At 48.4% G+C, this 72,089-nt stretch overlaps 1 protein-coding gene across 1 annotated transcript; it reads left to right on the plus strand.

The window, feature by feature from the left end:
* The first annotated feature begins 18,845 nt into the window (after positions 1–18,845).
* LOC147985458 (uncharacterized) lies at positions 18,846–49,164 on the plus strand. Its single transcript, XM_087541585.1, has 3 exons — positions 18,846–19,138; positions 19,245–19,317; positions 48,844–49,164. The coding sequence occupies exons 1-3, from the start codon at positions 18,846–18,848 to the stop codon at positions 49,162–49,164; spliced, it is 687 nt and encodes a 228-aa protein (XP_087397711.1).
* Positions 49,165–72,089: the final 22,925 nt, after the last annotated feature.

A 72,089-nucleotide genomic window follows, 5' to 3' on the forward strand; every position in this document is an offset into this window, starting at 1 on the left:
GAAAGGCGAGTGCTAAAAGACGTCCGCGGCCGTGAACTCCATGATCGGCGCCCAATCAGATTCGCTCGGCAGGGGCGCGGAGAGTTCGGAGTCCGGCGAAGAATCCGGCTCCATGGAGTCACAAGTCTTGCAGAGTACGGGGCTGGTGTTCGGCTCAACCGCCGTTGGGATCACAGCCCCCGAGGCGGCGTCCAACCGCCCATCCTCGATCGGCGCGGTCGGAGCCGATGCGGGTGCGGCCTCCAGGGCACTGTTCAGCGGCAGAGCTAGATCATGCTCGTCGTGACAGTGTGGCGCGCTCGGCAGTGGTTCGAATCCGTCGAAGATCAAGTCCCCGCGGATGTCGGCCATATAGTTTAAACTTCCGAATCTGACCTGACGGCCAGGGGCGTAGCTTTCGATCTGCTCTAGATGGCCAAGTGAATCGGCCCGTAGTGCAAAGCCGCCAAAGACGAAGATCTGTCCGGGGAGGAAGGTCTCACCCTGGACTGCATCGCCATTGAAGATCGTAGGAGCCATCGGGCCTGACGGCGACGGCACAGAGGAACTCTCAATGAAAGCACCGATGTCAGTGTCAAAACCGGCGGATCTCGGGTAGGGGGTCCCGTACTGTGCGTCTAGGCCGGAAGGTAACAGGAGGCAGGGGACACGAAGTTTTACCCAGGTTCAGGCCCTCTCGATGGAGGTAAAACCCTACGTCCTGCTTGATTAATATTGATGATATGGGTAGTACAAGAGTGATCTACCACGAGATCAGAGAGGCTGAACCCTAGAAGCTAGCCTATGGTATGATTGTTGATGTGTATGTTGTCCTACGGACTAAAACCCTCCGGTTTATATAGACACCGGATAGGGTTAGGGTTACATAGAGTCGGTTACAATGGTAGGAGATCTGAACATCCGTATCGCCAAGCTTGCCTTCCACGCCAAGGAAAATCCCTTCCGGACACAGGACGGAGTCTTCAATCTTGTATCTTCATAGTCCAGGAGTCCGGCTTGAAGGTATAGTTCGGCTATCCGAACACCCCCTAATCCAGGACTCTCTCAGTGCTCTCGATGCCTGCATGCGCGTTCCGGCCAGAAGCTATGAGCTCTACCGGGTCCGTGGATGCTATGACCCAATAGAGGCCAGACCCGGTCCTGGTGTTGTAGAAGGCCTCGCGCTCCCGCCGCTGGCACAAGTGCAAACATTGCATCTTTTCCGGGCAGCCACCTCCTTCTTGGTGGTCATCTTCATCCGTCACGGGCATGGTGAGGATCGTGAGATTGTCTTCACCGAGGGCGTCGACAGTGTCTTCGGTGTTGGAGTTGTCCTTGTTTTTGTCAGCCATATAACAAGATATTGCATGCCAACGTCAGGGAAGAACCGTGTTCGCCTTCGGGCAGCTACCATCACTCTCCTCCACCCCATGCTCCTTGGGGACGTCATGGAGTGACTCCGCGTTGGCAGAAAAGTGGGAGGTGGTTGGGTTGATAAAATATTGTCTACAGCTCCTATGCCCGACAAGATGTCGAGCTACAGAGGCATAGCTTGCCGTGCGAATCGGCGATGAATTACAATTTTTCGAAGAAAAGAACATGGCTTGGCTATAGGTGTTGATGGGCTCAATTGGCTCGGCAAGTTGGTGATGAAGTTTATCACACCAAAAGCAAACATATGCCCGGGAGCGAAGGTGACACGACCGATGATACATCCCACCTAGATCTTGGTTTTGGCAAGCATGACTCATGCCTGGCATAACATTGTCGGCGTGAATTATGGCAGACCCCTCAGTAGGGTTTTACACCTCCAGAGCGAGGGCCTAAATCTGGCTAAACCTGTCTCTTGTTTCTCCTCTAGGCTTATTGGATAGTTGTGGCACCCTGCCGAGGGGTCTGTCGGAATTCACATCGCCAGCCATGGGCGCAACGGGTCATCTACTTAACGCAACATATAAAGAGAATCATGTATATTGTTGGCATAAAATAAACCAAATATATACTTGAATTCATCCATATATCCTCGAGAACTAATGCAATTACTGAAACATAAATTTCTTGGACATAGATATTGGAGACAAGTTACAAGCCAACATCATGTTGGGGAAGCAGAGAGGCATGGCTGCACCGATGGAGGTGGTACTAGCCCTCCGTCCGGTGAGGGCGTTGGTGGTGACTCCTGAAGGAAATATGCCCTAGAGGCAATAATAAAGTTATTATTTATTTCCTTATATCATGATAAATGTTTATTATTCATGCTAGAATTGTATTAACCGGAAACTTAGTACATGTGTGAATAAATAGACAAACTAAGTGTCACTAGTATGCCTCTACTTGACTAGCTCGTTGAATCAAAGATGGTTAAGTTTCCTAGCCATAGACATGAGTTGTCATTTAATTAACGGGATCACATCATTAGAGAATGATGTGATTGACTTGACCCATTCCGTTAGCTTAGCATGATGATCGTTTAGTTTGTTGCTATTGCTTTCGTCATGACTTATACATGTTCCTATGACTATGAGATTATGCAACTCCCGATTACCAGTGGAACACTTTGTGTGCTACCAAATGTCACAACGTAACTGGGTGATTATAAAGGTGCTCTACAGGTGTCTCCGATGGTACTTGTTGAGTTGGCATAGATCGAGATTAGGATTCGCCACTCCGATTGTCGGAGAGGTATCTCTTGGCCCTCTCGGTAATGCACATCACTATAAGCCTTGCAAGGAATGCAACTAATGAGTTAGTTGCGGGATGATGTATTATGGAAACGAGTAAAGAGACTTGCCGGTAACGAGATTGAACTAGGTATTGAGATACCGACGATCGAATCTCGGGCAAGTAACATACCGATGACAAAGGGAACAATATATGTTGTTATGCGGTTTGACTGATAAAGATCTTCGTGGAATATGTAGGAGCCAATATGAACATCTAGGTTCCGCTATTAGTTATTGACCAGAGACGTGTCTCGGTCATGTCTACATAGTTCTCGAACCCGTAGGGTCCGCACGCTTAACGTTTGGTGACGATCGGTATTATGAGTTTATGTGATTTGATGTACCGAAGGTAGTTTGGAGTCCCGGATGAGATCAGGGACTTGACTAGGAGTCTTGAAATGGCCGAGACGTAAAGATCGATATATTGGACGACTATATTCGGACATCGGAAAGGTTCCGAGTGATTCGGGTACTTTTCGGAGTACCGGAGAGTTACGGGAATTCGCCGGGGAGTATATGGGCCTTATTGGGCTTTAGGGCTGTCGGTGTCAAAACCGGCGGATCTCGGGTAGGGGGTCCCGAACTGTGCGTCTAGGCCGGATGGTAACAGGAGGCAGGGGACACGAAGTTTTACCCAGGTTCGGGCCCTCTTGATGGAGGTAAAACCCTACGTCCTGCTTGATTGATATTGATGATATGAGTATTACAAGAGTTGATCTACCACGAGATCGTAGAGGCTAAACCCTAGAAGCTAGCCTATGGTATGATTGTTGTTGTTTATGTTGTCCTACGGACTAAAACCCTCCGGTTTATATAGACATCGGATAGGGTTAGGGTTACATAGAGTCGGTTACAATGGTAGGAGATCTGAACATCCGTATCGCCAAGCTTGCCTTCCACGCCAAGGAAAGTCCCTTTCGGACACGGGACGGAGTCTTCAATCTTGTATCTTCATAGTCCAGGAGTCCGGCTTGAAGGTATAGTTCGGCTATCCGAACACCCCCTAATCCAGGACTCCCTCAAGGGGAAAGAGAGAGAGGAGGCTGTGCGCCCCCTCAAGGCCTAGTCCGAATTTGACTAAAGGGAGGGGCGGCGACCCCTCCGTCCTTCTCTTCTCTTTTCCCTTTCCTTCTCTCTGGTGGGAGTAGGACTCCCCAGGGCGCGCCATAGGAGGGCCGGCCCTTCCCCCTCCTACGCTCCTTTATATACGTGGCCAGGGGCACCCCATAGACACACAAGTTGATCATTGATCTTTTAGCCATGTGTGGTGCCCCCCTCTACCATAATCCACCTCGGTCATATTGTAGCGGTGCTTAGGCGAAGCCCTGCGTCGGTAGCTTCATCAACACCATCATCACGCTGTCGTGCTGACAGAACTCTCCCTTGAAGCTCTACTGGATCGTGCGTTCGTGGGACGTCACCGAGCTGAACGCGTGCAGATCACGGAGGTGTCGTACGTTCGGTACTAGGATCGGTCGATCGTGAAGACCTACGACTACATCAATCGCGTTGTCATAACGCTTCCACTTACGATCTACGAGGGTACGTGGAAAACACTCTCCCCTCTCGTTGCTATGCATCACCATGATCTTGCGTGTGCGTAGGAATTTTTTTGAAATTACTGCGTTCCCCAACAACTCCTTCCTTCTTCATTGTCTTGGACCTTCCTCTATGGTAGACATGGTCTTGCCGCAACAATGGAGGTGTGATGGTGGATATGGATGTGTGGCAGCAACCGGGACATTATGGCTAAGGGTTGGAGGTACATATATAGCCAGCTTCCATAGGTCTCCTACATGAATGTGTATTCTCCCTTTGATACAAGGGCTCTAGAGGAGTCAAAGCTTCCCCCAATACCTTCCTTTGATGGCCAAGGATATCATAGGAACAAACAGGGATGAAATCGGTGAAGAGCCACGAAAGTTATGCCCAATCCTGCAGCTAGGATCGGGTAGTAAGACCATCGGTATGACCGTCCATGGTCGTACCGCACACCGCCTACTCTTTTGGAGTCTGCACAAGGTGTTTAATAATTTGGTAACCATTTCCTCATACTAACTATGATTTTTGTGTTATTGGGCTTATTGGAATTGTATGAATGAACCCAATAAATTCTAGGTATTGGATATTCAATTTCGGATCTTTGTAAAAAGGGCTTTTTATCAAACTTTCCAAATGACTTGAATCTGGTGCATGCAACTTCTCCAGTTTGGCCCCAACTTTGTCATTTACAATGTGTTAAGTACATGGGAGCACCAATACACCCACAAAAACATCAAAACCAAGAAAAGCTAATAAAACTAAAGGCAATAATTTTTCTTAAATAAATGCATGGAAAATATAAACTATGCAAAACAGGCATCAAAATGAATAGGTGGATATGCTATGAGGGATTTTGACAAGAAAATATGCAATAAATAGGCCATAAAAGTGACACGAGATCCACTCATCAGCAACACGCGTCGCCTCTATCGCTGGTCATGGCACCCGTTGATGATCTTGTAGGACACGTTGCCACAATTGCCAATCGTAGCACCATGATTCACATGTCGCAACTTCAATTAGTAGTGATCACTTACAGAAATATGTCTCGTTGGTCCCAACTAAAATGCTCACTCGTCCCAAAATTGGCTCGCCATTGCAACTCCAGAAGTGGCTGGTCCAAGCCAAAAAGATCATCGGTCCTAGCGAAATTGCTCACACGGTTGTTGCACACTGCTCACCGGTCCTAGCAAAAAATGGCACGTTGGTCCCCAAAAAATAACTCGCCGGTTGCAACATCCTTGAAGTGTCCTCGCACACCCGTCGTAGCTCCCTCGTTGCCGGTTGCAGCATGTTGCATCAATGGTCCTAGATTCTCCGTGGACAGTTGCAGCACACCCTCTCCAACGGGAACAACTCCGCCTAACGGCTTGTGGCACGACAAGTCACCTTTTCTTGCAACCCATGGCTTGTAGTCTACCAATCAATGGTTGTAACGCGGTCAATTTCCGGTTGCAACATGACCCATGACTTTGCAATCGGCCAGTCACCGGTTGTAGCACGCCCCCCCCGGTCAGCTGAGGAGCAAGGGGTGCGCCATGATGATGATGGAGGAGGACGGGGGAGTAGGTGGCACACGACCACGACATCCACGTGACGAGTCAGCACTTTGCTTGCCAGTCGATTCACGACATCCTATCTCCTATCCCTTGATTCATGGTCCCTTCTCTTCCCAACCCGACTCCGTGACCTCGCCCGTGCATCAAGCAGGGGCGCGTGCCCCGTCCGAGCAGCGGCGACGACGCTCATGGTGAGGAGGAGTGGTGTGGGGGATAAGAAGGGAAGGGCCCCAGTAGGAGGTGGGGCGGGTGGGTGGATCTCATCGGCATCATGTGGTACGACGGATATGCGATGGGATGCGAGAGAGTGCGGGTGAATTAAGTGAGGAAAGCTATAAGGCATTCGCACCACTCCCTCTGTAGCATGACCAATCTCACGCTCGGCTAGTCAGCCGATTCTAATTAGTTTCCTACATATTATTGACATTTTATTGACAAGAGGAGTTTGCTTTCAGCCTTGGAGCGATGAGTGAAAAGCCTTATGCATCATCAGAGCTTTATATCAAGGAAAACCTAACTTCCGTGCGCGCGCACTACCGGTCAATGGGTTGGTCCCCTTGCGCCTTGCTTTGGGTGTTGCCCTTGCTTGCGTTGCTCAAGACGGTGGGCTATGGCCTTCCCATACTAGCCCGGGAGGGGTTGGCCGGGACTTCCAAGATCTGGCATCTAGCCCTGTGGTGGCGCTGATATGAGGTCCAAGAGCCATGACTATGAGTCGTGGTCGATAGGAGTGGTGCAGAGTGCATGCCACCGGTCGGGAGGCTCGGTGCCGATCAAGCGGTTGTGCGCTCCTGACCTAGGAGTGGCTGCGCTCCGCATGGGCGCCTGTTGGTGATGCTGATCTGTCTCTCGTGCTCCAGTTCAGTCCATGTTAGCCCCTGGGCTCACGGTCCTGGGCAAGGCTCTCTCCGACGAGGTGGTGTGATCCGCCGTCAATGTTGGTCTTTGGTGAACACTCCGGTCTGCGATGCGGCCTCGATGTGGGTTGTTGTGGCCATCGAAAGGTCTTCCTGCGGATTTCTCTCTCCAGATCTGTTAGTTTACGTGAGATGCAAACTATGAATGGCGTGCAGAGGGATAGTTGTGCAACACCGACGGCCGAACATCACATGTAGTTGTTGGATCGGGGGAAAGTGGTGTCGCATAAGTGACTTCGGTGGCGGTACTACTCGAGAACCTAGTCTCGAGCTCTAAGGTGAAAAGCCTAGATATGACTCGAGTTGGTTATACCTAGCAAAAAATGGCATGTTGGTCCCCAAAAAATAACTCGCCGGTTGCAACATCCTTGAAGTGTCCTTGTCGGTGTCAAAACCGGCGGATCTCGGGTAGGGGGTCCCGAACTATGCGTCTAGGTCGGATGGTAATAGGAGGCAAGGGACACAAAGTTTTACCCAGGTTCGGGCCCTCTCGATGGAGGTAAAACCCTACGTCCTGCTTGATTAATATTGATGATATGGGTAGTACAAGAGTAGATCTACCATGAGATCAGAGATGCTAAACCCTAGAAGCTAGCCTATGGTATGATTTTTGATGTGTATGTTGTCCTACGGACTAAAACCCCCCGGTTTATATAGACACCGGATAGGGTTAGGGTTACATAGAGTCGGTTACAATGGTAGGAGATCTGAACATCCGTATCGCTAAGCTTGCCTTCCACGCCAAGGAAAGTCCCTTCCGGACACGGGATGGAGTCTTCAATCTTGTATCTTCATAGTCCAGGAGTCAGGCTGAAGGTATAGTTCGGCTATCCGAACACCCCCTAATCCAGGACTCCCTCAGTAGCCCCTGAACCAGGCTTCAATGACGACGAGCCCGACGCGTAGATTGTCTTCGGCATTGCAAGGCGGGTTCCTCCTCCAAGTACTTCATAGAAGATTTTGAACACAAAGATAGTGTCCGGCTCTATAAAATAAGTTTCGACATTTTGCCATAGAGAGAATAATATTTACATAAATCTAATCTGCTGACGTATTCTGTAGTGCGACATCACACCACGACCAAGCTTTTATTCGAACCGTTTTACTATCCCATCTTAGCGCGTTATGCGAGGCGGTTTCCTTGGCACGTCTTGTTAAAGCAGAGATCGTGTCCCCTTATTCCGGGATTCTCATCAATACGGGCGTGGGTAACCCAACCGCTTCTAGGACTCCTAGATCATAGGCAAGTCCAAACGGACACGGGGAGGACGCTCTATATCCACCCTCTTTATAAAGGGACGAGGTCTTTTATTTTTCCCTCCCGTGCTCAATCGAATCCTTCCCCCACCGCAAGCTCAAACGCCCAAAGTTCAGGTTAGGTGCTCCTAACCTTCAGTCATGTCCGAATCTAGCCTTCAAGGCCGATGGGTGCCTTCTTCCGTCATGGAAGAAGACGTCAAAAAGTTAAGAGAGGCCAGATATCTGACCGCCGAGATTTTGCATCGGCTGCCTCCCCGGGGGCAGGCCGTCCCTTCCCCCGAACCCAACGAGAGCGTCGTGTTCGTCTCCCACTTCCTCCGAGGTCTAGGCCTTGCATTGGATCCTTTTGTCAGGGGCTTGATGTTTTACTACGGGCTAGATTTCCATGATCTAGCTCCGGACTCCTTCCTTCATATCACGACATTTATTGTTGTGTGCGAGGCCTTCCTCCGGGTTACCCCTCACTTTGGCCTATGGCTCAAGACTTTTGAAGTAAAACCGAAGATGATCGAGGGGCAACATGCGGAGTGTGGAGGTGCCTTAATACGCAAGATAACGGGAGCTACATGGCCCAAAGGTTCCATTCCAGAGGTGTCTGAATTGTGGCAACATGAGTGGTTCTACATCACGGCTCCTAAAAGTGCCAAGTGGGCGGCCACCCCTGTCTTCCGCTCGGGCCCTCCACCACAACTGATGTCATGGATTAGCAGAGGATTGAGCTGGGGTCCGGCCAAGGACGTGCCTATACTGCAGAGCCGCATTCAAGATCTCTTTAATGGAGATTTCAGTTTGGTTGCGGTAGCACAAGTTATGCTGGTTCGCCAAGTCCAGCCTTGCAAATGCCGGCCTCTTCGCTTGTGGGAGTTTAATCCCGAGGACCGCGCACCATTCAAAATTTCCTTGGCCGGACGCTCGAGGAGATGTACAAGTCGTTCTTCGGACCTCAAGTGGAGTGTCCGGAAATCACCGAGGACGCGGGCCTGAGTAGCAACCGCGCCGCCGAACAGGTAAGTCATCTTCCGGCCGAACGTACTACCTCTCCTTTGTTACGAAGCTATTTCTGAGAGTTCGCTTGTTTGACCAGGACTGGCTAACAAAGGCGAAGTTGATTCGGTGTTCGGCCACACTCCCTGAGGATTTGCAAAATCCGGTATTGGAGAAGATGCTCCAGACCGCACCCTGCCCGGAGCCTTTAAAGGAAAATACTATGGATGGTAATGCGGGCTGTAAGTGCATCTAGTGCCACCCCTAGTTGGTTTTGGAGTATTGACAACAAACCTAGTTGAGGGACTAATGTGTTTGTGAGAATTGCAGGATAACACAGGTAGAAGTCCCTCATCGATTCGGTTTTCCTACCAGAGATGACCCCTAGAAATGTATGAAGACATTGATGTCAAAGGTGGTATATGAAGATATTCACATTGAAGACTATGACAAGAGAAGACATCGCATGAAGCCTATGGAGCTCGAAGACTTAGATCTTTCGTAGTTCTTTTTCTTCTTTGTTGAGTCATAGGAACCACCATACTGTTAAGTGGGGTCCAAGAGAACCAGTCAGAATGACTGAAGTGATGCTTAACCAAAACCTATGTCTTCGAGTGAAGACTATGAGAGCGAATCTTGTCCAGAGTCGGACAAGTCAGCTTTGCTTGTAGCCCAAGTAAAGTTGCCGTGTGAGTTTGAAATCTGACCGTTGGAACATGTGTCAGTTCCTTAGTGACCCAGGGTCATTTCGGACAAATCAGGTCGGGTTGCCTAGTGGCTATAAATAGCCCACCCCCTACAACCATAAACGGTTGGCTGCTCAGAATTAGAGTACGGCTTTTGTCATTTGAGAGCAATCCACCTCGAAGCCTTTGAGAGAGAATTCCTTGCGAGGATAAAGCCCTAACCACCCAGAGCCAAAGAGAATTAGGCATCACTTAAGTCTTCTTGTCTGTGTGATCTAAAGACTTATTACACTTGAGGACTGTGAATCCTCCAGCCGGTTAGGCGTCGCGTTCTGAGCATCCAAGAGACATTGTGGATCGCCGGTGAACGAAGTCTGTGAAGGTTTGGGAGTCTACCTTGAAGACTTACCAGAGTGATTGAGCGAGGTCTGTGTGACCTTAGCTCAAGGGGAACACGGTGAGGACTGGGTGTCCTGAGCTGCGTGTTCAGGACTGGGTGTCCGGGACTGTGTGTCCTCATGTTTAAATACCTAGCCGCCCTAACCAGACGTACAGTTGTCACAGCAACTGGAACTGGTCCAACAAATCATTGTCTTCAACGAGTCACTGGTTTCATCCTTCCCTTCCCTTTACTTACTGTTACTCCTTATGAAGTCATTGTATGTTTGCACTATCTTTTGTCTTCACTGAGTGACTGCGTGTTCTGTTTGGCTTCATAACATCTTCCTACCTGATCCTTACTACATTGCTGCTATTAGTCATTGTGCTCTCACTCCATTAAATACTTGACTATGGTTTGCCTAGTGTAGTCTACCTTCCGCTGCATGGTAATAGGTTTATTTCTATCGTTTGTCTTCGAAACTTCCACGTTTTGAAGACTTTCATAAAAATCGCCTATTCACCCCCCCTCTAGTCGATATAACGCACTTTCATGGGCGGATGCGGGCCCTCAACGCTGCCCATTCTAGCCGAGGGAGCGAGCATCTCCATGAAGGAAGACGACCAGAAGAGGAAAAGAACTACGCCCGGGGATTCGGAAGCCGAAACTTCCAAACGAGGGAAGAAGTCTCCCACAGAGGGTCCTACCTTGGGGGGCGCTGTTGCCGCACAAAGTCCGCGAGGTGATCAATTCTCCCACAAGTCGTAAGTGACCCAAAATACCTTAATAGTACAGATATGTCGTCTTTTCTTCTGAGAAGATAACCACTGCATGTATCTTTGCAGTTCGGGCCTTAGCCCCTCTCAAATGAGCTCGTCTTCGGGGGATCTTCTTACATAGATGATGGAGAGCGAAACGCCCCCTCCGGACTCCTCCGCTCCGGAAGCGGGCGACCCTGAAGTGTCGTCGCGGAGGGCCTCTCCGAGTCCGGCGAGGCCAGAAGATAATCCTGTCGACCCCCGAAGTTCCCAGTGTCCGGCTCCCGAAGAGAGCAGACAAACGAGTCCGGCACCGTCTAGTGTGCGGTCGGATGTTCTGAGGGAGTTGGTGGGGCGAGCGGCCATCTCAGATGAACACTGTGTGCTGATGAATACGGTGATGGAGAGAATCTCGTCCGCCGAAAGCAGATTGCATAAAGCTTTTATGAGTCTACTGACAGGGTTTGAGGTACATAAAATAATGTATGATAGTCCTGCACATACTAGGTGTGCCCTGTGTAGATAGTAGCCCCTGAGACTCTGGTTGTCGTCGGAAAGAACGACAAACAGAGGATCATATTCCCAGGTAATAACCATACTGCCTCGATGTGCAGGTGATGGAAGCTCCGGTGGCTAGCCGGACTAGCGACTTTGCCCATTTAGAACGGCAGTTGGATGCGGCAGACGCCGACATCGAGCTTGTTAACAAAAGGCTTGACGAGGCACAGGGTAAGTGTCATTATCTGGTGAACGTCACATAGGAAGAGTAGCATGATGCCAGTATCTTTAATATGTTGTGACTGCAGATGGGGCTGCCAATGTTGAAGCCTTGCGGGCAGAACTTGCCCGAGCCAAGGAACAACCGAGGTTGGGTAATGCGGCTGCTTTAAAGGCGGCCGAAGAGTTGCAAGTCGAGAAGGCCGCACATGGCGAGAGCCGAGACAAGATGTCCAAGATGGCCATAGAATTAAAAGCCGCCGCCGACCGTTGCCGGGTTCTTGAAAAGGAAAACCAGGCGAAGGCATCGGACCTTGAAAAGGCTGCTGCGACAAGAAAGGACCTCCGCTCTGCTATGAGGGCCAAGAAGGAGGAGCTGCGGGAAGCCGAGGATATTGTAGCTAGGAAATCCTTTATGTTACGAAGGAAGTTCGGAGATCCATGGTATGCCCCCCTGGATTGGCTGTGGAGCTCGGAGGATGTGTATATGGATTTGGCGGCGAGCGCTGCCGATGCGGCCAAGTACTTCCAGGTCAGACGGACCGTGGAGTGGACCAGCTATATTGGAGACAATTCCATACTCCCGAGCGTCCACTTTCATTGACTGACCAATTAGCCGAATGGGCCGAACTAAATAGGTTGTCCGGACTCTCCATGAGGTCTGTTGTGGATCTGTTATGGCCGGAAGGGTCAAAACCGAACAACTATTTCAGCTTGGTGCAGCAGTTACTCAATGTGATGCCGTGCATTGATGCGATGAAGAGGTCGGCGTGCATAGAGGGCGCACGGATGGCCTTTGCCCGTGTCAAGGCATACTGGGCGGAGATGGATGCTACCAATGTTGCAGCGCGGGATTCGGCCATAGGTCGAAAGGCTGCTGAGCACTACTTTGAAGAAGTTCTTGAGGGTGCCCGTTTGGTAGAGACCCAGTGCTCAAAAAATATTATGTTTGAGTGATATGTAATCTCATTGTAAGCGAAATGCTTTTATAGAGTTTTATAAGGCTATTTTTATACTTTTGCCTGAAAGTAATATCATGCCTCCTGGGCGGCCGTTTTTGTATATGTGTGTATAACCTGAAAGATTGCAGTCGTCGCCTTCAACCCCCACGCATATAATGCGGAGGTGCTAGCAAAAACACGCGTTCACACTTAACCCAACGTCTTGGTCCTATTAAGGAGGTGATAGCGGAGCGAGCGAGGCAACCGGACTATAATGCTTTAACACTTTCACTTAGCCATAGGAGTTTGATAGTGGGGCTACTAGATAGCCCCTTGGTGGCTCCGCACTCTCCCGATCTCGGGGTGCGTATATGCCTGGCCGAAAACGGCCCTTCGTTAAGGCGGAGGAATTCTAACATTCCCACAGGTCATCGAGTGGTTGACCAGTCTCACGCTATATCATGACAGTCAGTTTTCGGCTTTCTCTACCGAGGTGCTCGTCCGGATGAACCAGGGCACAATCGCAGTAGTTCTCCTGGTGCTACCTTAGCCGGTAAAGCGGAACGTAAGGCACCAAAATACAGGAGCCGGGCAAACCCAACATTTGACCAAAGACAATGATTCGGAGCTGATGCATATAGGGCCAAACTCGCGACGCCGAACACTCCCTAAGGTATTCAGTCTTTGTGGTATAAACCGGGCCTGAATAATGGCCTTTGTAAGAAGCCCCTTGTGTCCAGGTACGTGCATTGTTCTGGCGTGGCCACATGCCAAGACGTCAGCATCCTTCACAACGATGGATATGTATCAACAAGAGTAAGTAAAAAAAGGTTTACGCAGGGTCTTAATCTAAAAAGAATCCTTTGAGCGGGTCCCTGCTGCACGTCTGCGCCTGTGTCTCCGTTGTGTCGTATCCTGGACGGGTGTAGCACGATGATCGTCTGTAAAAGAGAGGAAGTTAAGTGAAAGAGTTGTCGTGCAAAAAGATAGTTTTTAAAGAAACCATGTATAATTGAAGATGATAAGAAATTGCCACTTGTCTGCGCGCGTTGAGCCCCTTGTATTGACGAATAGGGGTGTGATCACTTATTCGGTGTAAAAAGCGGTGCCGGACTCGATCGCTGGTCCGGACGTCTTTAATGTTCGGCTGCCAAGGCAGCCTCACTCTCTTCGGCGCGCAGAGAGCGCTTGACGTCTCCGTGCACTGTAATGATGCCACGTGTACCGGGCATCTTGAGTGTGAGGGAGGCGTAGTGTGGTATTGCATTAAAGCGAGCGAAAGCTTCGCGTCCTAGCAGTGCTTGATAGCCACTTTGAAACGGAGCGATGTGGAAAGTTAAATGCTCGCGACGGAAGTTATCGGGGGAGCCGAATATAAGTTGTAGTAGGAGGGAGCCCGTACAACGAGCCCCTAGGCCTGGCGTTACTCCTTTAAAGGTAGTATTGCTATGGCGAATTTGTGTTGGGTCTAACCCCATCCCGCGGATTGTATCCTGGTATATTAGGTTTAGGCTGCTGCCGCCATCCATCAAGACTCGTGTGAAGTGATATCCGCCGATTACTGGGTCTAATACCAAGGCAGCCCATCCTGCGTGTCGGATACTTGCTGAGTAATCACGATGGTCGAAAGTGATCGGTTGAGATGACCATTGGCAGGACTTCGAGGTGACAGGCACTTGGGTATATTTTCCTGGGGGTGCCGTATTGTTTTTTCCCCTGATCATGTGTAGTATGTTTACTTTTTTGACTTATGGTGGGAATTTCTTTTGTTCCCCCGTGTCTTGCTTGGGGGGCTCATCCTCGTCTTCACTTGGTGTGTCTTCCCTCTTGTGTACGGCGTTGAGCTTGCCGGACTGCTTGAAGACCCAACATTCTCCGTGGGTATGATTAGCAGGTTTACCCGGGGTACTGTGGATCTGACATACTTGGTCCAGAATTTTGTTGAGGCTGGACAGTTCATCCCTGGTGCCTTTAGTGGGCGGCTTTTGACCTGGCCGAGAGCTTTTGAATCCGGCATTTACTGCCGTGCCCTTCGTGCTGTCTTCTTTATTCCGGCATTTGTTATTGCTATTGCGCCGTGATTTCTTGTTTCCATCTCTAACTTCCGATGTACTGGGGTCGCTGGTGCTGCATCTGGCTAGCCAGCTGTCCTCACCCGCGCAAAAGCGGGTCATGAGGTTTGTTAATGCGGCCATCGTTCTCGGCTTATTTTGACCGAGGTGTCTGGCGAGCCATTCGTCACGGACGCTATGCTTGAAAGCCGCTAAGGCTTCGGCGTCCGGACAGTCGACAATCTGGTTCTTTTTAGTAAGAAACCTATTCCAAAGCTTTCGGGCTGACTCTCCGAGCTGCTGAGTTATGTGACTTAGATCATCCGCATCCGAAGGTCGGACATAAGTCCCTTGAAAATTTGCCCGAAAGGTGTCTTCGAGCTCTTCCCAACTTCCAATGGAGCTTTCGGGGAGGCCTTTGAGCCAGTGACAAGCTGGCCCTTTGAGCTTGAGGGGTAAATATTTGATGGCGTGGAGATCATCTCCTCGAGCCATATGGATATGAAGGATATAGTCCTCAATCCAAACCCCGGGGTCTGTTGTTCCGTCGTATGCCTCTATGTTTACGGGTTTGAATCCCTCTGGAAATTCATGGTTCAGCACCTCGTCGGTGAAACATAGAGGGTGTGCGGCACCCCTGTAGCTGGGTGTACCGCGTTGTTCGGATATTTGTTGTGTTGCATTGTATGCTGGGGGGCGCTTGCGTGGTCCATAGATGGATTTTGTTGCACCGTCCTTTGGGTGCGAACCTTTGCCTGGGTCGCGTGTTGTATTGTGAGCGGCATTGTATGCCGCTCTGTGTTGCTAGAGGGGTCATCTATCCGACCAGGTGGCTGCTTTCATATTTGGTTGTGGGAGGTCTGCGACCTCCTCATCGAATTCGGGTAGCAGCTTCCGCTTTGGGTAGCTCTTGGAGGGGCGATTGTCGCTGTACCTTGCTGCAGTGTTGAGTATTTTGCTCCATCTGAATTGGAGTGTGTCTTGCGCGGCCTTGAGCCTTCGCTTCTGCTTTTTGAGGCTCCTCGCGGTGGCAACAAGCCTTTTACTGGCGTTCTGCTACTCCGGGTGCCTGTCCGGCGTTATGTCGTCCGGACCATTATCCTTGATAGGGTTTATTTGTTCGGTTTGATTATCCGGATTGCCGTTGTCCGGCAGCGGTTCGCCCTGCTCCAGCACCGGGTCTGTGTGATCGCTATTTCTGTCGAGGCGGGATTTGGGGCGGCGCTTGCGTCGCCGCTTTGACTGCTTTTTGAGGGAACAATCCTTTGGTGCGTCTTTCCGCTCTTTGCCGTCATCCTTTGGTGCGTCCACCATGTATACCTCGTATGACGAGGTGGCATTCCAGGGCTCAATAGGCGCTGGTTCTTCATCATCTCCTTCATCGGCGTCCATACCGTCAATGTCGTCGGAGTCGAAGTCGAGCATGTCGGTTAAGTCATCGAAAGTGGCTATGAAGTGGGTGGTGGGTGGGTTTTGAATTTCCTCATCGTCCGTACCCCAACCTTGCTGACTGTAGTCCGGCCAGGGCTCTCCTGATAAAGAGAGAGACTTCAGTGACTTCAGGATATCGCCGAAAGGCGAGTGCTGAAAGATGTCTGCGGCAGTGAACTCCATGATCGGCGCCCAATCGGATTCGACTGGCAGGGGCGCGGAGGGTTCGGAGTCCGAAGAGGAGTCCGGCTCCTTGGAGTCACGAGCCTCGTAGAGGACGGGGCCGGTGTTCGGCTCAATCGCCGTTTGGATCGCATCCCCCGAGGTGGCGTCCAACCGCCCATCCTCGATCGGCGCGGTCGGCTCTGAACTAAGGGTCCGAGCCGATGCGGGCGCGGCCTCCAGGGCACTGTTCGGTGGCAGAGCTGGATCATGCCCGTCGTGACAGTGCAGCGCGCTCGGCAGTGGTTCGAATCCGTCGAAGATCAAGTCTCCGCGGATGTCAGCCGTGTAGTTTAAACTTCCAAATCTGACCTGACGGCCAGGGGCGTAGCTTTCGATCTGCTCTAGATGGCCAAGTGAATTGGCCCGCAGTGCGAAGCCGCCAAAGACAAAGATCTGTCCGGGGAGGAAGGTCTCACCCTGGACTGCATCGCCATTGATGATCGTAGGAGCCATCGGGCCTGACGGCGACGGCACAGAGGAACTCTCAATGAAAGCACCAATGTCGGTGTCAAAACCGGCGGATCTCGGGTATGGGGTCCCGAATTGTGCGTCTAGGCCGGATGGTAACAGGAGGCAAGGGACACGAAGTTTTACCCAGGTTCGGTCCCTCTCAATGGAGGTAAAACCCTACGTCCTGCTTGATTAATATTGATGATATGGGTAGTACAAGAGTAGATCTACCACGAGATTAGAGAGGCTAAACCCTAGAAGCTAGCCTATGGTATGATTGGTTATGTGTATGTTGTCCTACGGACTAAACCCCCCCGGTTTATATAGACACCGGATAGGGTTAGGGTTACATAGAATCGGTTACAATGGTAGGAGATCTGAACATCCGTATCGCCAAGTTTGCCTTCCACGCCAAGGAAAGTCCCTTCCGGACACGGGACGGAGTCTTCAATCTTGTATCTTCATAGTCCAGGAGTCCGGCTGAAGGTATAGTTCGGCTATCCGAACACCCCCTAATCCAGGACTCCCTCAGTCCTCGCACACCCGCCGTAGGTCCCTCGTTGCCGGTTGCAGCATGCTGCATCGATGGTCCCAAATTCTCCGTGGACAGTTGCAGCACACCCTCTCTGACGGGAACAACTCCGCCTAACGGCTTGTGGCACGACAAGTCACCTTTTCTTGCAACCCATGGCTTGTAGTCTACCAATCAATGGTTGTAACGCGGTCAATTTCCGGTTGCAACATGACCCATGACTTTGCAACCGGCTAGTCACCGGTTATAGCATGCCCGCCGGTCAGCTGAGGAGCAAGGGGTGCGCCATGATGATGACGGAGGAGGACGGGGGAGTAGGTGGCACACGACCATGACGTCCACGTGACGAGTCGGCACTTTGCTTGCCGGTCGATTCACTACATCCTGTCTCATATCCCTTGATTCATGGTCCCTTCTCTTCCCAACCCGACACCGTGACCTCGCCCGCGCATCAACCAGGGGCACGTGCCCCGTCCGAGCAGCGGCGACGACGCTCATGGTGAGGAGTGGTGTGGGGGAGAAGAAGAGAAGGGCCCCAGTAGGAGGTGGTGCGGGTGGGTGTATCTCATCGGCATCATGTGGTACGACGGATATGCGATGGGATGCGAGAGAGGGTGGGCGAATTAAGTGAGGAAAGCTATAAGGCGTTCGCACCACTCCCCCTGTAGCGTGACCAATCTCACGCTCGGCTAGTCAGCCGATTCTAATTAGTTTCCTACATATTATTGACATTTTATTGACAAGAGGAGTTTGCTTTCAGCCTTGGAGCGATGAGTGAAAAGCTTTATGCATCATCAGAGCTTTATATCAAGGGAAACCTAACTTCCGTGTGTGCGCACTGCCGGTCAATGGGTTGGTCCCCTTGCGCCTTGCTTTGGGTGTTGCCCTTGCTCACGTTGCTCAAGACGGTGGGCTATGGCCTTCCCATACTAGCCCAGGAGGGGTTGGCCGGGACTTCCAAGATCGGGCATCTACCCTATGGTGGCGCTGATATGAGGTCCAAGAGCCATGACTATGAGTCGTGATCGACAGGAGTGGTGCAGAGTGCATGCCACCGGTCGGGAGGCTCGGTGCTGATCAAGCGGCTGCGCGCTCCTGACCTAGGAGTGGCTGCGCTCCGCACGGGCGCCTGTTGGTGATGCTGATATGTCTCTCGTGCTCCAGTTTTAGTCCATGTTAGCCCCTGGGCTCACGGTCCTGGGCAAGGCTCTCTCCGACGAGGTGGTGTGATCCGCCGTCAATGTTGGTCTCTGGAGACCACTCGGGTCTGCGACGGCGGCCTCGATGTGGGTTGTTGTGGCCATCGAAAGGTCTTCCTGAGGATTTCTCTCTCCAGATCTGTTAGTTTACGTGAGATGCAAACTATGAAGAGAGAATTCCTTATTTGACACTACCTTAAAATGTGGTTCCATATTTGCCCCTGAAGAACTTTTTTTCCCTATTTGACATGTAGTCTAAATTTTCTTCCTTACGTGACATTGCCGTCCGTTTTGTTACACCGTTCCGTTAAATTGTTTTTGGATGGACCAAAATACCCCAGTGTTAGTAGCTAGCCCACAAGGAGTTTTGACCAGAGTCGCTAGCCAAAAGCCCGATCCCGATCTGGCCATCCTCTCGTCTCTCTGTTTATTCGATTCCCCACCCCCAACCCTAGAGGCGGCGGCGGCGGGTTGCAGGCTCGTACGGCGGCGGCGGCGTGAGTTGAGGGGCCATGGCTCAAGGGGTGGCTGCGGGCGGAGGATCAAGCACGGCTGTGGGTGCTGGAGCAAGCACCACGGCGGAAGGCGACCTAGGCACAGCGGACGGCAGCCAAGGCGGGGCTGGGGATGGCTCATCGGTGAGGTCCGCTACTGGCGGCCATGGCGCGGCTATGCAGCACTTGCCGATGAGCTCAGCTGCGGGCGCAGGCCATGGCGATGTTGCGGGCGGTGCAGGCCATGGCGATGCTGCAAGGTTGGGCGTGGATGCAGGCTTGGGCCACGGTGCGGCTGCAGACTTAGAAGGGTGAGTTCCTTCCACAATTACTCTTCAAATGCAGGATTAGAAGGAGGAGCAGGTTGACCCATATCCTGTAGCAATGCTCATGCATAAGTTTCTCTTTTATGTACAGGATGGATCCAAATTCTTGTTATGTACTGAAAATTAGATTGCTTGGCAACCCAAAAAAAGCTAGAAAAGAGCCTGTAAGGGCATATTTATTCCTAAGTGTTTTGGTGATTGATGACAACGCATTTGCGGACTAATCGTATGCCTTGAGTATTCCAGACACTTCATTGCTAGGCACAAGACGGTTGGGTGCCCCTTGAAGACTGATGGAGACGGCGTCTTTTCTACGTTTCTTTTTGGTGGATTTGAGTCGTAGGAAAGCCGTACTATTAAGAGGGGGTCCGCGTTGGAAAGGTTTGGGTGGAATCATCACGTACACGTCTCCTTCTTGTCCCCTCCTTTTTTCCTTGGAGCTTCCTCCGGTTTCCTGCCTCCCTTGTCTGGCTGATGTGGTTGGTCGCGGTAGTACTGCTCCCAGGAAAGCGGTAGTTGTTGGAAATATGCCCTAGAGGCAATAATAAATTAGTTATTATTATATTATATTTCATTGTTCATGATAATCGTTTATTATCCATGCTAGATTTGTATTGATAGGAAACTCAGATACATGTGTGGATACATAGACAACACCATGTCCCTGGTAAGCCTCTAGTTGACTAGCTCATTGATCAATAGATGGTTACGGTTTCCTGACCATGGACATTGGATGTCGTTGATAACGGGATCACATCATTAGGAGAATGATGTGATGGACAAGACCCAATCCTAAGCCTAGCACAAAGATCGTGTAGTTCGTATGCTAAAGCTTTTCTAATGTCAAGTATCATTTCCTTAGACCATGAGATTGTGCAACTCCCGGATACCGTAGGAGTGCTTTGGGTGTGCGAAACGTCACAACGTAATTGGGTGGCTATAAAGGTGCACTACGGGTATCTCCGAAAGTGTCTGTTGGGTTGGCACAAATCGAGACTGGGATTTGTCACTCCGTGTAAACGGAGAGGTATCTCTGGGCCCACTCGGTAGGACATCATCATAATGTGCACCATGTGACCAAGGAGTTGATCACGGGATGATGTGTTACGGAATGAGTAAAGAGACTTGCCAGTAACGAGATTGAACAAGGTATCGAGATACCGACGATCGAATCTCGGGCAAGTATCATACTGATAGACAAAGGGAATGTATATGGGATTGATTGAATCCTTGACATCGTGGTTCATCCGATGAGATCATCGTGGAGCATGTGGGAGCCAACATGGGTATCCAGATCCCGCTGTTGGTTATTGACCAGAGAGTTGTCTCGGCCATGTCTGCATGACTCCTGAACCCTAGGGTCTACACACTTAAGGTTCGATGACGCTAGGGTTATAGGGAAAGTATGTACGCGGTTACCGAATGTTGTTCGGAGTCCCGGATGAGATCCCGGACGTCACGAGGAGTTCTGGAATGGTCCGTAGGTAAAGATTGATATATAGGAAGTATGGTTTTGGCCACCGGAAGTGTTCCGGGCATCACCGGTAGTGTACCGGGACCACCGGAGGGGTCCGGGGGTCCACCGAGAGGGGCCACGGGCCCCGGAGGCCTACATGGGCCAATAGTGGGAAGGGACCATCCCCTAGGTGGGCTGGGGCGCCTCCCACCAAGGCCCAAGGCGCCTCCTAGAGGGGAGGGGGGCAAACCCTAGGGCAGATGGGCCCTAAGGCCCACCCCAGGTGCGCCTCCCCCTCTCCCCCTTGTGGCCGCCACCCTAGATGGGATCTAGAGCTGCCGCACCCCTTGGGGTGGGAACCCTAGGTGGGGGCGCAGCCCTGCCTCTCCCCCTATATATAGTGGAGGCAAAGGGGCAGCCCAACATATGAAGTTCCTCCCCTGTTGGCGCGGCCCTACCCCTCTCCCTCCTCGTCTCTCGTAGTGCTTGGCGAAGCCCTGCTGGAGTCCCGCGCTCTTCCACCACCACCACGCCGTCGTGCTGCTGCTGGATGGAGTCTTCCCCAACCTCTCCTTCTCCCCTTGCTGGATCAAGGCGTAGGAGACGTCACCGGGCTGCACGTGTGTTGAACGCGGAGGCGCCGTTGTTCGGTGCTTAGATCGGAATCAACCGCGATCTGAATCGCTACGAGTACGAGTCCTTCATCCGTGTTCTTGCAACGCTTCCGCTTAGCGATCTACAAGGGTATGTAGATGCACTCTCCTTCCCCTCGTTGCTAGATTACTCCATAGATTGATCTTGGTGATGCGTAGAAAATTTTAAATTTCTGCTACGATCCCCAACAGTGGCATCATGAGCTAGGTCTATGCGTAGTTTCTATGCATGAGTAGAACACAAAGTAGTTGTGGGCGTCGATATTGTAAATTTACTTGCCGTTACTAGTCTTATCTTGATTCGGCGGCATCATGGGATGAAGCGGCCCGGACCGACCTTACACGTACGCTTACGTGAGACTGGTTCCACCGACTGACATGCACTAGTTGCATAAGGTGGCTAGCGGGTGTCAGTCTCTCCCACTTTAGTCGGATCGAATTCGATGAAAAGGGCCCTTATGAAGGGTAAATAGAAATTGGCATATCACGTTGTGGTTTTGGCGTAGGTAAGAAACGTTCTTGCTAGAAACCTATAGCAGCCACCTAAAAATTTGCAACAACAATTAGAGGACGTCTAACTTGTTTTTGCAGCATATGCCTTGTGATGTAATATGGCCAAAAGGATGTGATGAATGATATATGTGATGTATGAGATTGATCATGTTCTTGTAATAGGAATCACGACTTGCATGTCGATGAGTATGACAACCGGCAGGAGCCATAGGAGTTGTCTTAATTTATTTATGACCTGTGTGTCAACATAAACATCATGTAATTACTTTAGTTTATTGCTAAAGCGTTAGCCATAGTAGTAGAAGTAATAGATGACGAGACAACTTCAAGAAGACACGATGATGGAGATCATGATGATGGAGATCATGGTGTCATGCCGGTGACAACGATGATCATGGAGCCCCGAAGATGGAGATCAAAAGGAGCAAATGATATTGGCCATATCATGTCACTATTTGATTGCATGTGATGTTTATCATGTTTTACATCTTATTTGCTTAGAACGACGGTAGCTTAAGAAAGATGATCCCTCGCAATAATTTCAAGAAAGTGTTCCCCCTAATTGTGCACCGTTGCGAAGGTTCGTTGTTTCGAAGCACCACGTGATGATTGGGTGTGATAGATTCTAACGTTCGAATACAATGGGTGTAAGCCAGATTTACACACGCAATACACTTAGGTTGACTTGACGAGCCTAGCATGTACAGACATGGCCTCGGAAGACGGAAGACCGAAAGGTCGAGCATGAGTCGTATAGAAGATACGATCAACATGAAGATGTTCACCGATGTTGACTAGTCCGTCTCACGTGATGATCGGACACGGCCTAGTTGACTCGGATCATGTTTCACTGAGATGACTAGAGGGATGTCTATCTGAGTAGGAGTTCATTAAATAATTTGATTAGATGAACTTAATTATCATGAACATAGTCTAAATTGTCATTGCAAATATGTTGTAGATAAATAGCTCACGTTGCAGCTCCCTGTTTCAATACGTTCCTAGAGAAAGACCAAGTTGAAAGATATTGTAAGCAATGATGCGGACTGGGTCCGTAGTCCGAGGAGTGTCCTCACTGCTACACAGAAGGCTTACGTCTTTGATGCACCGCTCGATGTGCAAACCCCTACAACGTCGTCTGTGGATGTTGTGAACACCTGACAGACACATCCTGATGACTACTTGATAGTTTATTGCACCATACTTTATGGCTTAGAATCGGGATTCCAATGACGTTTTGAATGCCATAAGACATATGAGATGTTCCAAGAGCTGAAATTGGGATTTCAGGCTCATGCCCGTATTGAGAGGTATGAGACCTCTGACAAGTTCTTTTGCCAACAAGATGGAGGAGAATAGCTCAACTAGTGAGAATGTGCTCAGAATGTCTGGGTGCTACAATCACTTAAATCAAGTGGGAGTTAAAACTTCCAGATAATATAGTGATTGATAGAGTTCTCTAGCCACTATCACTAAGCTACTAGATCTTCGTGATGAACTATGCCATGCAAGGGATGGAGTTGATCCCGGAGCTGTTCGCGGTGCTTAAGACCGCAAAAGGTAGAAATCAAGAAGGAGCATCAAGTGTTGATGGTTTAACAAGACCACTGGTTTCAAGAAGGGCAAGGGCTAGAAGGGAAATTTCATGGATGGCAAACCAGTTGCCGCTCTAGTGAAGGAACCCAAGGTTGAACCCAAAACCCGAGACTAAGTGCTTCTATTGCAAGGGGAACGGTCACTGGTAGCGGAACTACCCCAAATGCATGGTAGATAAGAAGGCTGGCAACTTCAACAAAGTATATACGTGTTATTAATGTGTACCTTACTAGTACTCCTGGTAGCACCTGGGTATTGGATACCGGTTCAGTTGCTATTATTGGTGACTTGAAGAAAAAAGCTACGGAGACTGGCTAAGGGCGAGGTGACGATGTGTGTTGGAAGTGTTTCCAAACTTGATGAGATCACCATCGCACGCTCCATCTGCCCTCGGGATTAGTATTGAACCTAGATAAATGTTATCAGGTGTCTACGTTGAGCATGAATATGATTAGATCATGTTCATTGCAATACGGTTATTCATTTAAGTTAGAGAATAATGGTTATTCTGTTTACATGAATAATACCTTTCATGGTCATGCACCCTATGTGAATGGTTCATTGAATCTCGGTCGTGGTAATACGCATGTTCACGCCAAAAGATGTAGAGTTAATAATGATAGTACCACTTTCTTGTGGCACTGCCGCTTAGGTCATATTGGCGTAAGATGCATGAAGAAACTCCATGTCGATGGATGTTTGGAGTCACTTGATTTTGAATCGCTTGACACATGCGAGCCATGCCTCATGGGCAGGATGACTAAGACCCTGTTTTCAGGTACAATGAAACGGGCAAGTGACTTGTTGGAAATCATACATTCTGATGCGTGTGATCCAATGAAAATTGAAGTGTGCGGTGGATATAGCTATTTTCTCATCTTCATTGACGATTTGAGTAGATAGAGGTATATTTACTTAATGAAGCACAAGTCTGAAACGTTTGAAAAGTTCAAGCGATTTCAGAGTGAAGTTAAGAACCATCATAACAAGAAGATCAAATTCCTACGATCTGATCGATGAGAATTTCTGAGTTATGAGTTTGGCAATCACTTAAGACATTGTGGAATTGTTTCACAGTTGAAGCCACCTGGAACACAAGAGGGTAATGGTGTGTCCGGACGTCGTAATCGAACCTTATGAGATATGGTGCGATCTATGATGTCTCTTACCGATCTACCATTTTCATTTTGCGGATATGCGTTAGAGACACTGCATTCACTTTAGATAGGACACCATTTAAGTCCGTTGAAACAACGTCGTGTGAACATTGGTTTGGCAAGAAACCAAAATTGTCATTTCTTAATGTTTGGGGCTGCAATGCTTAAGGCTTCAGCCAGAGAAGCTCGAACCCAAAAGCGGACAAACACATCTTCATAGGATACCCAAAGGTGACAGTTGGGTATACCTTCTATCTCAGATCCGAGGGCAAATTGTTTGTCGCTAAGAACGGGTCCTTTCTCGAGGAGTTTCTCTCGAAAGAATTGAGTGGGAGGAAGATAGAACTTGATGAGGTTGTCGAACCTTTACTTCAACCAGAAAGTGATGCAACACAGAAAGATGTTTTCGGTGGCGCCTACGTCTGTTGAATAGGAAGTTAATGATAGTGATCATGAAGCTTCGGATCAAGTTGATATCGAACCTCGTAGGTCGACAAGGATATGTACTACTCCTGAGTGGTACGGTAATCCTGTCTTAAATATCATGTTGTTGGACAACAATGAACCTATGAACTATGGAAAAGCGATGGTGGGCCCGTATTCCGACAAATGGTTAGAAGCCATGAAATCCGAGACAGGATCCATGTATTAGAACAAAGCATGGACTTTGGTGGACTTTCCTATTGATCGGCAAGCCATTGAGATAAATGGATCTTTAAGAAGAAGACGGACGTGGGCGGTAATGTTACCATTTATGAAGCTCGACTTGTGGCAAAGAGTCTTTTCACAAGTTCAAGGAGTTGACTACGATGAGAATTTCTCACCCGTAGCGATGCTTAAGTCCGTCGGAATCATGTTAGCATTAGCTGTATTTTTCGATTATGAAATCTGACAGATGGATGTCAAAAACAAGTTTTCTTACCAATTTTCATAAGAAAGAGTTGTATGTGATACAATCAAAGTTTTGTTGATCCTGAGGATGCTAAAAGGTATGCTGGCTCCAGCGATCCTTCTATGGACTAGAGCAAGCATCTCGGAGTCAAAATATATGCTTTGATGGAGTGATCAAAGCTTTTAGGTTTATACAATGTTTGCTAGAAACTTGTATTTACAAGAAAGTGAGTGGGGGCACTACAAATGTTGATTCGAAATAATGTAGAATTTCTAGAAAGCATAAACGGTTGTTTGAAGAGTTATTTTCAAAGGAAAACCTGGATAAAGCTGCTTACATATTGGGCATCAAGATCTATAGAAATAGATCAAGACGCCTGATGATACTTTCAAAGAACGCACACCTTGACATGTTTTTGGAGTTCAAAATAGATCAGTCAAAGAAGGGGTTCTTACCTGAGTTGTAAGGTGTGAAGTTGAGTAAGACTCAAAGATTGACCACGGCAGAAGAAAGAGGAAGGACGAAGGTCGTCCCCTATGCTTTTGTCATAGGCTCTATACGGTATGCCATGCTGAGTACCGCACCAGATGTGTGCCTTGACACATGTCTGGCAAGAGGGTACAAAGGTGATCTAGGAGTAGATCACCAGATAGCGGTCAAAATTATCCTTAGAGGAATAAGGAAATGTTTCTCAGATATGGAGGTGATGAAGAGTTCGACGTAAAGAGTTACGTCGATGCAAGCTTAACACCTATCCGGATAGCTCTGAGTAGAGATACCAGATACGTATAATGGAGCAACAATTTGGAATAGCTCCAAGTGGAATGTGGTAGCAGCATCTATGATATGACATAAAGTTTTGCGAAATACATAGGGATCTGAATATGGCAGACCCGTTGACTACAACCTCTCTCACAAGTATAACATGATCAAACCCAGAACTCATTGAGTGTTAATCACATAGTGATGTGAACTAGATTAGTGACTCTAGTAAACTCTTTGGATGTTGGTCACATGGTGATGTGACCTATGAGTGTTAATCACATGGCAATGTGAACTAGATTATTGACTCTAGTGCAAGTGGGAGACTGTTGGAAATATGCCCTAGAGGCAATAATAAATTAGTTATTATTATATTATATTTCATTGTTCATGATAATCGTTTATTATCCATGCTAGAATTGTATTGATAGGAAACTCAGATACATGTGTGGATACATAGACAACACCATGTCCCTGGTAAGCCTCTAGTTGACTAGCTCGTTGATCAATAGATGGTTACGGTTTCCTGACCATGGACATTGGATGTCGTTGATAATGGGATCACATCATTAGGAGAATGATGTGATGGACAAGACCCAATCCTAAGCCTAGAACAAAGATCGTGTAGTTCGTATGCTAAAGCTTTTCTAATGTCAAGTATCATTTCCTTAGACCATGAGATTGTGCAACTCCCGGATACCGTAGGAGTGCTTTGGGTGTGCGAAACGTCACAACATAATTGGGTGGCTATAAAGGTGCACTACGGGTATCTCCGAAAGTATCTGTTGGGTTGGCACGAATCGAGACTGGGATTTGTCACTCCGTGTAAACGGAGAGGTATCTCTGGGCCCACTCGGTAGGACATCATCATAATGTGCACAATGTGACCAAGGAGTTGATCACGGGATGATGTGTTACGGAAAGAGTAAAGAGACTTGCCGGTAACGAGATTGAACAAGGTATCGGGATACCGACGATCAAATCTCGGGCAAGTATCATACCGATAGACAAAGGGAATTGTATACGGGATTGATTGAATCCTTGACATCGTGGTTCATCCGATGAGATCATCGTGGAGCATGTGGGAGCCAACATGGGTATCTAGATCCCGCTATTGGTTATTGACCAGAGAGTTGTCTCGGCCATGTCTGCATGACTCCCGAACCCGTAGGGTCTACACACTTAAGGTTTGATGACGCTAGGGTTATAGGGAAAGTATGTACGCAGTTACCAAATGTTGTTTGGAGTCCCGAATGAGATCCCGGATGTCACGAGGAGTTCTGGAATGGTCCGGAGGTAAATATTGATATATAGGAAGTATGGTTTTGGCCACCGGAAGTGTTCCGGGCATCACCGGTAGTGTACCGGGACCACCGGAGGGGTCCGGGGGTCCACCGGGAGGGGCCACGGGCCCCGGAGGCCTACATGGGCCAATAGTGGGAAGGGACCAGCCCCTAGGTGGGCTGGGGCGCCTCCCACCAAGGCCCAAGGCGCCTCCTAGAGGGGAGGGGGGCAAACCCTAGGGCAGATGGGCCCTAAGGCCCACCCCAGGTGCGCCTCCCCCTCTCCCCCTTGTGGCCGCCACCCTAGATGGGATCTAGGGCTGCCGCACCCCTTGGGGTGGGAACCCTAGGTGGGGGCGCAACCCTCCCTCTCCCCCTATATATAGTGGAGGCAAAGGGGCAGCCCAACATACGAAGTTCCTCCCCTGTTGGCGCGGCCCTCTCCCTCCTCGTCACTCGTAGTGCTTGGCGAAGCCCTGCTGGAGTCCCGCGCTCCTCCACCACCACCACGCCGTCGTGCTGCTGCTGGATGGAGTCTTCCCCAACCTCTCCTTCTTCCCTTGCTGGATCAAGGCGTAGGAGACGTCACCGGGCTGCACGTGTGTTGAACGCGGAGGCGCCGTTGTTCGGCGCTTAGATCGGAATCAACCGCGATCTGAATCGCTACGAGTACGACTCCTTCATCCGCATTCTTGCAACACTTCCTCATAGCGATCTACAAGGGTATGTAGATGCACTCTCCTTACCCTTGTTGCTAGATTATTCCATAGATTGATCTTGGTGATGTGTAGAAAATTTTAAATTTCTGCTACGATCCCCAACAGTAGTACCGTAGGCATCCGCGGTAGTACCGCACGGTGGCGCGGTAGCACCGCAGGTGCCCACGGTAGTACTGCTCCCCTGGAGCCGCACTACCACTGCCCACCAGGCTAGTGCCGCCCCTTCGCAGTAGTAGGGGCGGATGTAATTTTTTACATCCGCACCTACCGCGGTAGTACCATTTTCGCCGCGCGGTAGTGCCGCGCTATGCAGTCATGCAGTAGTACCGCCCCTCGGCGGTACTACTGTGTCAGGTTTTTTCTACTTCCGTTTCTTTGCGGAAGTAGGCACGGAAGTTTCCTTCCCCCTGGCTGGGGGTTTTTGCCTCGCGGTAGTACCGCATGGGGGGCGCGGTAGTACCGCGCTTGTGGAAGTACGACCCCTAGTTCCTGCGCGTCTGTTTTTCTTTTCTGTCGCTGGGGTTGCGGTAGTACCGTGGGACGGTACGGTAGAACCGCACAGCCGTGCGGTAGTACCGCTTGGTTGCAAGCAGTAGTACCGCGCGGCGTTGCGGTAGTACCGCTAGCCGCGGGCTGGTTGGTGGGTAACGGTTGGATCTTTATCCCACACTATTTAAGGGGTCCCCTTCTTCCCCGTTGACCAACCTCTTCCATCCCCAAGCTCCATTATTGCTCTAAGATCCATTTTCTCCCGATCTCACTCCCTAGCCGACCAAACTTGTTGATTTGCTCGGGAGTGGTTGAGAAGGCCTCGATCTACACTTCCACCAAGAGATATTTGATTCCCCCCACTAATCCCTTGCGGATCTTGTTACTCTTGGGTGTTTGAGCGTCCTAGACGGTTGAGGTCACCGCGAAGCCATAGTCCATTATGGTGAAGCTTCGTGGTGTCGTTGGGAGCCTCCAATTGAGTTGTGGAGATTGCCCCAACCTAGTTTGTAAAGGTTCGGTCGCCACCTCCAAGGGCACCAATAGTGGAATCACGGCATCTCGCATTGTGTGAGGGCGTGAGGAGAATACGGTGGCCCTAGTGACTTCTTGGGGAGCATTGTGCCTCCACACCGCTCCAACGGAGACATACTTCCTCTCAAAGGGAAGGAACTTCGGCAACACATCCTCGTCTCCACCGTCTCCACTCTTGGTTATCTCGTGCCTTTACTTGTGCAAGCTTATTTGTTTCATATATCTTGCTTGCTTGTGTTCCTATCCTTGTTGCATCATATAGGTTTCTCACCTAGTTGCATATCTAGATAACCTACTTTGATGCAAAGTTTAAATTGTTAAAGAAAAGCTAAAAAGTGTTAGTTGCCTATTCACCCCCCTCTAGTCAACCATATCGATCCTTTCAATTGGTATCAGAGCCTCGTCTATTTATTAAGGACTTTACCGTTCGAAGAGTATGGTTGATACCGTAGACGGTGTGGAGGAACACTCCGGTGCGAATCCGACCTCGTCTACGGGTGATGGGGGAACCTCGGTCTCTCGTGAGGAGTTCAATGTGGCCTTGGAGACATTGAAAGCATGTTTACTAAATTCCTTGAGGGGCTTAAACTATCCACCGCACCGTTGAAAGTGGGTGATCCCACCGACAAGGTGACGGATGCTATCTCCGATAAGGGGGAAGCTAGTAGTGAAAAGGCTCCTTCTTCTAGTGGTAAAAATGGCACCGGCATCTTTGCTCATGTGGAACCACCGCTTTTTTATGGTGGACCGGTTCCTTCCACTCATTTGAATCATGCCGGTCCTCCCCTAAGATTGTGAAAAATGAGGACTTTGATTCTTGGGTTTACCGCTTTAAACGTCATTTAAATCATGTGAACACTAACCTTTGGAGAATCATTGAAGAAGGTTTCTATCCGCATGATCCAAGCAACTTCACTCCTCGAGAAGCCGCGGATAATCAATTCAATGAGAATGCTCTCTTCATCATTCAAGATGCAATTCCACCCAAAGACCTACCTCATCTTCGTTCCTTTGCCTTGGCCAAAGATGCATGGCATTGTGTTATCTCTCTCTACCGGGGAAGCGCAAGCATTCAATGCTCCAACTATGAAGTGGTGCAAGATGAGGCCGATGAGTTTGCAATGAAAGAAGATGAAGAACCTCGTGAGCTTTATCGGAGATTAACCAAACTCGCGGTCTCACTACGAGATCGCGGGAGCAAGGACATGGATGACAATTGGATCAAGCGCAAATTCCTCAAGGCAATGATGCCCTACCACAAGGCCATGTCCTCCGTCATTCGTCAAAGACCGGACTTCCACACTTTGACCTCAAGCGAAGTGTTGGATGAGTTTGTGGCCATGAACATTTTGGACAAGACCGCCGACAATGCGGTGCTTCGTTCTCAAAGGGCAAAGAAGCCTAACCTTGCATTGAAGGCCAAGCTCACCGCTGAAGAAGAAGAGGAGAGCAACCCCGAAGATACGAAGTATGCGTATCATGAACACATGGCACTTGCTTCAAGGCAATTTTGGAGCAAGAAAAACTCGAGGCCAAACTTTAGCAAAAACAACTCAAGTGGCACGAAGAGCAAGCAACATGTAAGGACTTGTTACAATTGTGGCAACGTGAGTCATTTTGTTGCGGAGTGCCCGTATGAGAAGAGGGAAGACAATGGTGGCAACCTCATCCGAAAGGACAAGGCCAAGTCTTTCCCCAACAAGAGCAACTTCACCAAGAAGACTCCTCCCAAGGCATTGGTGGTACAAGAAGAGTACAATGAGGATGATGACAATGATGAAAGTGACGAGTCGGTTGCCATGGCCTCCGTTGCCATTGCGACGACTCCACGGGTGTCTCTCTTCGACTCACCCAATGAGAGCATCACCTCCAAGTGCCTCATGGCTAAAGCCACCAACAAGGTAACCCCCAACATCAAAACTACCATCATTAATCATCCTTCTCCGATGGATAGCATTAATGAACTTGAGGGAGCTAATGTGGAGGCAAATGAGTTTGAGGCCTTTATGGGCAAACTCAAGGGAAAATCCAAGAAGCACTTTGTTGCTCTCTTGGAACAACTTGGTGAAGCCAATGACATGATCGAGGCACACGGAGACACCATCACTAAGATGGAAGGGCATAGTCATGACTATGCCGATGAGATTTCGGATCTTTCCAATGCTCTTAAGGAAGAGCGTGGTCTTCGTTTGGCTCTTGAGGAGTCACACAACGTTGATCATGCTAAGTTAAAGAAAGAATATGATCATGTCCTCATTGTTTCTCATGGGCTAAACTCCGAGAAGGCCGAACTTGAGGTTGATCTTGCTAAACTCAAAGAGGAGTTTGATCTACTTGACAAGGCTCACAAGGTCTTGAAGGGTGCTCATGCTAGCCTCAAAGAGTCTCATGGTCAACTTCAAGTAAAGCTAATCAAGGAAAAAGCCACTTTTCCTCGTATGATGTTAATTGATAATGCAAATGCTACTAACCCGTGTTGTGAGCATGTGCATCTCGTTGAGGAGAACGCTAAGCTAAAGCGGCAACTTGAGAGAGGTCTTGCGACTTGCATACAAGGCAAGAAGAACCTCAACGATCTTTTGATCAACCAGGAGGGAGAAAGTGCCTCCGAGGAGAAGAAGAAGAACAATGCGAAGGGTGGCATTGTCAAAAGGGACAATGTCACTCCTCGCATCAAAGCCGGCGACTTTAATCCTTCTTATGTGTTATGTCGTGCTAGTGATGGGCATGTCTATGCCAAATTCGTTGGTTCTCTTCATGAATATATTGAATGGTCTATTTGGGTTCCAAAGACCCTTGTTACTAACATCAAAGGACCCATTACAAAATGGGTACCTAAAACCAAGCATTAATCTCTTGTAGGTGTTTGCTTCCGGTGGGGGATCATGGTTGCTCGATAGCGGAGCTACGAATCATATGACCGGAAGCAAGGACTTGGTGGTGGACGTGCACAAGATTCCATCTATGCCCACCAATGTCGAGTGGGGTGACGCCTCATCCTCCAAGGTATTGGGACTTGGCAAGGTGGTCATCTCTCATGATCTCATGATCGAGAAGGTCATGCTTGTTGAGCCCCTTGCATACAATTTACTTTCCATTCATCAACTTGCAATCATGGGCTTTGCCACTTTCTTTGATATCGATACCATGGCCCTCTTGTGGAGGAAGACTCTTAAAGTAGCCTTTGTTGGGCATGTCGAGAACGGTCTATATGTGATTAACTTTTTGGAGCGACCCACTAAGACCGCGACATGCCTAATGACTAAAGTTGATGTGGGATGGCTTTGGCATCGCCATTTAGCCCATGTCAATATGAGATCTTTGCAAAGTCTCCTCAAGGGGGACCATGTCCGTGGACTAACGAATGTTAGTTTTGCTAAAGACCGTGCTTGCAGTGCTTGTATCAAAGGAAAGCTGCATGAGAAGGCTCACCCTCCCACGACTATCATTTACTCAAAGAGGCCTTTGGAGCTCCTTCACATGGATCTCTTTGGGCCTCCATCCTTCGATAGTCTTGAGGGTAGAAAGTATTGCTTGGTGATTGTGGATGACTACTCAAGATACACTTGGGTGTATTTCTTCAAGAGGAAGAGCGAGACCGAACAAACCGTCATTGACTTTGCAAATGAAGCACAACATGAACACAATGCAAAGATCTTTACAATAAGAAGTGACAACGGCACCGAGTTCAAGAACTACACCTTGGATGAGTTTCTTAGTGATGAGGGGATCAAGCATGAATACTCTGCACCTTACACCCCTCAACAAAATGGTGTTGCGGAGAGGAAGAACCGGACGTTGATGGATGCGGCAAGGACCATGATGGCGGAGTTCAAGTCTCCGTACAACTTTTGGGCCGAAGCTATCAACACCGCCTGTCATGCATCCAATCGGCTCTACCTCCGCAAGGGCTTGAACAAGACTCCATATGAGATACTCACCGGTAACAAGCCCAACCTCAAGTACTTCCGGGTGTTCGGGTGTAAGTGTTTCATTCTCAAGAAAGGTGTTCGGTTGTCTAAATTTGAGGCTAGAGCTTATGAGGGCATATTTGTTGGTTATGCTACAAACTCTCATGCTTACCGTGTCCTCAATAAATCCATGGGACTTATTGAGGAGACGTGTAACGTGGAGTTTGATGAGAATAACGGCTCCCAAGTGGAGCAAAGTGGCACTTGTGATGTAGGTGATGAAATTCCTCCCCAAGCCATAAGAAGAATGGGTGTTGGCTTTATCCTACCCATTGAGGAACCCCTTGTGGCCGAAGGAGAAGGACAAAGCTCCACTCAAGCGGAGCCATCACCAACCCAAGGCCCACACGCTTCCGAAGAACAACATGAAGGCCCTCATCCTCAAGAACATGACCAAGGGCAAGATCACGCTCAAGACGGTGTTGACACATCAAGTGATGCCCAAGGTCAAGTTCTCTCCTCCGAGCAAGTTCAAGAACAAGAACAAGCTCAAGACGACGCTCAAGATGATCAAGTGACCACTCCTCGTCTCACCCCCGAGGAGGAATTAGAGCGTCGTGCCGCCAAGGTTGCTTCCAAGCTCTCCACCAAGGATTATCTCATGACGAATGTGCTTGGAAGCTTAAGAAAGGGGGTAAGCACTCGTAGACAATTAGAAAATTATTGTGAGCATCACGCGTTTGTCTCTTGTGTGGAACCCCACAAGGTCTATGAGGCGCTAGAAGATCCGGATTGGCTCAATGCCATGCATGAAAAACTCAACAACTTCGAGCGCAACAAAGTGTGGAGATTGGTGCCAAGACCGACAGGGAACCACAATGTCATCGGAACCAAGTGGATATTTAAGAAAAATCAAGATGCCCATGGGATTATCATTCGCAACAAGGCTCGTTTGGTAGCACAAGGCTACTCCCAAGTCGAGGGTATCGACTACGGTGAAACCTTTGCTCCCGTTGCTCATCTTGAATCTATTCACATGTTGATTGCTTATGCTTCTCATCATAACTTTAAGTTACAACAAATGGATGTGAAGAGTGCTTTTCTTAATGGTCCCATTAATGAATTGGTTTATGTCAAGCAACCCCCCGGGTTCGAGGATCCCTACTTTCCCGATCATGTGTATCAACTCAATAAGGCACTCTATGGCTTTAAACAAGCCCCACGTGCGTGGTATGACCACCTTACCGAGTTGTTACAAGACCGTGGTTCTGAAGTTGGGCTAATCGAACCCACTCTTTTTACTAAGAAGGTCAAAGGGGTGTTGTTTGTGTGCCAATTATATGTTGATGATATTATCTTTGGTTCCCCTAACAAAGCTTTCAATGAGGAATTTGCCGCTCTCATGACCTCAAAGTTCGAGATGTCTTCCATGGGAGAGTTGAAGTTCTTTCTAGGGTTCAAAGTGAAGCAAAGAAGAGAAGGAAGCTTCATCAATCAAGCCAAATATACTCAAGACATGCTCAAAAGATTCAAGCTAAGTGATGTCAAGCCAGCTTCCACTCCCATGCCCACCAAGTGCCAACTTGACATAGATCCCAATGGTAAAGCGGTGGATTAAAAGGTATATCGCTCCATGATAGGTTCCTTGCTTTACCTTTGTGCATCTAGACCGGATATCGTATTGAGTGTGGGAATTTGTGCATGTTTACAAGCTGCACCTAAGGTAAATCACTATGTGGTGGTCAAACGAATCTTTCGATATTTGGCTCATACCCCAAACTTTGGCCTATGGTATCCAAGAGGAGCAAACTTCAAGCTTGTAGGGTATTCGGATTCCGATTGGGCGGGAGACAAAGTGGATAGGAAGTCCACTTCCGGAGGGTGCCAATTCCTTGGTTGCTCTTTGGTAAGTTGGTCTTCCAAAAAGCAAAGTTGTGTGTCTCAATCATCCACCGAAGCGGAGTATGTGGCGGCCGGTAGTTGTTGTGCACAACTCTTATGGATGAGGCAAACTTTAAAGGATTACGGTGTCATTTGTGACAAAGTGCCTCTTTGGTGTGACAATGAAAGTGCCATCAAGATCTCTCTCAACCCGGTGCAACACTTCAAGACGAAGCATATGAAGGAAATATGCCCTAGAGGCAATAATAAAGTTATTATTTATTTCCTTATATCATGATAAAAGTTTATTATTCATGCTAGAATTGTATTAACCAGAAACATAATACATGTGTGAATACATAGACAAACAGAGTGTCACTAGTATGCCTCTACTTGACTAGCTCGTTAATCAAAGATGGTTATGTTTCCTAACCATGGACAAAGAGTTGTCATTTGATTAACGAGATCACATCATTAGTTGAATGATCTGATTGACATGACCCATTCCATTAGCTTAGCACCCGATCGTTTAGTATGTTGCTATTGCTTTCTTCATGACTTATACATGTTCCTATGACTATGAGATTATGCAACTCCCGTTTGCCGGAGGAACACTTTATGTGCTACCAAACGTCACAACGTAAATGGGTGATTATAAAGGTACTCTACAGGTGTCTCCAAAGGTACATGTTGGGTTGGCGTATTTCGAGATTAGGATTTGTCACTCCGATTGTCGGAGAGGTATCTCTGGGCCCTCTCGGTAATGCACATCACATAAGCCTTGCAAGCATTGCAACTAATGAGTTAGTTGCGAGATGATGTATTACGGAACGAGTAAAGAGACTTGCCGGTAACGAGAGTGAACTAGGTATTGAGATACCGACGATCGAATCTCGGGCAAGTAACATACCGATGACAAAGGGAACAACGTATGTTGTTATGCGGTCTGACCGATAAAGATCTTCGTAGAATGTGTAGGAGCCAATATGAGCATCCAGGTTCTGCTATTGGTTATTGACCGGAGACGTGTCTCGGTCATGTCTACATTATTCTCGAACCCGTAGGGTCCGCACGCTTAAGGTTTCGATGACAGTTATATTATGAGTTTATGAGTTTTGATGTACCGAAGTTAGTTCGGAGTCCCGGATGTGATCACGGACATGACGAGGAGTCTCGAAATGGTCGAGACATAAAGATTGATATATTGGACGGCTATATTCGGACACCAGAAGTGTTCCGGGGAAGTTTCGGATAAAACCGGAGCACCGGGGGGTTACCGGAACCCCCCGGGGGGTTAATGGGCCTCATGGACCTAAAGTGGAGAAGAGGAGGGGCTGCCAGGGCAGGCCGCGCGCCCCCTCTCCCCCTAGTCCGAATTGGACAAGGAGGGAGGGGCGGCGCCCCCCTCTCCTCTCTCCCTTCCTTCCCCCTCTCCTAATTGGACAAGGAAAGGGAGGGGAGTCCTACTCCCCGTAGGAGTAGGACTCCTCCTGCGCGCCTCCTACTAGGGCCGGCCGCACCCCCCCTTGGATCCTTTATATACGGAGGCAAGAGGCACCCCATAGATACAAGTTGATCCACGTGATCATATTCTTAGCCGTGTGCGGTGCCCCCTTCCACCATAGTCCTCGATAATATTGTAGCAGTGCTTAGGCGAAGCCCTGCGACGGTAGTACATCAAGATCGTCACCACGCCGTCGTGCTGACGGGACTCTTCCCCGACACTTTGCTGGATCGGAGTCCGGGGATCGTCATCGAGCTGAACGTGTGCTAGAACTCGGAGGTGTCGTAGTTTCGGTGCTTGATCGGTCGAGCCGTGGAGACGTACGACTACATCAACCAAGTTAACGCTTCCGTTGTCGATCTACAAGGGTACCTAGATCACACTCTTCCCCTCTCGTTGCTATGCATCACCATGATCTTGCGTGTGCGTAGGAATTTTTTTGAAATTACTGCGTTCCCCAACAGTAGCATCCGAGCCTAGGTTTTATGTGTTGATGTTATATGCACGAGTAGAACACAAGTGAGTTGTGGGCGATATAAGTCATACTGCTTACCAGCATGTCATACTTTGGTTCGGCGGTATTGTTGGACGAAGCGGCCCGGACCGACATTACGCGTACGCTTACGCGAGACCGGTTCTCCCGACGTGCTTTGCACAAAGGTGGCTAGCGGGTGACAGTTTCTCCAACTTTAGTTGAACCGAGTGTGGCTACGCCCGGTCCTTGCGAAGGTTAAAACAACACCAACTTGACAAACTATCGTTGTGGTTTTGATGCGTAGGTAAGATTGGTTCTTGCTTAAGCCCGTAGCAGCCACGTAAAACTTGCAACAACAAAGTAGAGGATGTCTAACTTGTTTTTGCAGGGCATGTTGTGATGTGATATGGTCAAGACATGATGCTAAATTTTATTGTATGAGATGATCATGTTTTGTAACCGAGTTATCGGCAACTGGCAGGAGCCATATGGTTGTCGCTTTATTGTATGCAATGCAATCGCGCTGTAATGCTTTACTTTATCACTAAGCGGTAGCGATAGTCGTGGAAGCATAAGATTGGCGAGACGACAACGATGCTACGATGGAGATCAAGGTGTCGCGCCGGTGATGATGGTGATCATGACGGTGCTTCGGAGATGGAGATCACAAGCACAAGATGATGATGGCCATATCATATCACTTATATTGATTGCATGTGATGTTTATCTTTTATGCATCTTATCTTGCTTTGATTGACGGTAGCATTATAAGATGATCTCTCACTAATTATCAAGAAGTGTTCTCCCTGAGTATGCACCGTTGCGAAAGTTCTTCATGCTGAGACACCACGTGATGATCGGGTGTGATAGGTTCTACGTTCAAATACAACGGGTACAAAACAGTTGCACACGCGGAATACTCAGGTTATACTTGACGAGCCAAGCATATACAGATATGGCCTCGGAACACGGAGACCGAAAGGTCGAGCGTGAATCATATAGTAGATATGATCAACATAGCGATGTTCACCAATGAAACTACTCCATCTCATGTGATGATCGGACATGGTTTAGTTGATTTGGATCACGTAATCACTTAGAGGATTAGAGGGATGTCTATCTAAGTGGGAGTTCTTAAGTAATATGATTAATTGAACTTTAATTTATCATGAACTTAGGCCTGGTAGTATTAGCATATCCATGTTATAGATCAATAGCTTGCGTTTAGCTCCCTGTTTTATTTTTGATATGTTCCTAGAGAAAACTAAGTTGAAAGATGTTAGTAGCAATGATGCGGATTGGATCCGTGATCTGAGGTTTATCCTCATTGCTGCACAGAAGAATTATGTTTTTGATGCACCGCTAGGTGACAAACCTATTGCAGGAGCAGATGCAGATGTTATGAACATTTGGCTAGCTCAATATGATGACTACTTGATAGTTTAGTGCACCATGCTTAAACGGTTTAGAATCGGGACTTCAAAGACGTTTTGAACGTCATGGACCATATGAGATGTTCCAGGAGTTGAAGTTAATATTTCAAGCAAATACCCGAGTTGAGAGATATGAAGTCTCCAACAAGTTCTATAGCTAAAAGATGGAGGAGAATAGCTCAAGCAGTGAGCATGTGCTCAGATTGTCTGGGTACTACAATCGCTTGAATCAAGTGGGAGTTAATCTTCCAGATAAAATAGTGATTGACAGAATTCTCTAATCAGCATCACCAAGTTACTAGAACTTCATGATGAACTATAATATGCAAGGGATAATGGAAACACTTCCAAGCTCTTCGTGATGCTGAAATCAACGAAGGTAGAAATCAAGAAAAGCATCAAGTGTTGATGGTAAACAAAACCACTAGTTTCAAGTAAAGGGACAAAGGGAAGAAGGGGAACTTCAAGAAGAACAGCAAGCAAGTTGCTGCTCAAGTGAAGAAGCCCAAGTCTGATTCTAAGCCTGAGACTAAGTGCTTCTACTGCAAAGGGACTGTTCACTGGAAGCAGAACTACCCCAAGTGATTGGCGGATAAGAAGGATGGCAAAGTGAACATAAGTATATTTGATATACATGTTATTGATGTGTACTTTACTAGTGTTTATAGCAACCCCTCAGTAATAGATACTAGTTTAGTTGCTAAGATTAGTAACTCGAAACGGGAGTTGCAGAATAAACAGAGACTAGTTAAGGGTGAAGTGACGATGTGTGTTGGAAGTGGTTCCAAGATTGATATGATCATCATCGCACACTCCCTATACTTTTGGGATTAGTGTTGAACCTAAATAAGTGTTATTTGGTGTTTGCGTTGAGCATGAATATGATTTGATCATGTTTATTGTAATACGGTTATTCATTTAAGTAAGAGAATAAATTGTTGTTTTGTTTACATGAATAAAACCTTATATGGTTACACACCCAATGAAAATAGTTCGTTGGATCTCGGTCGTAGTAATACACATAATCATAATATTGAAACCAAAAGATGCAAAGTTAATAATGATAGTGCAACTTATTTGTGGCACTGCTGTTTAGGTCATATTGGTGTAAAGCGCATGAAGAAACTCCATGCTGATGGGCTTTTGGAATCACTTGATTATGAATCAGTTGATGCTTGCGAACCATGCCTCATGGGCAAGATTACTACAACTCCGTTCTTCGGAACAATGGAGCGAGCAACAAATTTGTTGGAAATCATACATACTGATGTATGTGGTCCGATGAATATTGAGACTCGCGACAGGTATCATTATTTTCTGATCTTCACAGATGATTTGAGCAGATATGAGTATATCTACTTGATGAAACATAAGTCTGAAACATTTGAAAAGTTCAAAGCATTTCAGAGTGAAGTGGAAAATCATCGTAACAAGAAAATAAAGTTTCTACGATCTGATCGTGGAGAAGAGTATTTGAGTTATGAGTTTGGTCTTCAGTTAAAACAATGTGAAATAGTTTCACTACTCACGCCACCTGGAACACCACAGCATAATGGTGTGTCCGAACGTCATAACCGTACTTTATTAGATATGGTGCGACCTATGATGTCTCTTACCGATCTACCACTATCGTTTTGGGGTTATGCATTAAAGACAACTGCATTCACGTTTAAAAGGGCACCATCTAAGTCCGTTGAGACGACACAATCTGAACTGTGGTTTGGCAAGAAACCAAAGTTGTCATTTCTTAAAGTTTGGGATTGTGATGCTTATATGAAAAAGTTTCATCCTGATAAGCTCAAACCCAAATCAGAGAAATATGTCTTCATAGGATACCCAAAGGAGACTATTGGGTACACCTTCTATCACAGATCCGAAGGCAAGACATTCGTTGCTAAGAATGGATCCTTTCCAGAGAAGGAGTTTCTCTCGAAAGAAGTGAGTGGGAGGAAAGTAGAAAACTTGATAAGGTAATTGTACCATCTCCCTTATTGGAAAGTAGTTCATCACAGAAATCTGTTCTTGTGACTACTACACCAATTAGTGAGGAAGCTAATGATGATGATCATGTAACTTCAGATCAAGTTACTACCGAATCTCGTAGGTAAACCAGAGTAAGATCCGCACCAGAGTGGTACGGTAATCCTGTTCTGGAAGTCATGTTACTAGACCATGACGAACTTGCGAACTATGAAGAAGCAATGGTGAGCCCAGATTCCGCAAAATGGCTTGAGGCCATGAAATCTGAGATGGGATCCATGTATGAGCACAAAGTATGGACTTTGGTTGACTTGCCCAATGATCGGCAAGCCATAGAAAATAAATGGATCTTCAAGAGGAAGACGGACGCTGATAGTAGTGTTACTATCTACAAGCTAGAATTGTCGCAAAAAGGTTTTCGACAAAGTTCAAGGTGTTGACTACGATGAGATTTTCTCACTCGTATCAATGCTTAAAAGTCTGTCCAAATCATGTTAGCAATTGCCGCATTTTATGAAATCTGGCAAATGGATAACAAAACTGCAATCCTTAATGGATTTCTTAAAGAAATAGTTGTATATGATGCAACCAGAAGGTTTTGTCAATTCTAAAGGTGCTAACAAAATAAGCACGCTCCAGCGATCCATCTCTGGACTGGTGCAAGCATCTCGGAGTTGGAATAAACGCTTTGATAGTATGATCAAAACATATAGATTTATACAGACTTGCGGTGAAGCCTGTATTTACAAGAAAGTGAGTGGGAGCACTACAACATTTCTGATAAGTATATGTGAATGACATATTGTTGATCGGAAATAATGTAGAATTATTCTGCAAAGCATAAAGGAGTGTTTGAAAGGAGTTTTTCAAAGAAAGACCTCGGTGAAACTGCTTACATATTGAGCATCAAGATCTATAGAGATAGATCAAGACGCTTGATAAGTTTTTTTCAATGAGTACATACCTTGACAAGATTTTGTAGTTCAAAATGGAACAATCATAGAAAGGGTTCTTACCTGTGTTACAAGGTATGAAATTGAGTAAGACTCAAAGCCCGACCACGGCAGAAGATAGAAAGAGAATGAAAGTCATTCCCTATGCCTTAGCCATAGGTTCTGTAAAGTATGCCATGCTGTGTACCAGATCTATTGTATACCCTACACTTTTTGGCAAGGGAGTACAATAGTGATCTAGGAGTAGATCACTGGACAGCGGTCAAAATTATCCTTAGTGGAATAAGGATATGTTTCTCGATTATGGAGGTGACAAAAGGTTCGTCGTAAAGAGTTACATCGATGCAAGTTTTGACACTGATCTAGATAACTTTAAGTCTCAATCTGGATACATATTGAAAGTGGGAGCAATTAGCTAGAGTAGCTCCGTGCAGAGCATTGTTGACATAGATATTTGCAAAATACATATGGATATGAATATGGCAGACCCGTTGACTAAAATTCTCTCACAAGCAAAACATGATCACACCTTAGTACTCTTTGGGTGTTAATCACATAGCGATGTGAACTAGATTACTGAATCTAGTAAACCCTTTGGGTGTTGGTCACATGGCGATGTGAACTATGGGTGTTAATCACATGATGATGTGAACTATCGATGTTAATCACATGGTGATGTAATCTAGATTATTGACTCTAGTGCAAGTGGGAGACTGAAGGAAATATGCCCTAGAGGCAATAATAAAGTTATTATTTATTTCCTTATATCATGATAAAAGTTTATTATTCATGCTAGAATTGTATTAACCGGAAACATAATACATGTGTGAATACATAGACAAACAGAGTGTCACTAGTATGCCTCTACTTGACTAGCTCGTTAATCAAAGATGGTTATGTTTCCTAACCATGGACAAAGAGTTGTCATTTGATTAACGGGATCACATCATTAGTTGAATGATCTGATTGACATGACCCATTCCATTAGCTTAGCACCCGATCGTTTAGTATGTTGCTATTGCTTTCTTCATGACTTATACATGTTCCTATGACTATGAGATTATGCAACTCCCGTTTGCCGGAGGAACACTTTGTGTGCTACCAAACGTCACAACGTAAATGGGTGATTATAAAGGTACTCTACAGGTGTCTCCAAAGGTACATGTTGGGTTGGCGTATTTCGAGATTAGGATTTGTCACTCCGATTGTTGGAGAGGTATCTCTGGGCCCTCTCGGTAATGCACATCACATAAGCCTTGCAAGCATTGCAACTAATGAGTTAGTTGCGAGATGATGTATTACAGAATGAGTAAAGAGACTTGCCGGTAACGAGATTGAACTAGGTATTGAGATACCGACGATCGAATCTCGGGCAAGTAACATACCGATGACAAAGGGAACAACGTATGTTGTTATGCGGTCTGACCGATAAAGATCTTCGTAGAATATGTAGGAGCCAATATGAGCATCCAGGTTCCGCTGTTGGTTATTGACCGGAGACGTGTCTCGGTCATGTCTACATTATTCTCGAACCCGTAGGGTCCACACGCTTAAGGTTTCGATGACAGTTATATTATGAGTTTATGAGTTTTGATGTACCGAAGTTAGTTCAGAGTCCCGGATGTGATCATGGACATGACGAGGAGTCTCGAAATGGTCGAGACATAAAGATTGATATATTGGACGGCTATATTCGGACACCGGAAGTGTTCCGGGGAAGTTTCGGATAAAACTGGAGCACCGGGGGGTTACCGGAACCCCCCGGGGGGTTAATGGGCCTCATGGGCCTAAAGTGGAGAAGAGGAGGGGCTGCCAGGGCAGGCCGCGCGCCCCCTCTCCCCCTAGTCCGAATTGGACAAGGAGGGAGGGGCGGCGCCCCCCTCTCCTCTCTCCCTTCCTTCCTCCTCTCCTAATTGGACAAAGAAAGGGAGGGGAGTCCTACTCCCGATAGGAGTAGGACTCCTCCTGTGCGCCTCCTACTAGGGCCGGCCGCACCCCCCCTTGGATCCTTTATATACGGAGGCAAGAGGCACCCCATAGATACAAGTTGATCCACGTGATCATATTCTTAGCCGTGTGCGGTGCCCCCTTCCACCATAGTCCTCGATAATATTGTAGTAGTGCTTAGGCGAAGCCCTGCGACGGTAGTACATCAAGATCGTCACCACGCCGTCGTGCTGACGGAACTCTTCCCCGACACTTTGCTGGATCGGAGTCCGGGGATCGTCATCGAGCTGAACGTGTGCTAGAACTCGGAGGTGCCATAGTTTCGGTGCTTGATCGGTCGAGCCGTGGAGACGTACGACTACATCAACCAAGTTAACGCTTCCGTTGTCGATCTACAAGGGTACGTAGATCACACTCTTCCCCTCTCGTTGCTATGCATCACCATGATCTTGCGTGTGCGTAGGAAATTTTTTGAAATTACTGCGTTCCCCAACAGCATATTGAGATCCGGTATCACTTCATTCGGGATCACATTAGGCGAGGAGAGATCGAGCTCAACTATGTCAACACTCATGATAACCTTGCAGATATCTTCACGAAGGCCTTGGATGAAGCAAGATTTCGCGAGTTAAGGCATGAGCTAAATATCATTGATTCAAGCAATGTTGCTTGAACCCTTGCACACCCCACCATACTCAACGTGTTGTCCTGTTTAGATGTAGGCATGGACATAGGGGGAGTGATGTTCTCTCAATGAACTCTCCTTCCCCCCATTATGCATAAATTGATCAAGTCTTTCACATTAGCCATGTTTGATGGTACTTGTGCTTCAAAGACGAGTTTTGGTCATGGACCCAAGGATAATTCTTCGCGGTGCCATACCAATTGACTCAAACATATGTGGCTACGGCCACCGCCCTCTCTTTGGAGAGGTGGTGTCTCGTGGTTGTTTTGTTTGTCGTGTACCTTTTTGGCTTTGTGTGTAGCATGGTCTTGTGGTGTCATGTTGGCTCGGAGTGTTTGTGCAAATACCCCGTTTTTCGTGTGCTCGAAACGTGCATCTTCATGAGCCCACGGTACTACCGCGTCTGGCCGTGGTACTACCGCTTTGGGAGGCATGGTACTACCGTGCCACAGCACGGTACTACCGCTCAGGTGCGGTACTTCGGAAGTACCGCGCCAGGCGGTACTACCGCGTTGGGGCACGGTACTACCGCGCCGTCGAGAGAGCGTGGGGGTTATGACTTGGGCAGGGGAGTTCCAACTCCCCATACCCATTCATTTGTCTCTCTCCCCACGTCTCTCTCTCTCTCGCTCGCTCAAGAACGGCGCCGGAGGCCCTCGCCGGATCTCCGTCTCCGGCCACTCTCCTCGGATTCTGACCGGTGGGATCGTTCCCCACCACTTCCTCTTGCCATGGACCAAGGTTTTTCCCCAAATCCCTCTTTTTCTTGGTTGTTCTCTTGCTTCTAGGTTTTTGGGGAGAAACTTGTTCTTGAGATTTTAGGCCAAATCTATGCAAGAGTAGGATGTAGGAGACTCGTGATGCATAGGAATCATACTTGATTTGCTGTCTTGTGGTAGCTTTGTCCAACCATAGTACCGCCGCGGTTTCGCGGGCTTTTCTCAGATTTGAACGTGTTCAGATCTAACGTGGTGCGGTACTACCGTGTCTGATGTGCGGTACTACCGCTCTTGCGGTACTACCGCCCGTCAGGTGCGGTACTACCGTGCTAGCTTGTGCGGTACTACCGCTCAGCAGACGCGGTACTACCGCGCTAGCTGAGGCGCTAAGGTCGTACTACCGCTCCTAGACCCGGTACTACCGTGACCTTGCACGGTACTACCGCGTCTAAGACCAGTACTACTATCTTAGCTTCGCATCACTTGGCAGTACTACCGTAGGGATCAAATCTCTCTCTAGGCATTTATCATGTGTGCTTTCTACTTGTTTCTCTTGCTTTGTTGTGGTCTTTGCATTAATCCCTCTTGGTGGTTGTGGGTGTTTTGCGTTTTTGTGTCTCAGGTGGTGGCTCTCGCCGTTCCAATCCCAGTCGTGACACTGGCTCCAAGCGTCTGCGCAACCCCCAAGATGAAGCCCCAGAGGGCTCCAATGCCCCAAGCGCAATGTCAAGACCACTGCCAGCAAGCAAAAGGAACCTGCTAAGGGCATGGACGAGATTTCTGTCTCAGAGTATGTCGAACGCCGGAGGATCAATCCCTATGTGACTCCTCGGGCTGTGCTCAGAGGCACCGAGATGTTCTGGAACAAGCAACAGGTTCTCATCTATCTGGATGTGATCAAGAGCAAGCAGAATACCTTCGTGGATGTCAAGTGGATAGACATGCATCACATGCGGAAGGACAAGTTTCGTGACTATTTTGGAGAGGCTCTGGACTTGGTGGAGCAGTTTGCTATTGAGCCGGTGATCTCCTTTCACCTTGACTATGACCCTGAGCTCATCTGTCAGTTCTTTGCCTCAGTGTACTTTCATCCCGGGGAGGAGCGGAGGATGACCTGGATGACCAACAGTCGTCAGCTGTCTGCTACATGGAAAGAGTTCATGGATCTGCTGCACATTCCTGATGACGGGCTTCACACCCCCGTTGGTGTTCGCCCCCATGCCAACTCTGAGTCTGCCAACAAGAACCTGCTTCCGCCTTTCCTTGTTGAGAAGGTGCTCCCTAATGGCAATTCAACTTGGGTGTTGAACTCCTTTCTGGATATCATGCATCGCATCTTCCGCAACACTCTGTTCCCACGCATTGGCGACAAGGACAAGGTCCATGCATATCTAGTGGACATGTTGCTCCTGTGTGCAGAGGCACGTTCTTCTCAGACTCAGCCACTTGATGTCTCAGACATCATGTGGTGTGAGCTTCGGTTTGCAGTGTTCACTCGCAAGGTACCTATCTATGGACCGTACCTGTTTCGGCATCTCTCCACCACTTGGGAGAAGATGTACCCTGGTGATGAGTTCCTTGCTCCAGACTGGATTCGCCATGAGTCCATCAGCCTCCGCGTCAAGCCCAACTGGGCCAACACCACTACCCATGCTAAGGCCTCTTCTGCTAGGAGGGTTGCTGGTGAGGAGGAGGCTGCTGCTGAGAATGTTGCTGAGGACCGTGCTGCTAGGTCCACCACTCCTTCGTTTGAGCCATCATGGGACAAAAAGCTAAAGGACAAGATGAAGACTCTCTTCTGCATGCAGGCAAAGGGATAGTACAGGGCTCACATGGCAGACAAGGAGAGTCGCCGCCGTGACAAGAAGGTTATGAGGCTCTTTGGAGAGGATGTGTCTGGCGGGTCTGAGGACGTCATCACACCTGAGGCTGCCTGGATGTCAAAGCAGGGATACAAGTGGACCAGTTCAGAGGATGACTTCGAGAAGACTATCCCCGCCGTTGAGTCTAACGAGGAGCACGAGGAGCAGTGGGACGACTTCTCTGCCTGAGCCACCCCGTGTGTGTAGGTGTCCTCTCTGCCTTTTTGGCGTCTCGATGCCAAAGGGGGAGAGAGTGTAGGGATTTGCGTTGTGTTGTGCTTGGTGCGTTTATTTGCTTTGTCTTTTGGACCTCGTTTGTGCTTGTTTGCTCTTGTTTGGTTTGTGCTTTCGAGACCTTTCCTCATATGGTGTAAGACATATGCACTTTATCTATCGTAGTTAACCTATGTTTGTGCTATCTTGTCTAGTGATAGATATGCCTTGTCTCTATAATATAGGGGGAGCTTTGATCCTAGTATTCATGTGCCATGCAGTCCAAAGCACTCATCCAGGTGGCACACATCTAGGGGGAGCCCGTCTATATTCTAGAGAGGAGGGGTTTGCATTTACTTAATATTATTTTCCTTGTGCAAATCCCGTATTGTCATCAATCCACCAAAAAGGGGGAGATTGTAAGGGCATATTTATCCCTAAGTGTTTTGGTGATTGATGACAACGCATTTGCGGACTAATCGTGTGCCTTGAGTATTTCAGACACTTCATTGCTAGGAACAAGACGGTTGGGTGCCCCTCGAAGACTGATGGAGACGACGTCTTTTCTACGTTTCTTTTTGGTGGATTTGAGTCGTAGGAAAGCCGTACTATTAAGAGGGGGTCCGCGTTGGAAAGGTTTGGGTGGAATCATCACATACACGTCTCCTTCTTGTCCCCTCCTTTTTTCCTTGGAGCTTCCTCCGGTTTCCTGCCTCCCTTGTCTGGCTGCTGTGGTTGGTCGCGGTAGTACTGCTCCCAGGAAAGCGGTAGTACCGTAGGCATCCGCGGTAGTACCGCGCGGTGGCGCAGTAGTACCGCAGGTGCCCACGGTAGTACCGCTCCCCTGGAGCCGCACTACCGCTGCCCACCAGGCTAGTGCCGCCCCTTCGCGGTAGTAGGGGCAGATGTAATTTTTTACATCCGCACCTACCGCGGTAGTACCTTTTTGCCGCGCGGTAGTACCGCGCTATGCAGTCAGGCAGTAGTACCGCCCCTCGGCGGTACTACTGTGTCGGGTTTTTGCTACTTCCGTTTCTTTGCGGAAGTAGGCACGGAAGTTTCCTCCCCCCTGGCTGGGGTTTTTTGCCTCGCGGTAGTACCGCATGGGGAGCGCGGTAGTACCACGCTTGCGGAAGTACCGCCCCCAGTTCCTGCGTGTCTGTTTTTCTTTTCTGTCGCTGGGGTTGCGGCAGTACCGTGGGATGGTACGGTAGCACCGCACAGCCGTGCGGTAGTACCGCGCGGCCTTGCGGTAGTACCGCTGGCCAGGCGCGATAGTACCGCTAGCCGCGGGCTTGTTGGTGGGTAACGGTTGGATCTTTATCCCACACTATTTAAGGGTCCCCTTCTTCCTCGTTGACCAACCTCTTCCATCCCCAAGCTCCATTATTGCTCTAAGCTCCATTTTCGCCTGATCTCACTCCCTAGCCGACCAAATTTGTTGATTTGCTCAGGAGTGGTTGAGAAGGCCTCGATCTACACTTCCACCAAGAGATATTTGATTCCCCCCACTAATCCCTTGCGGATCTTGTTACTCTTGGGTGTTTGAGCATCCTAGACGGTTGAGGTCACCGCGAAGCCATAGTCCATTGTGGTGAAGCTTCGTGGTGTCGTTGGGAGCCTCCAATTGAGTTGTGGAGATTGCCCCAACCTAGTTTGTAAAGGTTCGGTCGCCACCTCCAAGGGCACCAATAGTGGAATCACGGCATCTTGCATTGTGTGAGGGCGTGAGGAGAATACGGTGGCCCTAGTGGCTTCTTGGGGAGCATTGTGCCTCCACACCGCTCTAACGGAGACGTACTTCCTCTCAAAGGGAAGGAACTTCAGCAACACATCCTCGTCTCCACCGTCTCCACTCTTGGTTATCTCGTGCCTTTACTTGTGCAAGCTTATTTGTTTCATATATCTTGCTTGCTTGTGTTCCTATCCTTGTTGCATCATATAGGTTTCTCACCTAGTTGCATATCTAGATAACCTATTTTGATGCAAAGTTTAAATTGTTAAAGAAAAGCTAAAAAGTGTTAGTTGCCTATTCACCCCCCCCTCTAGTCAACCATATCGATCCTTTCAGAGCCCATGTGCTTTTATTTTGAGAAGGTTATTGATTCCGACTTGACAAATTATGAAGATTTCGTTGAATCAATTATAGTGCAGTACCAGCCATGTTATTTGGAAGTTGCGCATGTTCACTACTATGATGAAGTTCTGAAAACGTTTCCAGAAATAAAATCAGACCAAGAGTTGATGTATATGTTTGAGAAACATGCTAAGTCAAAGATGGCGCAGATGTTCATTGTATATTGGGAACCCTCTGAACCATATGAGCCTATCATTGAGTATTATGGAGACAACAAAGCCAGCTGCAACTGCATATATAAGGAAGTGGCACAATAGGTTGTGGTCTATGAGTCAATTCTCAACTATATGCAAGGTAGACTATGTAACCAACAACCTGGCTGAGAGCTTTAACAATTGGATTAAGCACCACAAGTCCTTGAACTTGGATGACCTCTTTGATAAGGCGAGACAATTGATTATGATATTGTGGAACCGAAGGAGAAAAGTAGAAAAGGAGTTAGATGGTTTGATTCTGCCCCACATAATTAAGAAGCTGAATGCAATGACCAGGGAATTAAACTTGGAGGTGGTAGAAAGCTCCGAAGAAGTGGCTGAAGTAACTGCATTAGGTGGTAGTGGCTTTAGGTTTGTGGTCAACTTGCAAGAGGGGACATGTTCTTGTCGACAATGGCAAGTTTCTGGCCATCCTTGCAAACATACTCTTGCATTCATCACGTCACTTAGCAATGCACACATACGACACTATGTGGACTTGTATTTCTCCGTTGACAAATATAGAGCAGCTTATGCCCAACTAATTCTAGCTATGCCAGACAAGACCCAATGACCTAAATCTGACCATGGATTCTTCATGCATCCACCACTATTGAAGGCCACGGCTGGTAGGCGTAAAACTGAGAGGTACAAAGGTTGCAGTGAGAAGAAAAGGAAAAGTGGTCAACACTTATGTCCTATTTGTAAGGAATATGGGCATCATTGGCACAGATGTAAGAAGGGAAATCCAGAGGACATTGCTGCAATGATGGCTGTGAGGTACTCCCTCCATTCCGAATTACTTGTCGCAGGTATGGATGTATCTATATGTATTTTAGTTCTAGATACATCCATTTTTGCAACGAGTAATTTGGAACGGAGGGAGTAGTATAGATTTACTCATTTTTGCATTATTCTTCCAACTATACATGTTCAATACTTTCCTATCTCTTGTTTGTAGAGAACCACCAAAGAAAAGGACAAAGACAACCAAAACAGCTGAGTTATCCATTGTGCCTTGTGAAGATGGAGTACCAACAAGAATGTGTTTTCCCCCAAGGTTCGTAATTTTACACTTGTGCTCATAAATACATGAAAACAATGTTTGAATTGTAAGTACCTTTCTGCTCACCATAATAGCAAAAGCTTGGAAACTACAACCAAAAAAGGGGGAAACATGTTAACTCTAGTGCTGGAGCATAAAAAAGGTGATTACAACTAGTTCAGATTTTGAGATTTAGTTAAATTAAAACTGGTTCTGTATTCTTATTGCTTTCTTCTCACCATAGCAAAAGCTTGAAGAATACAAACAAAAAGGGAAAAGGGGGGAAATCTGGATCGGTTCGATCCAAGAGGTATTGTTTCTCTTTTTAGTTGACATGTTATGAATATTTGTTTGTTTTCAATTGCTAAAAACTACTGCTGCCTTACATGCCTAAGTGCAGATCAAGAACTGGCTCAAAACAGCCGGAGCCAATTTCCATTGAGTTTCCTATGCATGGCGATGAAACAAATGTTCATGTGAAGGTTAGGGGCAAGAGTAAGGAGTGCAGTGAAAAGATTCCTATGGTGCCACAAGACAGCCCAGCAATGTGCACAAGAAGCAAAAAATTTAACTCTGCAAGTCCTTCAATGAGCACAAGAAGCAAAAGGCGGCTCAGTTTGTGATTCTCATGTTTTCCTTAATGTCATGGTTACTTTTGGATGTCCTTTTGTGCTGCTCATGTGATGTACTTGTGGACCTGACCTCATGTGTGAAACAGTATGTGATGCATGCCAACTAGTACTGATGTATGTGGTGAATGTGAACCTAAATGTGATGTATGTGTGAACATGGCTGCTTCTAGTTGTTGTTCATGTTGTGATGCATATTGTGTGTATATATGTGTGTGTGTGTGTGTGTGTGTGTGTGTGTGTGTGTGTGTGTGTGTGTGTGTGTGTGAATTGTATGAGATATGGGATCAAATTACAGGGGAGATTTTGCCAAATTTTCATTTTTTTGAATTAAAGTGAGAGGACAATTTTTTGGATTGAAATCAGATCATTGACCAAGTTATGGGGTCTCAATTGATCATTTAACATGACCAAATATGTAACATAAGTGTATATATTGTCATGTACAGATTTTTGCTCACTTTATGCACCAGGGGTAAAAAGGTATTTTCACATCTGTCTTTAACACCGTTAGTGAACAAAATGCACTAGAGTGTCATATTGGGAAAGAAATTTAGTGCATGTGTCAAACAAGGAAGAAAATTTTCTTCAAGGCCAAATAGGGAACCACATTTTAAGGTAGTGTCAAATAAGGAATTCTCTAAACTATGAATGGCCTGCGGAGGGATAGTTGTGCAACGCCGACGGCCGAACATCACATGTAGTTGTTGGATCGGGGGAAAGTGGTGTCGCATAAGTGACTTCGATGGCGGTACTACTCGAACACCTAGTCTCGAGCTCCGAGGTGAAAAGCCTAGATATGACTCGAGTTGGTTATACCTGACAATGGTGGTGTTTTTTACTACAATGTTACCTTGTTATGACTTTGCCATTTGTTGAAGTGTTTTGTGTGTATGTGTGCAGGTATTGGCTATGCGCATTCTAGCTACGTAAAGGTTGATGCCTGCTCATTGTGTTTGTATCTTGTTATGCTTCATTTTGAGCCAATGAAACTCACATTTGTTGTAAATTGTCAAGGCGAGCACTTTCTAATTACTAGAGGTACGCATGGACACATAATACGTCACCAAGTTTCATGTGCCATTTCTCTGCGAAAAAAAGGAAAAAGAGCTTCATAAGCCATGTGGGCCAAGTTGTCAGCGAATGTTGGGACGGACCCGCTTAGTTGTCCCCCCGATGCATGTGTAGATCGGCGCTCCATGCATATGCATGCATGCTTTGTGCGCACGACACGAGCCAAGAACGAGAGCCCACGGGATCATGTGCGGGAAGAAGCAGGGGACCGGTGTAATAGCGTCAAGCAACAAACTGCTAATCCCCGCTAATCCCCAGTAGAGACCTTAGTATTCTACTCCAGTTCCGTCGATGCCCGGGCAATTTGAGTGGAGAAGACACCAGAGGAACAAGGAATTTGCAGGCGCCGAGGAGTAATTAAGTAGCGAATGGAATTTGTGTTAATTCCGCGGTTGCGCATAGTAAATTGATCCCGAGGGAATTAGGGATCTGTCCGTTAGTTTAGTACCCGGCCCCGTAGATAGCTTTCCTTCACTGGCACTCTTTTTTCTCCCGTTCGAGGACAGGGATTAGTTATTTGTGTCTGTGCCTACGCGTATGTACTCCTCTCCTACAGTTGTACACTGAATGCCAAGGCTTGTACTCTTGCCCTTGAATTCATGGAGTGCTTCATTTTCCCAGTTGCCAGTCCGGCCCGGCAGTCAGAAAATTAAGTTGAATTGATCAAACTTCCAAAATGACAGATTTTACAAGCAAGCGTTCGTAGGGTCCAACGGTTGCTTTCGGATGGAGATTGCGCACAAGCATGGGTTTTTACAAAGACACTTTAGTGTCAACATTTTTAAGCATTGATTGAAGACAATGGAACATGATTGATGGATGCTGCCGGCTGCTGCTTGCACGAACATACTCAAAGTACTATTTGAAGTTTTTTTAGACGAATTAGAAACTACTACTCTCTAGTTGTTGTTTTTTGAGAACTAGTTAACGGGCGGCACTATTGGCATCTGGCAACCAGTCATAGCCTGTGGAAATTGCCAGCCATGCTTGTGCATTATTGTACATAAAATATAGTGCACGTACGCACGAAATTTAGTTATGTTGGTACAACAACAGTAGTTAAGGCCATCTTGGCAGCTTCGATAACGTAAACGGGAACATCCGTCAAGATATATACTGTAGAATGTTACTAGCATACTATACAGGCATGCTAGTATATACGTACTATACGTGTGCGTGCAGACGAGCTACGTAGCTTTGCAAGCAAGCCAAGTAGTTACTGAACGCAACACGAGGCCCGATCAGCACCAGTAGGTCTCCCCGCACATGCACGCACGGAGACGGGAGGCGACAGCCGTAGCTTGGCGTGGGGCTTGTTTTTTGCGCGCCTACGTACGTACGTACGTACGCGCGTGTCTCACGTTTCACCGCCCACTCATGTACGCATATCATGTGCATGCGTGTATGCCAAGATTACCGCATGCGATGCGAGTCCGCTCCGTGTTTTCTCCGTCGATCGGCCGATCGCTCTCACGCTCACGCACGGCCGGCATCCATCGTGCTCGTGCGTGCCTCCGGACTCGTGACAAGATCGAGGAACGCGAGGTGCAACTTCCTGCTCTCACTTGGTTGGACTAGACAGCTGGCTTTGCTTGCTTCCCATGAACCACTATGTAAATGGGTCGATCGTGACAAGATTCGCCTCTCATGCTAATCGTGCGTTTAGAGAAAAAAAGTAGTGGTACTACAATTAAGGATGCAGCTTCGATCTTTCCGTCGGACTCGTACGGGGAAAACTACACCTCCTTAATTATTGAGAGTTGTATAGATATGTATGCTCCGGGAGTCCATTTCAACGGTGTGGAGTACTGTTTCATTTTGTCACCGGTCGTGTCAGTTTGCCGTAGCCATCGATCGGCTCGTGCTAATCAAGAGTCAAGGATTTTCTCCTAATTTCCGATCCAGACCAGATGATCTGTTCCGGGGGACAATCCAACGATCATTTTCATTGAATTTCTGCCACTTTACAAAGACATCTTACTGTTTGACTCGGCATGCATATATACGTGGCCGCGCGACGGCTGATCTTACGTCCGAGGAGAACACTGAAGCGAAATTCAGCTTGGCGTTAATATATGCAAGTGTGACAGTAGTAGCTTGGACCAAGCATCTTCGCGACCTTGCGCCTTCATTTGTTAATCGGCGGCTTCGACTTCAATATTTGTTCTCAGTACTACCATATATAGGTACGGTTGACAGGGAGTGCTGGACAGGAACTTGGACATTATTATTGTAGACGGGAAAGATTGCAATACAACAGATGTTGTATTGATGGGGTGCTGATGCACGTATATATAATTATAAGGGAAGGCTTCTATCTTAACTATACAAGACTAGGACATGGGTCACAACTCCAATATACATGCAACACAAGATACAACTCAACACACACACACACCCCCCCCCCCCCTCGCGCGTGCAGTCGAAGCGTCACCAGAGACACAGAGACTGGACCGAAACTCCTCGAAGACGGAAGTAGGCAATCCCTTAGTCATCACATCAGCAAACTGTTGCGACGTCGGCACGTGAAGAACCCGAACACGGCCAAGGGCAACCTGCTCGCGCATGAAGTGAATATCGAGCTCAATATGCTTCGTACGTCGATGGTGCACCGGGTTGGCGGAGAGGTAGACCGCGCTGACGTTGTCGCAGTAGACAAGAGTGGCCTTAGAGCATCTCCAACCGCGCCCCCAGGAAGGCCTCCCCAGGCGATTTTCTCGCGCCGACGCCGAAAAAACGGCCCAGTCGCGCCCCCAGGAGCCCGATTTTCGCCGGCCCGGGCCGAAAATAGCGCCGGCGGACCCAGGCCGAACCCGGCGCGCGGGGGGCGCCCGGGGGCGCCGGGGCGAGCTGTTTTGGCGCGAAAAAGCCGCGGGCCAGCCGCGTCAGCGACACGGCGCCTCGTCTTCCCCCAACGACCTCGGTTCCCGCGGGGAATCAATGACAAGGCTGCCGCCGGTCAGCCTTGCCATTGATTCCTCACGGGCGGCGCGTCACGGGACGGCGCGCCGACGCCTCCCCTCCCTCGCACACGTTCACACGGGCGCGGCGCGGCTATATAGCCGGTGGCCTCACTCGCTTGTGCCCAGACCAATCCCGCCCCTCGCCGCCGCCCAGCCCCTCCCTCTACCTCTCCCGAGCGCCGCCGCCCAGCCCCTCCCTCTCCCTCTCTACCTCCCCCGAGCCCGTCGCCATGGCAGAGCGTTTCCCCGGAGACGAGGCGGCGGCCAACGGCTTCGACCGCCTTTCGCTGCGCGAACAGGAGTCCTGGCTCCTGTTCCAGGCGAACATCCCGGCGCCGGCGGACATGCGCGCCGGGCCGACGGGGTGGAGACTCAGCGACGGGGGAGTGCCTGTTCCCCCATTGCCCGACGCCGTGGCCAAGCCCAAATACTTCGCCGAGGAGGTCGAGGTCGTACGCGCCTCCCTCACCGACGTCCAGCTCTCCCTCCCCCAGTACGTCGCCGACAACCACGCGCCGGCGGTCGGCGGCTAGAAGAACAGCGAGGGGCGCCACCTTTGGTGGGGCGTCCCCGGCCGCACACTCGAGGGCGTGCTGACGTACCTCGAGGGCGGCAACGACCCGCCGCTGGCCTACCCGGCGAGGGTGGCCGCCCCGGCGCACCACCGACGCGCCGGGCCATGGGCACCAGTTTCTTGTTTAGATTAGTTATCTATTTTGCTATGTAATGAAAATCCGCGAACATGTCTAATATATGCCCAAGTTTGCCGAAATTTATCGTGTTTAGCCGAACTTCGCCGAACTGTGCCGATATTTGCTATACAAATTTTATTTTTAAACGCGCCTGGGGGCGGCCCTGGGGCCGGCGGCTAGGGACCAACTCGCCCCCAGGCCTAATTTTTGCGTCGGCTCACCCCAGGCGGCGATTTTAGGCGCCCCTGGGGGGCCAACGGCTGGAGATGCTCTTATGAACATCACAAAGCAACTCCTGGAGCAGCTGACGGAGCCAAGAGCACTCGGCCACGGCATTAGCCACGGCGCGATACTCTGCCTCGGCGCTGGAGCGGGAGACCGTGGGCTGGTAGGGGCGCCGAGGAACGCATGGTGGCCCGCAGGGCGGGGACCAAGAAGACCTGGTGCGGGGGCCCGCGGGACGGGCATGTGATAGGTATGGACAATGCCTGTCCACGGGTTCTGCCTGGCGGCCCACGGGGGGGGGCGGCTGCTGGTAGCGAGGCCCCCCCTGCGCCCGGTGCCTGCTGTTGTTGTGGCTGTTGCTGGCGGCGGCCCCCACCGCCCCGCCGGCCCCCGCCACCTTGCGACTGCTGGGGAGGCGCGGGCGGTGCGGGCGGCAGTGGGTAGTAGCCGACCGGCGCGGGCCGACGAGGCGCGACCGGAGGAGCAGGGCCACCGCGGGTGGTGCCGGCGGCGAGGGCGGTGTGTTGGACCCGTTGTTTCAGCTTCATCATCCGGCGCTCCTCAAGTTTGAGGTACCCGACGATGCGTCGAAAAGTGGGTTGCGGCAGCAGGGTGAGGTTGGACGCCGCGTTGCCGAAGTCCTCGTTAAGACCGGCGGTGAGGGTGCTCAGCATGAGGTTGTCAGAGACCTTGGCGCCGATGTCACGAAGCTCATCGGCGAGCATCTTGAGCCTCATGCGGTACTCGTCGATGGTGGAGTTGTCCTGGTGACTGCCGAAGAACTCATGCTCCAAGAAAACAGGGTACTGAAGTTTGTTGTCGGTGAAGAGCGCGTTGATCTTGGCCCACACGTCGCAGGCGTCGTCGTCCTCGGCGACGACCGTGTGGAAGATGTCCTTAGAGACCGTCTGGTAGAACCAACGGATGATCGTGGCCTCGATAGCGGACCACCTCGGATCGCCACACATGTATGCGTTGTCCACGGAACCGTCGATGTGCTCGGTGAGATAGTGCTCGCGGAAGATGAGGTTGAAGTAGGTCTTCCACGCGTAGTACGACGTGCTAGAGCTATCGAGACGGATAGGGACCCGGGCCTCAATGTTGAGGTCACGGATGACGGCGACGGAGGGCTCGGGGCCGGCGAATGATACGTCTTCAACGTATCTATAATTTTTGATTGCTCCATGCTATATTATCTACTGTTTTGGACTATATTGGGCTTTATTTTCCACTTTTATATTATTTTTGGGACTAACCTATTAACCGGAGGCCCTGCCCAGAATTGCTGTTTTTTTTTTTTGCCTATTTCAGTGTTTCGGAGAAACAGAATATCAAACGGAGTCCAAACGGAATGAAACCTCCGGAAACGTGATTTTCTCATCAGATAAGATCCAGGAGACTTGGACCCTCCGTCAAGAAAGCCACGAGGCGGTCACGAGGGTGGAGGGCGCGTCCCCCTAGGGCGCGCCCCCTGCCTCGTGGGCCCCTCGAAGCTCCACCGACATACTTCTTCCTCCTATATATACCTACGTACCCCCAAACGATCGGGCACGGAGCCAAAAACATAATTCCACCGCCGCAACTTTCTGTATCCATGAGATCCCATCTTGGGGCCTATTCCGGAGCTCCACCGGAGGGGGCATCGATCACGGAGGGCTTCTACATCATCATCCAAGCCCCTCCGATGAAGTGTGAGTAGTTTACTTCAGACCTACGGGTCCATAGTTAGTAGCTAGATGGCTTCTTCTCTCTTTTTGGATCTCAATACAATGTTCTCCCCCTCTCTTGTGGAGATCTATTCGATGTAATCTTCTTTTTGCGGTGTGTTTGTTGAGACCGATGAATTGTGGGTTTATGATCAAGTCTATCTATGAATAATATTTGAATCTTCTCTGAATTCTTTTATGTATGATTGGTTATCTTTGCAAGTCTCTTCGAATTATCAATTTGGTTTGGCCTACTAGATTGGTTGTTCTTGCCATGGGAGAAGTGCTTAGCTTTGGGTTCGATCTTGCGGTGTCATTTCCCAGTGACAGAAGGGGCAGCAAGGCACATATTGTATTGTTGCCATCGAGGATAACAAGATGTTTTTTTATCATATTGCATGAAACTATCCCTCTACATCATGTCATCTTGCTTAAGGCGTTACTCTGTTTTTAACTTAATAATCTAGATGCATGCTGGATAGCGGTCGATGAGTGGAGTAATAGTAGTAGATACAGGCAGGAGTCGGTCTACTTGTCTCGGACGTGATGCCTATATACATGATCATACCTAGATATTCTCATAACTATGCTCAATTCTGTCAATTGCTCAACAGTAATTTGTTCACCCACCATAGAATACTTATGCTCTTGAGAGAAGCCACTAGTGAAACCTATGGCCCCCGGGTCTCTTTCTCATCATATCAATCTCCATCAGTTTATTATTGCTTTGCTTTTACTTTTTACTTTGCATCCCTATACCAAAAATACCAAAAATATTATTTATCATCTCTATCAGATCTCACTTTCGTAAGTGACCGTGAAGGGATTGGCAACCCCTAAGCGTGTTGGTTGCGTTGAGCTATTGTTTTTGTGTAGGTACGAGGGACTCGCGCGTAGCCTCCTACTGGATTGATACCTTGGTTCTCAAAAACAAAGGGAAATACTTACGCTACTTTGCTGCATCATCATCTCCTCTTCGGGGAAATGCAACGCAGTGCTCAAGAGGTAGCAGCAAACGGGTTCGACGAGCGGGTGGTGGAGGATCCTGGGGAAGACATGGCGGCGCGGCTAGGTTTTTTTTTGCTTTAGTGGAGGAAGGAGACGGGGAGCCGCGGCAGCAAGAGGTGCGGCGGCGGCTGTAGCGGGAGGGAGCAGCGCGAGGGGGTGCAGCTGCGGGGTTGCGCGGCTGCTGGTCGGGGAGGGTAGCGGCGCGGTGCAGTAGGTAGCGGCTCGGGGAAGCGCGGGACACCGTCGATGGCGCGGGTGAAGGGAGGTGCGACAACGGCTATGATGGGCGCGAGCGGAAGCGAGCACTGACGGCGGCGGCGCGAGTTGGGGAAGTAGGGGCCGCGGCGGCGGCATGGTGCGGTGGAGCAGCGGCGGCGGCGCCGGGAGGCGCGGCGGCGGCGGCACGGCTGACCCTAGGAGAGGATCGACAATGATGATACCAAGTAGATGGAAAAGATTGTGATATAATAGACGTTGTATTGATGGGTGTTGGTGCATGTATATATAATTATAAGGAAATGTCTTTACCTTAACTATATAAGATTAGGAGGTGGGTCACAACTTCAATATACATGCAACACAAAATACAACTTAACAATTATAAAAACCTGTTTTTTTTTATAACTGCAAAATAAGATAGTAGTTTTAGAATTTGAAAATTTATAAAAAAAATATATGCAAGTAGAGTTGGAAATTGTCCTCGTAGATGCACTTTATCCAAAATGTTCGATTCTTTTATGAGACAAGTTTGATTGATCAACAATATAAGAGTATCTATAGCCAGACGCCTCAATCCGTCTCATACGTCCAGGCAAACCGCCCTATAACGATTTTTCGATCCACCGGTTCCTTAAACAGGCCTCAAACGCCCGAGCTGACCAGCACCTCTCATATCCAATCTAAATATTGTTGGAAATATGCCCTAGAGGCAATAATAAATTGGTTATTATTATATTTCCTTGTTCATGATAATCGTTTATTATCCATGCTAGAATTGTATTGATAGGAAACTCAGATACATGTGTGGATACATAGACAACACCATGTCTCTAGTAAGCCTCTAGTTGACTGGCTCGTTGATCAATAGATGGTTACGGTTTCCTGACCATGGACATTGGATGTCATTGATAACGGGATCACATCATTAGGAGAATGATGTGATGGACAAGACCCAAACCTAAGCCTAGCACAAGATCATGTAGTTCGTATGCTAAAGCTTTTCTAATGTCAAGTATCATTTCCTTAGACCATGAGATTGTGCAACTCCCGGATACCGTAGGAGTGCTTTGGGTGTGCCAAACGTCACAACGTAACTGGGTGGCTATAAAGGTACACTACAGGTATCTCCGAAAGTGTCTGTTGGGTTGGCACGAATCGAGACTGGGATTTGTCACTCCGTGTAAATGGAGAGGTATCTCTGGGCCCACTCGGTAGGACATCATCATAATGTGCACAATGTGATCAAGGAGTTGATCACGGGATGATGTGTTACGGAATGAGTAAAAGAGACTTGCCGGTAACGAGATTGAACAAGGTATCGGGATACCGACGATCGAATCTCGGGCAAGTATCGTACCGCTAGACAAAGGGAATTGTATACGGGATTGATTAAGTCCTTGACATCGTGGTTCATCCGATGAGATCATCGTGGAACATGTGGGAGCCAACATGGGTATTCAGATCCCGCTGTTGGTTATTGACCGGAGAGTCATCTCGGTCATGTCTGCATGTCTCCCGAACCCGTAGGGTCTACACACTTAAGGTTCGGTGATGCTAGGGTTATAGAGATATTAGTATGCGGTAACCCGAAAGTTGTTCGGAGTCCCGGATGAGATCCCGGACGTCACGAGGAGTTCCAGAATGGTCCGAAGGTAAAGAATTATATATAGGAAGTGCTATTTCGGCCATCGGGACAAGTTTCGGGGTCACCGGTATTGTACCGGGACCACCGGAAGGGTCCCGGGGGTCCACCGGGTGGGGCCACCTGCCCCGGGGGCCACATGGGCTGTAGGGGGTGCGCCTTGGCCTATATGGGCCAAGGGCACCAGCCCCAAGAGGCCCATGCGCCAAGAGAAGAGGGAAAGGAAGAGTCCTAAAGGGGGAAGGCACCTCCGAGGTGCCTTGGGGAGGAGGGACTCCTCCCCTGGCCGCACCCTTCCTTGGAGGAAGGGCCAAGGCTGCGCCTCCCCCCTCTCCCTTGGCCCTATATATAGTGGGGGGAAGGGAGGGCAGCCCAACCTAAGCCATGGCGCCTCCCTCTCCCTCCCATGACACATCTCCCTCCTCCCGCAGCGCTTGGCGAAGCCCTGTTGGAATCCCGCTACTTCCACCCCCACGCCGTCGTGCTGCTGGATCTCCATCAACCTCTCCTCCCCCCTTGCTGGATCAAGAAGGAGGAGACGTCACTGCTCCGTACGTGTGTTGAACGCGGAGGTGCCGTCCGTTCGGCGCTAGGATCATCGGTGATTTGGATCACGACGAGTACGACTCCATCAACCCCGTTCTCTTGAACGCTTCCGCGCGCGATCTACAAGGGTATGTAGATCCACCCCTCCCTCGTTGCTAGATGACTCCATAGATAGATCTTGGTTACACGTAGGAAAATTTTGAATTTATGCTACGTTCCCCAACAGTGGCATCATGAGCTAGGTCTATGCGTAATTTCTATGCACGAGTAGAACACAAAGTAGTTGTGGGCGTTGATTTTGTCAATATGCTTACCGTTACTAGTCCAATCTTGATTCGGTGGTATTGTGGGATGAAGCGGCCCGGACCGACCTTACACGTACTTTTACGTGAGACTGGTTCCACCGACTGACATGCACTAGTTGCATAAGGTGGCTAGCGGGTGTCTGTCTCTCCCACTTTAGTCGGATCGGATTCGATCAAAAGGGTCCTTATGAAGGGTAAATAGCAATTGGCATATCACGTTGTGGTCTTTGCGTAGATAAGAAACGTTCTTGCTAGAAACCCATAGCAGCCACGTAAAATATGCAAACAACAATTAGAGGACGTCTAACTTGTTTTTGCAGGGTATGCTATGTGATGTGATATGGCCAAAAGGATGTGATGAATGATATATGTGATGTATGAGATTGATCATGTTCTTGTAATAGGAATCACAACTTGCATGTCGATGAGTATGACAACCGGCAGGAGCCATAGGAGTTGTCTTAATTTATTTATGACCTGCGTGTCAACATAAAACGTCATGTAATTACTTTACTTTATTGCTAACCGTTAGCTGTAGTAGTAGAAGTAATAGTTGACGAGACAACTTCATGAAGACACGATGATGGAGATCATGGTGTCATGCCGGTGACGATGATGATCATGGAGCCCCGAAGATGGAGATCAAAAGGAGCAATATGATATTGGCCATATCATGTCACTATTTGATTGCATATGATGTTTATCATGTTTATACATCTTATTTGCTTAGAACGATGGTAGTAAATAAGATGATCCCTCATTAATAATTTCAAGAAAGTGTTCCCCCTAACTGTGCACCGTTGCGACAGTTCGTTGTTTCGAAGCACCACGTGATGATCGGGTGTTAGATTCTAACGTTCACATACAACGGGTGTAAGACAGATTTACACACGCGAAACACTTAGGTTGACTTGACGAGCCTAGCATGTACATACATGGCCTCGGAACACAAGAGACCGAAAGGTCGAGCATGAGTCGTATGGTAGATACGATCAATATGAAGATGTTCACCGATGATGACTAGTCCGTTTCACATGATGATCGAACACAGCCTAGTTGACTTGGATCATGTAATCACTTAGATGACTAGAGGGATGTCTATCTGAGTGGGAGTTCATAAGATGAACTTAATTATCCTGAACATAGTCAAAAGGTCTTCGCAAATTATGTCGTAGCTCGCACTTCAGTTCTACTGTTTAGTTATGTTCCTAGAGAAAATTTAGTTGAAAGTTGATAGTAGCAATTATGCGGACTAGGTCCGTAAACTGAGGATTGTCCTCACTGCTTCATAGAAGGCTTATGTCCTTAATACACCGCTCAGTATGCTGAACCTCAAACGTTGTTTGTGGATGTTGCGAACATCTGACATACACGTTTTGATACCTACGTGATAGTTCAGTTAAACGGTTTAGAGTTGAGGCCAAAGACGTTTTGAAAAATCGCGAAACATATGAGATGTTTCGAGGGCTGAAATTGGGATTTCAGGCTCGTGCCCACGTCAAGAGGTATAAGACCTCCAACGATTTTCTTAGCCTACAAACTAAGGGAGAAAAGCTCAATTGTTGAGCTTGTGCTCAGATTGTCTGAGTACAACAATCATTTGAATCGAGTGGGAGTTGATCTTCCAGATGAGATAATGATGTTTCTCCGAAGTCATTACCACCAAGCTGCTAGAGCTTCGTGATGAACTATAATGTATCAGGGACATATATGATGATCCTTGAGATATTCATGATGTTTGACACCACAAAAGTAGAAATCAACAAGGAGCATCAATTGTTGATGGTTGGTGAAACCACTAGTTTCAAGAAGGGCAAGGGCAAGAAGGGATACTTCATGAAACGGCAATTCAGCTGCTGCTCTAGTGAAGAAACCCAAGGTTGAACCCAAACCTGAGACTAAGTGCTTCTGTAATAAGGGGAACAGCCACTGGAGCAGAATTACCCTAGATACTTGGTAGAAGAGAAGGCTGGCAAGGTCGATAGAAGTATATTGGATATACATTGTGTTAATGTGTACTTTACTAGTACTCCTAGTAGCACCAGGGTATTAGATACCGGTTCGGTTGCTAAGTGTTAGTAACTCGAAACAAAAGGCTACGGAATAAACGGAGACTAGCTAAAGGTGAGCTGACGATATGTGTTGGAAGTGTTTCCAATGTTGATATGATCAAGCAACGCACGCTCCCTCTACCATCGAGATTGGTGTTAAACCTAAATAATTGTTATTTGGTGTTTGCGTTGAGCATAGACATGATTGGATTATGTCTATCACGATACGGTTATTCATTTAAGGAGAATAATGGTTACTCTGTTTATTTGAATAATACCTTCAATGGTCTTGCACCTAAAATGAATGGTTCATTGAATCTCGATCATAGTGATACACATGTTCATGCCAAAAGATATAAGATAGTAATGATAGTACCACCTACTTGTGGCACTGCCACTTAAGTCATATCGGTATAAAACGCATGAAGAGGCTCCATGTTGATGGATCTTTGGACTCACTCATTTTTGAAAAGTTTGAGACGTGCGAACCATGTCTATTGGTGTATATGCATGAAGAAACTCCATGCAAATGGACCGTTTGGACTCACTTGATTTTGAATCACTTGAGACATGCAAATCATACCACATGGGCAAGATGACTGAAAGCCTCGTTTTCAGTAAAATGGAACTAGAAAGCAACTTGTTGGAAGAAATACATTTTGATGTGTGCAGTCCAATGAGTGCTGAGGCGTGTAGTGGATATTGTTATGTTCTTACTTCACAAATGATTTGAGTAGATGTTGAGTACATTTACTTGATAAATCACGAGTCTGAATTATTGAAAGGTTCAAGTAATTTCAGGGTGAAGTTGAAAGATTGTCGTGACAAGAGGATAAAATATCTATGATATGATCATAGAGATGAATATCTGAATTACGAGTTTGGGACAGAATTAAGACATTGTGGAAATTGTTTCACAACTAATACAGCCTGGAACACCATAGTGTGATGGTGTGTCCGAACATCATAACTGCACCCTATTGGATATGATGCATACCATGATGTCTCTTATCGAATTACCACGATAGTTTATGGGTTAGGCATTAGAGACAACCACATTCACTTTAAATAGGGCACCACGTAATTCCGATGAGATGACACCGTATGAACTATGGTTTAGAGAAACCTAAGCTGTCATTTCTTAAAAGTTTGGGGCTGCGACGCTTATGTGAAAAAGTTTCAGGATGATAAGCTCGAACCCAAAGTGGATAAATGCATCTTCATAGGACACCCAAAACAGTTGGGTATACCTCCTGTCTCAGATCCGAAAGCAATAAGGGATTGTTTCTAGAATCAGGTCCTTTCTCGAGGAAAAGTTTCTCTCGAAAGAATTGAGTGGGAGGATGGTGGAGACTTGATGAGGTTATTGAACCGTCACTTCAACTAGTGTATAGCAGGGCACAAAGAGTTGTTCCTGTGGCACCTACACCAATTGAAGTGGAAGCTTATGATATTGATCAGGAGACTTCGGATCAAGTCACTACCAAACCTCGTGGGATGACAAGGATGCATACTACTTTAGAGTAGTACGTAATCCTGTCTTGGAAGTCATGTTGCTAGACAACAATGAACCTACGAGCTATGGAGAAGCGGTGGTGGGCCTGGATTCCGATAAATGGCTCGAGGCCATATAATCCGAGAGAGGATCCATATATGAAAACAAAGTGTAGACTTTGGGAGAACCACTTGATGGTCGTAAGGCTGTTAGGTACATATGGATTTTAAAAGGAAGACGGACAATGATGGTAGGTATCACCATTAAGAAAGCTCGACTTGTCGTTAAGATGTTTTCCGACAAGTTCAAGGAGTTGACTGCGATGAGACTTTCTCACTCGTAGCGATGCTAAGAGTCTGTTGGAATTATATTAGCAATTACTGCATTATTTGTGAAATCTTGCAGATAGGATGCCAAAAACCATTGTTTCCTCGACGATTTTTTGAGGAAAGGTTGTATGTGATACAACCAGAAGATTTTGTTAATCCTGAAAGATGCTAATAAGTATGCAGAGCTCCAGCAATCCTTCTAAGGACTGGAGTAAGCATCTCGGAGTTGGAATGTATGCTTTGATAAGATGATCAAAGTTTTGGGTGTATACAAAGTTTATGAGAAACTTGTATTTCCAAAGAAGTGAGTGGGAGCACTATAGAATTTCTGATAAATATATGTTGACATATTGTTGATCAGAAATGACGTAGAATTTCTGGAAAGCATATAGGGTTATTTGGAAAGTATTTTTCAATGGAAAGCCTGGATTAAGCTACTTGAACATTGAGCATCAAGATCTATAAGGATAGATCAAAATTCTTAATGGTACTTTCAAATGAGCACATACCTTGACATGATCTTGAAGGTGTTCAAGATGGACCAGTCAAAGATGGAGTTCTTGCCTGAGTTGTAAGGTATGAAGTTAAGACTTAAAGCTCGACCACGACAGAAGAAAGAGAAAGGATGAATGTCGTCCCCTATGCTTTTGTCATAGGCTCTATACGGTATGCCATGCTAAGTACCGCACCTGATGTGTGCCTTGCCACATATCTGGCAAGAGGGTACAAAGGTAATCTAGGAGTAGATCACCAGATAGCGGTCAAAAATTGTCCTTGGAGTAATAAGGACATGTTTCTCGATTATGGAGGTGATAAAGAGTTCGGCGTAAAGGGTTACGTCGATGCAAGCTTAACACCTATCCGGATAGCTCTGAGTAGATATACCGGATACGTATAATGGAGCAACAATTTAGAATAGCTCCAAGTAGAACAATTATTTGAAATGGCTCCAAATATAGCGTAGTAGCTGCATCTACAAGATGACATAGAGATTTGCGAAGTACATATGGATCTGAAAGATTCAGACCCGTTGACTATAACATCTCTCACAAGCATAACATGTTCAAACCCAGAACTCATTGAGTGTTAATCACATGGTAATGTGAACTAGATTATTGACTCTAGTAAACTCTTTGGGTGTTAGTCACATGGGGATGTGACCTTGAGTGTTAATCACATATCAATGTGAACTGGATTATTGACTCTAGTGAAAGTGGGAGACTGTTGGAAATATGCCCTAGAGGCAATAATAAATTGGTTATTATTATATTTCCTTGTTCATGATAATCGTTTATTATCCATGCTAGAATTGTATTGATAGAAAACTCAGATACATGTGTGGATACATAGACAACACCATGTCTCTAGTAAGCCTCTAGTTGACTGGCTCGTTGATCAATAGATGGTTACGGTTTCCTGACCATGGACATTGGATGTCATTGATAACGGGATCACATCATTAGGAGAATGATGTGATGGACAAGACCCAAACCTAAGCCTAGCACAAGATCATGTAGTTCGTATGCTAACGCTTTTCTAATGTCAAGTATCATTTCCTTAGACCATGAGATTGTGCAACTCCCGGATACCGTAGGAGTGCTTTGGGTGTGCCAAACGTCACAACGTAACTGGGTGGATATAAAGGTACACTACAGGTATCTCCGAAAGTGTCTGTTGGGTTGGCACGAATCGAGACTGGGATTTGTCACTCCGTGTAAACGGAGAGGTATCTCTGGGCCCACTCGGTAGGACATCATCATAATGTGCACAATGTGATCAAGGAGTTGATCACGGGATGATGTGTTACGGAATGAGTAAAAGAGACTTGCTGGTAACGAGATTGAACAAGGTATCGGGATACCGACGATCGAATCTCGGGCAAGTATCGTACCGCTAGACAAAGGGAATTGTATACGGGATTGATTAAGTCCTTGACATCGTGGTTCATCCGATGAGATCATCGTGGAACATGTGGGAGCCAACATGGGTATCCAGATCCCGCTGTTGGTTATTGACCGGAGAGTCATCTCGGTCATGTCTGCATGTCTCCCGAACCCGTAGGGTCTACACACTTAAGGTTTGGTGATGCTAGGGTTATAGAGATATTAGTATGCGGTAACCCGAAAGTTGTTCGGAGTCCCGGATGAGATCCCGGACGTCACGAGGAGTTCCGGAATGGTCCGGAGGTAAAGAATTATATATAGGAAGTGCTATTTCGGCCATCGGGACAAGTTTCGGGGTCACCGGTATTGTACCGGGACCACCGAAAGGGTCCCGGGGGTCCACCGGGTGGGGCCACCTGCCCCGGGGGCCACATGGCCTGTAGGGGGTGCGCCTTGGCCTATATGGTCCAAGGGCACCAGCCCCAAGAGGCCCATGCGCCAAGAGAAGAGGGAAAGGAAGAGTCCTAAAGGGGGAAGGCACCTCTGAGGTGCCTTGGGGAGGAGGGACTCCTCCCCTGGCCGCACCCTTCCTTGGAGGAAGGGCCAAGGCTGCGCCTCCCCCCTCTCCCTTGGCCCTATATATAGTGGGGGGAAGGGAGGGCAGCCCAACCTAAGCCCTGGCGCCTCCCTCTCCCTCCCATGACACATCTCCCTCCTCCCGCAGCGCTTGGCGAAGCCCTGTTGGAATCCCGCTACTTCCACCACCACGCCGTCGTGCTGCTGGATCTCCATCAACCTCTCCTCCCCCCTTGCTGGATCAAGAAGGAGGAGACGTCGCTGCTCCGTACGTGTGTTGAACGCGGAGGTGCCGTCCGTTCAGCGCTAGGATCATCGGTGATTTGGATCACGACGAGTACGACTCCATCAACCCCGTTCTCTTGAACGCTTCCGCGCGCGATCTACAAGGGTATGTAGATCCACTCCTCCCTCGTTGCTAGATGACTCCATAGATAGATCTTGGTGACACGTAGGAAAATTTTGAATTTATACTATGTTCCCCAACAAATATAAGGCGGATATGGGGCGCCTGGGCACAGCCGGGCACATCCGACACGTCGGATCCGACAGCCTAACCCCATCGTAAATTGCACCAAATCCATCGAACCTTTCCTCCTCCTCCCGCCGCCCTGCAACATTTCCCGCGCCTGGAGCCTTGCCGTCCTCCAGTCCCTATCTTATACCACCTGTCCCGATCCACTGCCGGACATGTTGTCTAGCCCGACCCAGACCGCCGCGACGGAGACGCAGTCCGCCTCGTCTGTCGGCGGGGTCCCTTCGTCGGCTGCGATTTGCAAGGCGGAGAACGTCGCCCGGAAGTTGCGGCGATGCCGACAGCAAGAGAAGGAGGAGAAGAGGCTCAAAATTGAGAGGAAGACGATCGAGTTGGAGAGCGATCAAATGGGAACTCGAGAAGGCCAAGACATTTGGCGACACAGAGCTGGAGAAGGAGAGGTTGCAACTCGCACAGAACGCGGAGGATGGAAGGATCATGTTGGCGGACGAAACCCTCTTGGATGAGTATGCGAAGAAGTGACTTGCGAATAAGAAGAAAGAGATCAATGAATGTAGAGAGTATGAGGCGGCGAGGGCGGCTACGGCACGGATGCAGGCGAAGGAAGCAGGCTGGATGCAGGCAGAGCAGGGAACCCGAATGTACACGGAGCAGGACGAGCAGGACGCATTTAGACAATTTGTATCGTATGATCGACGTGCATGGATTACATGGATTTAAGGATCGAATTTTGAGATATGTGAATGTGCGATACAACATATGAGAAGTTAATGGACGCTGTCCGCGGATACACACAGACGCAGCCGTGGACGTATAGAGGGGCGGATTTGCCAAGTCTAGCAGTGCATGCTGTAAGCACCCCCTTACATGCGTGTGCTTACCAGGGGAAATTAACGGTCGAGATTCCGCGGCTCGGCGGTTATGCGAGCGGACGGATGGGCGCCAGAGCTGCCAGCGCATTCCGTACGGACGACTTGACCCATCATATTGTATGTCGGACCGGATACTAGCCGCCGATTCCGACCTGCTTCGTGTGATCCGTGGCGTCAAAGCAGCTTTGACCACGAACTCTGGCCCGGTCGCTTCGGTCGCTCGCGTCGCACGCAACCAGCTTCGCCGCACGCGTGTTCAACCACGAGCTGGGCTGCGTGCTGGCTTTTTGCGTACGTCTGGCTGACCGATCAACCAAAACACCAGCTCATGGTTTGCCTTCACACAAATATCCAAGCTATGGTCAAACTACGCCTCTAAGTTTATACGGAAACCACTTCACGGGACTCTTCCATGCAGTCTAATTCTTGCTGATTAACATGTAAACATCATTGCACAATGTCCAATCTGTCAGATACGGAGCCAAAGATACCAAACATGTGCTATTTTTATTATACTAGCAAAAGAGGCCCTGCCTTGCAATTGCAATGAGAGAAAAAAAATACCACAGTCCTCTTAAAGCATCTATAGTCGGGCTTCTTAAACCCTCCTCATATGTCCGGGTGGACGGCCCATTCAATGACCGGTTAGAAAACTCCAACCCAGACGGATGCCTCAAACCGGCCTCAAGTGTCTGGACTGGCCGGCACCCCTCATATCCAGCCTAAACATGAGACGGATATGGGAAGGCCTGGGCACGTCTGCCACGTCGGACCCGACCGATGATGGCCCACCCGACCCCGCATATATTAATCCCCATCCCCATCCTGGACCAAACCCTACACATTCCCCTCCACTCCACTTCACCACCCAAGGTCCCGTCTGGCGATCTTCGGCCTTCTCTGGCATGGCGGGCATCGGATCCGGTGATGACCAGTACAGATCCGTCGACTGGGATGTCGTCCCGTGAGGTACGGAGGAGGCAATGGTCGTCCAGGTTACACTCCGCCGCTCCCAAGAGGACAGGGCGCTGTTCGGCGCGAGTCGATTGCATTGGCGTGTCGGGCGCTCGGATCCTCCAGGGTTGGATCGTCACGGTCCTCTTGGGAGCCTTCCAATATGCCTTTCCCCATCACCGGTCCACCGGAGTATAAGTCCTATCGGGACCGGTGTGTCCACCATGGGAGGAGAGGGTGATAGCGGCCGAGGCCCGCCTCGCAGCCGACATGGCAGCGGCGGATGCGCCGGCGCGGGCGTCCGCAAAGGAGAAAGCCATCCGCGTCCACATTGTAAAGAAGTGGCAGCGGAGGAACACACACCCCCTCGCCCTAGAGTAGACTCGGACGGTCCGTGCCATGGCCGGACTGCCGCCCAAGGAGAAGAAGGAGGACAGCGACGAGCAAATCCGGCTCGCTTTGTACTACGTCATTGACCGCTACTTCCGCAAAAAGGACGACAAGGGCACCGGGAAGCGCGAGGGCAGTTGTGGATGATCTTCTTCGTAGCTAGTATGTAGGAAAAACATGCCAAATTTTGGTAATTCGATGGGATGTCCTGAGTCGGACGGTGTAGGTTCCTTCGTTTATGTACTTGCATGAGTTTGTATGGATTTGAGGTATGCTAATTGAGGTGTCTGGTTGTGAGAAGGGAAATTTGAGGTGTGGTCGGGCATTGCTCGCGGAAGCTCCCGGGCGCGCCACGGCGTTTGAAGGGCCGGATTTGCGAAGTCTGCTTGTAGATGTTGTAACCCAATAACGATGACTCGAGACTTTATATGTCCACGTCCTTTATTTAAACGCATGGCATCCCATCTGTGCTGCCACTTATCCTCCTTTCCACCCCCGCTGACGGTGGTCCCAGTGGTCACACAATCACAACACGTTTGAATGTTGTCAATCCTAAGGCGTCGCTCTCTCTCGATATAACATGAAAAGCCTGGTTTTTTCTATGAGATTTTGGCGAGGCGTTCATGCGTGGTTATAGATCGTTTCTTTCTGTTGGGGATCGTAGCAGAAATTTAAAATTTTCTACGCATCACCAAGATCAATCTATGGAGTCATCTAGCAACGAGAGGGAGAGGAGTGCATCTACATACCCTTGTAGATCGCGAGCGGAAGCGTTCAAGAGAACGGGGTTGATGGAGTCGTACTCGTCGTGATCCAAATCACCGATGATCCTAGCGCCGAACGGACGGCACCTCCGCGTTCAACACACGCGCAGAGCGGAGACGTCTCCCGCACCTTGATCCAGCAAGGAGGAGGGAGAGGTTGAGGAAGAGAGCTCCAACAGCAGCACGACGGCGTGGTGCTGGTGGAGCGGCAGTACTCCGGCAAGGCTTCGCCAAGCTCTTAACGGAGGATGAGAGATGTTGGGGAGGAGAGGGGCTGCGCCTTTGATGTGGTGTGCAGCCCTCCCCTTGCCCCTTTATTTATAGGGGAAGGGGGAAGGGGGCCGGCCCCCTCTAGATGAGATCTAGAGGGGGGCGGTGGCCAAGGGGAGGGACTTGCCCCCCCCAAGCAAGGGGACGCCCCCTCTAGGGTTTCCCCCCAACCATAGGCGCATGGGCCCAAGGGGGGATGCGCCCAGCCCTCCAAGGGTTGGTTCCCTTTCCTCTACGGCCCATGAGGCCCTCCGAGAGAGGTGGCCCCTCCCGGTGGACCCCCGGAACCCCTCTGGTGGCCCCGGTACAATACCGATATGCCCCCGAAATTTTCCGGTGACCGTATGACAACTTTCCACATATAAATCTTCACCTCCGGACCATTCGGGAACTCCTCGTGACGTCCGGGATCTCATCCGGGACTCCGAACAACATTCGGTAATCACTTACAAGTCTTCCTAATAACCCTAGCGTCATCGAACCTTAAGTGTGTAGACCCTACGGGTTCAGGAACCATGCAGACATGACCGAGACAACTCTCCGGCCAATAACCAACAGCGGGATCTAGATACCCATTTTGGCTCCCACATGTTCCACGATGATCTCATCGGATAAACCACGATGTCGAGGATTCAAGCAATCCCGTATACAATTCACTTTGTCAATCGGTACGTTACTTGCCCAAGATTCGATCGTCGGTATCCCAATACCTCGTTCAATCTCGTTACCGGCAAGTCACTTTACTCGTTCCGTAACACATCATCCCGTGACCAACCCTTAGTCACATTGAGCTCATTACGATGATGTCTTACCGAGTGGGCCCAGAGATACCTCTCCGTCATACGGAGTGACAA

This window comes from Triticum urartu, chromosome 2A (genome assembly GCF_056163025.1).
Source record: "Triticum urartu cultivar PI428250 chromosome 2A, HENAU_Tu73, whole genome shotgun sequence".
NCBI classification, from domain to species: Eukaryota; Viridiplantae; Streptophyta; class Magnoliopsida; order Poales; family Poaceae; genus Triticum; species Triticum urartu.

Excerpts from the sequence above, each read along its gene's own strand:
- LOC147985458 (XM_087541585.1), top strand. The coding sequence starts at position 18,846 with ATGGCTCAAGGGGTGGCTGCGGGCGGAGGATCAAGCACGGCTGTGGGT. Across the intron at positions 19,139-19,244 it reads GCGGCTGCAGACTTAGAAGG|GATGGATCCAAATTCTTGTT; the intron begins GTGAGTTCCTTC and ends TTTTATGTACAG. Across the intron at positions 19,318-48,843 it reads AAAAAGCTAGAAAAGAGCCT|CCCATGTGCTTTTATTTTGA; the intron begins GTAAGGGCATAT and ends ATCCTTTCAGAG.